General features: G+C 43.0%; 6 protein-coding genes across 11 annotated transcripts in view; 3 read left to right on the forward strand and 3 right to left on the reverse strand.

Moving 5' to 3' along the window:
* The first annotated feature begins 3,083 nt into the window (after window positions 1-3,083).
* LOC306705946 (myomegalin) lies at window positions 3,084-39,233 on the forward strand. 5 transcript variants are annotated; one of them, XM_079172839.1, is made up of 46 exons: window positions 3,084-3,595; window positions 8,659-8,735; window positions 10,446-10,569; window positions 10,660-10,817; window positions 10,911-11,067; window positions 11,660-11,713; window positions 18,999-19,136; window positions 19,228-19,347; window positions 19,435-19,527; window positions 19,637-19,861; window positions 19,949-20,107; window positions 20,188-20,289; window positions 20,807-20,944; window positions 21,119-21,298; window positions 21,568-21,762; window positions 21,856-22,038; window positions 22,124-22,240; window positions 22,328-22,396; window positions 22,508-22,614; window positions 22,710-22,849; window positions 25,335-25,462; window positions 25,613-25,764; window positions 25,894-26,176; window positions 26,656-26,860; window positions 26,976-27,092; window positions 27,199-27,449; window positions 27,558-27,772; window positions 27,925-28,042; window positions 28,187-28,304; window positions 28,455-28,509; window positions 29,596-29,843; window positions 29,927-30,031; window positions 30,136-30,297; window positions 30,553-30,810; window positions 30,908-31,039; window positions 31,127-31,243; window positions 31,326-31,515; window positions 31,655-31,776; window positions 32,078-32,314; window positions 32,426-32,527; window positions 32,745-32,962; window positions 33,051-33,194; window positions 33,774-33,912; window positions 34,402-34,448; window positions 34,658-34,712; window positions 36,211-39,233. In XM_079172839.1, the coding sequence occupies exons 1-46, from the start codon at window positions 3,353-3,355 to the stop codon at window positions 36,339-36,341; spliced, it is 6,828 nt and encodes a 2,275-aa protein (XP_079028965.1). In that variant the 5' UTR covers window positions 3,084-3,352; the 3' UTR covers window positions 36,342-39,233. The 5 variants fall into 5 exon arrangements, with proteins under 5 accessions (XP_079028965.1, XP_079028966.1, XP_079028964.1 ...); XM_079172840.1 differs by lacking the exon at window positions 32,426-32,527; XM_079172836.1 differs by lacking the exons at window positions 3,084-3,595; window positions 8,659-8,735; window positions 10,446-10,569; ... (1 more) ...; window positions 10,911-11,067; window positions 11,660-11,713 and adding an exon at window positions 15,528-17,596.
* Window positions 39,234-39,799: 566 nt separating this feature from the next.
* prkab2 (protein kinase, AMP-activated, beta 2 non-catalytic subunit) lies at window positions 39,800-45,106 on the reverse strand. 2 transcript variants are annotated; one of them, XM_079173786.1, is made up of 8 exons: window positions 45,021-45,106; window positions 43,877-44,059; window positions 43,588-43,739; window positions 43,307-43,400; window positions 42,934-43,045; window positions 42,687-42,820; window positions 42,491-42,559; window positions 39,800-41,430 (listed from the first exon to the last, which is right to left on the reverse strand). In XM_079173786.1, exons 2-8 carry the CDS (start codon window positions 44,036-44,038, stop codon window positions 41,353-41,355), a joined length of 801 nt encoding a protein of 266 aa, XP_079029912.1. In that variant the 5' UTR covers window positions 44,039-44,059; window positions 45,021-45,106; the 3' UTR covers window positions 39,800-41,352. The 2 variants fall into 2 exon arrangements, with proteins under 2 accessions (XP_079029912.1, XP_079029911.1); XM_079173785.1 differs by having other exon boundaries at window positions 43,877-44,062; window positions 45,021-45,097.
* Window positions 45,107-45,668: 562 nt separating this feature from the next.
* LOC306706670 (mitochondrial adenyl nucleotide antiporter SLC25A24-like) lies at window positions 45,669-51,405 on the reverse strand. Its single transcript, XM_079173823.1, has 10 exons — window positions 50,943-51,405; window positions 50,635-50,761; window positions 50,409-50,496; window positions 50,182-50,293; window positions 49,047-49,205; window positions 48,775-48,927; window positions 48,547-48,654; window positions 47,866-48,033; window positions 47,533-47,683; window positions 45,669-47,287 (listed from the first exon to the last, which is right to left on the reverse strand). The coding sequence occupies exons 1-10, from the start codon at window positions 51,120-51,122 to the stop codon at window positions 47,106-47,108; spliced, it is 1,428 nt and encodes a 475-aa protein (XP_079029949.1). The 5' UTR covers window positions 51,123-51,405; the 3' UTR covers window positions 45,669-47,105.
* A 1,988-nt stretch (window positions 51,406-53,393) lies between these two features.
* On the forward strand, window positions 53,394-60,649 carry LOC306706643 (EEIG family member 2-like). The gene is made up of 11 exons (XM_079173792.1): window positions 53,394-53,662; window positions 54,719-54,839; window positions 55,089-55,118; window positions 55,612-55,728; window positions 56,249-56,295; window positions 57,670-57,773; window positions 58,133-58,228; window positions 58,348-58,543; window positions 58,752-58,888; window positions 59,529-59,592; window positions 59,851-60,649. Exons 1-11 carry the CDS (start codon window positions 53,517-53,519, stop codon window positions 59,891-59,893), a joined length of 1,101 nt encoding a protein of 366 aa, XP_079029918.1. The 5' UTR covers window positions 53,394-53,516; the 3' UTR covers window positions 59,894-60,649.
* Window positions 60,650-61,130: 481 nt separating this feature from the next.
* prpf38b (pre-mRNA processing factor 38B) lies at window positions 61,131-66,255 on the forward strand. Its single transcript, XM_079172678.1, has 6 exons — window positions 61,131-61,542; window positions 62,124-62,192; window positions 62,403-62,554; window positions 62,994-63,054; window positions 64,308-64,555; window positions 64,781-66,255. The coding sequence occupies exons 1-6, from the start codon at window positions 61,333-61,335 to the stop codon at window positions 65,478-65,480; spliced, it is 1,440 nt and encodes a 479-aa protein (XP_079028804.1). The 5' UTR covers window positions 61,131-61,332; the 3' UTR covers window positions 65,481-66,255.
* Window positions 66,256-66,703: 448 nt separating this feature from the next.
* LOC306706081 (fibronectin type III domain-containing protein 7-like) overlaps window positions 66,704-69,346 on the reverse strand; it is a gene marked incomplete at its 5' end in the record, with an annotated part of 6,923 nt that continues 4,280 nt past the window's right edge. The window contains 5 exons of the mRNA XM_079172991.1: window positions 66,704-67,149; window positions 67,295-67,348; window positions 67,464-67,700; window positions 68,655-68,945; window positions 69,037-69,297. Of these exons, the coding sequence (XP_079029117.1) occupies window positions 66,854-67,149; window positions 67,295-67,348; window positions 67,464-67,700; window positions 68,655-68,945; window positions 69,037-69,297 (1,139 nt within the window). The 3' untranslated portion in view covers window positions 66,704-66,853. The remainder of the gene's footprint in view (window positions 67,150-67,294; window positions 67,349-67,463; window positions 67,701-68,654; window positions 68,946-69,036; window positions 69,298-69,346) is intronic.

Genomic DNA, 69,346 nt, shown 5'->3' on the forward strand with positions numbered 1-69,346 from the left:
ATAATATCTGATGGAAAACACCCTGAACTCTCCTGGTGGTGAAAGTCCGCCTCTGGGTACAGCATGGCCCACTTAAGGATTTCTCTAATATTAATTATTAATTATATTAACACTAATCCATATTAAATATCCCTTTTGGCAGCAAGGTGTGGTACTATGGTGTTGTACTAAGCATGCTTGATTTCAAACTCCTTTGTTTTTGGGGCTTTAAAACTCCAGAGTAGGGAAGAGGCGTAAACGTCGCAAAAGATATGCGTTTCAAATTGGAAACGTAGTGATGTGGATGTAGCCTAGGTATGAGTTAGAGCCAGGAGACGGTCAGCTAGTTTAAGACTGGAAACAGAGGGAAACAGTGAGCCTGTGAATAATACAGTTAGGCTCCAACACAGAGACACAAAACGTTGTTTTTACACTTCAGTTTACTAATGAAGGAAAAGACATACAAAGTGATAATTACTGGGCTTTAGCAATTTGGTTGGTGGATATATTTCCCAGCACTTTTTATGCTATGCAAAGCTAATCAGCTCCAGAATCTAGCTTCATTAAAAAAGCTCAGACATGATAGCGTTATTGAAAAGGGAATAAGTGTATTGTACGAAAAAAATATTCCTTTAAGTATGAAAGTATTGTCACATTAGTTTAGAGTAGGTTTTCTGCTCCCTCCATCCGTTAATCTGTTGTAACTTCTTGGAGAGAACAAAAGACTTTATCTAGAAACAACAGAAGCCTCTCAATCAATATTGTCATTTTGCAGTCTTTTCCGATACACCTTAATAGTAGGTTGTCCTCTGAAATACCCAGACAGTATTACATTGATTCCAAGTCAACACACCTTTACTTCAATACACACCAGACGCATACCAGATCAGAATAAAACGCAAGCCAGCACTAAAACTGTCACTGAAAACTCACCACCAGTGATAGTCCTTTAATGTTATTTTGGAGGTGCGGCTGAGCCTCATAAAACGGGAGGTGTCACCAACTAGTCACGAAAGCTGAAGTTACTTTCTAAAACTACTCAGAGCTGCAGACGGCTGCCAATTCTGGGATGTGTCACTTTCACAATGAAATAAACACATACTGCACACACATATTTTACACACATTCACTCCCACCTGTTTTTCTTTGATGGAGAGCTGACAAGTGAAGAGTGTGTATGAGTTGTGTCATGTGTGGAGTTTAAAAACACACACTGTGTACATGATGTCATCCCTAATGTTGGGTGGAGACTCCGCCTGGCGCCTGCCCTATCTTTGTTCAGAATTATTTATCAACAGCACGTAATGTGACCCTTAAATAGGTTCACTCGATGAATGACACAAGAACTAATAATGACGTAATTGCATGTGCTGGTAACATGTTTCAGTTACTTCATTATTGATGCTCTTTGCACTGGAAATTTGTCTTGAAGCTTGATTTTAGAGTGCTTTTATTATGAGATCAAAAAGACTAAGTGGAGCCTGTCTTCCTTTCTGTTATTTTACTTCTGTTCACTCATCTCTCTGTGGGACATTCAGGGATTCACCGCTCGGTGAGATGCAGGACACCTCCCTATTAATAGCACTATGGCTCACAGCTCCCAGGTCTCCTATTTCATCCAACTTCTTTCCGATAAGTCCCGCTCCCATCAGTCACACTACCTTCGCATGCAGGTTAACCTTTGTCAGGGCAGTTTCTGAATTTAACATAACTGCTCAACTATCAAAGTCAAATTATAGAAAGTTGCATGTTCTCTCAAAGGTCGGATGATATTGACTCATCCCCTTCAATAACATTCATACTCTCAGTGTGTCCCAAAGACTTTTCCGTTTGCTTCATCGGTTTTGGCCAATAGGGGGCACCAAAACACCAAACCATCCCGTCAGCCATGACATGATGCTACCACTATCATGAAGTTGTTTTGGCTAACAGCTCTAGTTTCACATCCAACGGACACAAAGAAACCTCAGCATTCACTCGTGTTTCTTGACACCAAAATGACTGTAACGTTAAGTCCAATATTTACTGTCCTTTTAGCTCTGTTTTGGTCTCCACCAACATCTTAGAAAAATATCTCGGCATTTATCTCACTAATCTTAACGGTTATCACAAGCTAGCTTTAGCTAGTTGCTAACTTTGTCGGTCTGGGATTCAAGACTCTAATGCATCTAAAAAAATATTTTACATTTTTCTGTACTACATTTATTTGACAGCTATAGTAAGGCTTCTAGTTACTTTTAAGATCAAGGTATACAAACCATATGATCAGTTTTTCAGAAAAGATGCATCATTTTATTGTACATTAAACTAAATTATATAGTTAAAATGACTTTAACCAACCACATAAAATGATGAATACAGTTGTATCTGTAATAATCTAATCATAAAATATTACACTGACAGGTTCTATACATTTTTGATACTTAAAGTACGTGTTGCTGTACTTTTACTAAAGTAAGATTTTGAATGTAAGGCTTTTACTTATAATAGATTATTTTTACATTAGGTTATTAAGTAAAATGTATTCAGAAAAACCCATTACTTTGGATGTGAGGTGTACTAAACCTGCTCTAGGATATATGTTTGACCCAGTTGGAGTTCAGAGGGTTGAAGCAGCAAGAACGTATACACCTACACACATCTATTAGTAAGAAAAAAAGAGATAAAGTAGTTTGCTCAAAGTGGTGTGTAATTGTATAGTGTCTTCCAAAGAAACACCTCGTTAATCAAGTGTTTTCTGAGCTACCCTGAATGTGTTAAAGTATTTACCTTGCAGAATAGCAAAATAAAACAAATATTGACAAACTGGAAAAACCAAATGTATTTTCAATACAACAGAAAAGGACAAAAAGGACACAAATCTGACCCCCTCTCTTCTCTTCGTGTCCCTGTTTGTTCGTTTTGGCGCTCCTGTTTTGCAGAGGGGTGAGATTTCCCTTCATATCACAACTGCTTGTGAGCCCTGAACATCTTACCTCCCCTCCCCCTTCTCCCCCTCCACCCCCTCCACCCATCTCCCCTGGCAGACTGGGATTCCAGGGATGTCTCATCCGGTAAAATAAGCTCCTGTCCCGTCCCATAGCAGACCAGAACGCACTATGGAGCTGACATGGCTACATGGCTGAGCGGCCAGACTGCAGAGTCGCCCTCTGCACTGCAAACACCCCTATAGACTCTAGCGTGTGTGTGTGAATGTGTTGGTCTTAGTGTGCGTTTCTAGATGGTATCCCAATGGCCTGTTAGAGGCTACGATACCACTTTGTAAATAATTTGATTATTTTGACATTATGCTCTTTTGGAGAAGGAGGTAGCATGTCTAACGGTTACCGGACTCTAACAGATGGACATGCCATGACAGTCGCTGTCCTTTACAATGGACTCCCTATTCTCCCATGATACGGATAGGTCGAAAGACGACTGTTCATTTCTGACCCATAACGGACATGTTAAGCCGTGTCGGTGCTCTTTGACGGCCATGTCTAACGGTTACCGTACTTTGTCACAGCACCTGAATGACTTGAAGAAGGAGAACTTCAGCCTCAAGCTCCGCATCTACTTCCTGGAGGAGAGGATACAGCAGAAGTACGAGGAGAGCAGTGAGGATGTCTATCGTACGGTGAGTAGGGCACCGCTCGTCGGAGCATGAGGAAACGACTAATGATGAATGGGACTCCAAGGGGTGTGAGGAGATGTTGTGAAGGGTCACTTCACAATCAACAACATGATCAAAAATCATTCACTTTGCTTTGTGGAGGGATTTGACACTGAGTAGATAATCAAAAGAGTTCATTTGTGCCTTATGTCATAGAAAGTGATTGTTATCGTGACCGTATACAGGTTTGTTGTCCTGAAGAGTTGCTTTACAGAGCCACTTGTTGTTGACCTAGCTGTCGCACTGATGTGGTTGAAGTGATGGGCCCTGTTTGTTTTACCAAGTGTATGTTTTTACATATGGCTGACCTGTGAGGGACTATACATTAACTAGCTCTGGAACTAATATTTGATGCAGTTTGTGTGTGTACCAAGCTCACCTATCTGTCCAGCAGGACCTCTGTGCATTGTGTTCATTATACTGGGATTTGATACTAAACTAGACAACACTACAACTCTGGATATATAGAGACCATCTGTGAACCTGTAATGGAATGTCAGGCTTTGATGATCATTTTCTTTTTTAAGTTTATCATGGCGGCATGTGTGTGAGCCGTTAGCAGAGCTGGATATTGATCCTCGTCCTTTTTTGGTCCAGACCAAAATGTGTCGTAACACCAAGTTGGGCCACTGACTCAAACTTTAGTACCACAGCAGTCTCTGGTTTCATTTTACTTTATTTGGATAATTTTGTAATTAATTGTACTAAGTGACATGTACAGGTGTGTATTTGGAACAAAGAGAGCACTAGTTGGATTTGGGATAAGGAGAGGAGAAGCTGGATCGGAGCATCCTTGCGTTTATCAAATACTTCCTGATTTAAATTTTTAAATGTCAATTTCCTTGCTACACTAGCTATGATGCACATTGTGGAAATGTTGGATTTGAATTAGAAAAGTGTCGAAAAGGACAGTGGGTGTCCTTCCTGTATGCTGTACAGATCCTAAAGCCTTCAGCGGTTTAGTTACTCTTTAATCAATCAGTAAGAAGAAAACAGTATCAACAATCCCTTCTTTCGCTAGTACCAGTTTGTTTTTATGTGAGTGTGAAAGTTCATTCTTTACCCTGGTAATAATAGTCTAACAAAAGTAATGATAGACAGCAACACCCCCTGAAAATCTGGTTGTTGCTTACCTCCATTAACTTCTCAACCTGATGCCGTGAACGTGTGGCTCTTTGTGCTGTGCACACTTCACAAACCATCTTTTAATTCAATCTGCAAACCACATATAAATCTGTGCATTTCAAGAGCTTATGGTCCAAATACAACGGTTAAACAATGTTGCCTTTAAGAAACAACAAACTGTTGGGAATTGTAATGTCTTACCTCGATATCCATGTTGAAAAATGATTTACCTGTGGAAATGTAATCAGGTACACACGTTTTTCTGTAGTTTACTCGGTGAAGGTCTGTGTATATCTGTTCACTTTGTGGAACTGTTGCATTCTATATACACACACACACGCACACACACACACACACACACACACATTAATATGTGCTCAAACATTTTCTGACCTGCAGATGCTATAAGTTTGTATTTATTTATAATTTGAATGTATGCTTCACAAAACTGCACCAAAACAGACATTCATTTTGAGTCTGTCAATACAAGTGTTTGCTACCATAGTCTCTTGCGTCTCTTACCATTTCGGTACTTTCAAATGTTAGCATTTGAAGCAAAACTTGGGTATTTTATGCACTTATACTCAAAATCCATTGCGACAGTGATTGTGTAAATCTCAGCTGTATTCACTGATTCACACTCATCAGAACAGACTGTGACACATTCTGCTTATTGTCTTATTAAAATATGAACATTGGCTACAGACTTGAACTTTTCATCAACTGCTGTAGCCAGGGGTTTGTTTCCTCACCTGCACACAGAATAGAAGCATTACAAAATTCATTTTTATTCTTGTGTTGTGTTTATACTTTTCAATAATTTCAAAAGGAGCTTCTGTGGTCAAATTGACTTTTAAGTATTGATTTACAGTAAGAAGAAACCTACAATCAAGAGGTCAAAAATGAATCATTTTTAGTCCCAAAAATTGTGAATTTTCTTTCATTCCTCTTCCTGTGTGTGCGTCATTTCTATGCACGTGTCAATATCTGTCGGCGCCTGCACTCTGTTTGTCTCGGGGTGTGCGTCGATCTGTGCCACTCTGTGCATGAAAAGTGTGCGTCTACAACAAGGTGACCCGGCTCAGCTGTTGTCTGTTTACACGAGCCAGGCGGCATTTAAAACTCGCCTCTCTGATCATCAACAACTCTTTGAGAAAAGCTAAATGGCGGTTTGATCCAGTCAAACAAGACCTGAGCGTCCTGCTACTTATCCTCCACAATTACTGCATACCAGCAGTGATTGAGTAAACTGATCCCACGTCATCTGAAGGGATTTTAATCCTTGTGCTTCACAATCTCTCACTCTGTGCAGCTGAAGGATAATCACTGTTTTATTGGAGACTAAATCTTTGTTCCATAGCTGTTAATTGACCTGAGCTGCCCATTGCTCTGCTGGTTGAGTGTCATGTCAGTGTCAGTGTTCCCATCCTCCAAAGCATTTCAGTGTAATATGAAATGAGGTGCCTTGGTCCTGGGCACATACTGATCTCTCTCTGAGCTCCAGAGACTCTATTTATAGAGCCGGCTTGACTGCAATGATTTATTTATCACATGCATCCATGAGTGTCCATATGACAAAGTTGCTTTGTATGTTTCTCTTCGTCATATGGTTTGTTACACTGGTGTCATTTTTTTTGCAGGATTTAAATTCAGTCGTGCCACGCAGTTCATTTTTTGATTGATCGAGAGAAAGTTAATCATCAGCTATTTTGATAATAACCAATCATTCATCCAAACATTCCCTACTTCCAGCTTCTCCGTTGAAAAGGATTTGCTGCTTTTTCTTTATCTTATGGGATTGTAAATTTAATATCTTTGAATTCAGATTTTTCAGTATTTCGTAGCGTGTTTCACTGTTTTCATTCATGTAAATAACGTGATGCTACCAGAGCATGAATGGTTTAGTATGGAAGATGCAAAATGAGCAGCATCATCAACAGACGAACTGAGAGTAAAATATTATATCTGTCAGTCGGTGATCAGTCACAATGTTGCAGGTGTTTGGTTTATGAGTGTTTTGAAGTGCAGCCGTCTCCCTCCTCTTGCACAGTTTGGTTATTAGGGGATCTGTTGCTGGGGACCGGCAGGCCAGGAGGGGCCATAATAGCAGCTGGTGCACTGTGATGAGTGTCTATAAATAGAGCTGTTTTCAAGAGAGAAAATGTCTCTCTTACTGTAAGCAACGTTGTTGACACACACACACACACACACACACGCACACACACACACACACACACACACACACACACACACACGTTCCTCTGGCCTTGTGAGTGACATTCATTTATTATCAGAGCATTTAGGTGAATCATTTACAGTCATTAGCTATGCAGAGCACATGGCCGGTCATGTGTTTCATCAATTAGTTGCTGCTGCATTACTTGACTGCACAGTTGAGTTCTTGAGAGATTAATTATGAAAACGAGCTTTGTGTCTTTGGTTCTTAAAGAGCCTTACATAAATCTGAAGAAAATATATATGCAGGCCTTTAAAACATGTTAAACATTGAATAGTTATTAGAGTTATTGTTAATTAATGAGTAATAAAATACATAGCTTTTCTAATTTTTGTTTAATCATGTCCCTTAGAATTAGTTAATTTAATAAATGTACTATAATATTAGTGTTTTCTAATATTATTTAAAGAAAATGTTTTCTTTTTGGATTTTGTTTTGCTAAAAAAACTAACTTTAAATAACCTAAACTCCATAAGTTATTTGATATTTGTCACTTTCTGATTTGACGTGACCAGTTTATGTGTGTTGTGAGTGTATGTGTAGTATGTGCGTGTTGATCACTCATGGTGCCTCTCAGGAGTAGGCTTCAGGCTGTGAGTGTTGGTGCACATGTAGCCCGGCTCTCTGTGAGTGTTAAGGACATGAAGCTCTCTGGCAGGGACAGGGGAACAGCAGGCTTGGACATGCTTTAACATATACTAAAAAGTTTCTAAGACAAAAAGAGAGAAAGAACAAGGGAGGACAGAAGAGAGCAGACACAGGGACCGAGACGCAGATAGATCAAGATGACGGACAAGAGATAGTGGACCATCTGTTGAGATGAACACGAGCCAAGCTGTAGTGATAAAACCAGCTATCAGATGAGTCCATCAGACAGACGGACGGATAAACTGTCCCCTTGCGGCTCTCTAAGGTCAGAACGTAAAGAATGAGCCCAACCAATCCTGCTGTTTAGATCCTCTGTCCCCCAGTGTAAGAGCCCTGATTGGCTCGAAAATGTCCCATGTGGACCCCTGCAGGTAAATAAACTGTGGAGTTTAGCCTTTGGCCCCGAAGGTGAATATCTGAGCTGCCCTGAATTCACCAGCTCTAAATATACCAGCCATGACAGCTCGGTCACATGTTCTGTACTGAGCCTGACTCACGCAGAGACAGAGAGGCTAGTTTGTGATGAAGAGATGTAAGAAACAAGAGGAAAAGTACTCTACATGTGAGGGAGGGAAGAACACTTTAGATACAGACAAACCCAGTGAATATAAAACCAATGAAAGACAGCGTGTCAAGCATATTAAAACCTTTTCTTTTAAATCCAGAATCTGTAACTGAACCTCAGATATACAGAACAGGCACACCCTACACAAAGCCTTTATTATCTTTATTATTGATGATGAATCAGGTGTGCGAGGTATCTCCAAAATATATTGTAACTTGGTTTTCTTTATGTAATTCTATGAAATTACAGAATGTATAGAATAAATCTGTTTTGCCAATATTGTAATCTTGATCACTTTAACAGGAATATTGTAGTAATTGGCCACTATCATTGATACTACAGTATAATTACAAATTGTCATTTATCTGGTGCACGATTTAACGCTGATGTTGGAGGAGATGTTTGATGACTCATGACCAGTGACTGACCTTCTACTACTTTCATCTGTTGCAGAACATCGAGCTGAAGGTGGAAGTAGAGAGCTTGAAGCAGGAGCTCCAGGAGAAACAGCAGCTTTTGGACAAAGCACTGTAAGTCTTCCATTTATTTTTTATCATGATTATTGGTGGGCAGATACACAAGTTGCTACAATGCCTACAAGCTTGTTTTACTTTTAGGCTTTGATAACAAAGATAAATCCTCTATAATACTGTGTGTACGATGTGTTGGAGTGTGTGTGTGTGTGTGTGTGTGTGTGTGTGTGGACCTCCATCTATGGGTATTGGCTCCATGGTCCTGTCCTAACTGTGGCAACACCTCATATCTCCAACAGCTCATATGTCATGCAGCTGCTGAAAGAGATAACACACACACACACACACACACACATTAAGGACACACAGAAGCCTCCATGGATAGACAAATTACCCACAATTTAAACCCCTAACATGTTACAAAAGTCTTGTTTAAGATTATTGTCGACAGGCTGTAACAACTGCTGTTGATCTACATGTGACACGATAATGAGGAAGACTGCCCTGTTGATTCCCTTAAAACTCACGTCCTCCTCTACCTGCTGGGCTTCTATTGCTCCAGGATGGAGCTTGAACCTGCTGCTGGAGTTTGGTTGATTCCATGTGCAATGGAATTGCACATGGTGCAATTCCATGGTGGTCCAGGGTGGTGGTCTTTCTGTGTTGGGTCATTTCAGTCATCATTCTCTATGTCTTACTTACCGTCGGCCTGCGTCACTGCTGAAATTGACAGAGATCGCGGTTGAAGATCGTGGTTGTTGACCTTTAAATAGTTATAGTTCATTATTGTTGGTGCTCTTGGAAAGGACTAAATGGTTTGTATTACTGGTCTCTATTTCTGTTGCCGTTGTCACTCCCTCTCTTCACATTCTGTAGTATTGTTACAGTCTGACCAACACTTCATGCCCGAGCGTCTCATTTTTAAGCACAGTCTTATCTGACAGTGTCTTGGGTCCCATGAACTTGAAGCCTCACATTGTTTCTCTGTAGTTTAAGTTGTTTGTATTGTTGACAGGCCAAGATTACTGACATGTCGCAGAAAGGCTGGCGCTTAGCATGAAGGTCTTGTGCACCACACATAAAGGACACTTGTCCACGAGACAGAGATTTGCATTACTCATGCTGGTTGAAAATATCCCAGCTATTTGAGCTGTTGCATGCGGTCGACAGAGTTAAAAACGTACGTAGAGAGGGCCCAGGGCAGGACTCATGGCGACATTGTGGCGTGTGCCATTCTGGGAGCAGAAATTCTGGGATGGCGTCGTTGACTGACTAAGTGATATAGACAGATGCTCGCACAGGAGGAGTGAGGAGATCACTTACGTCATGAACCGGGAATACAAAGACACGGGATGAGTGTGAGAAATTTCACATCTCAAAAAGTTTAGAATGTTCATATGTATGTATTATGTAGCTTTCACAGTGTGTATCTATTGAGTTGGACACCACAAAGTCCAGGTTACTTACAAAAGGAAAAAGGACTTAAATTGCATCATATGCTGTATGTTTTCAACCTTTCACCACGTTCAGATTGTGTGAACACCACTAACCATGACAACAAAAGCCTACACCATGTGGAAAAGGTGTTGGGTCTCCCATGAGCACCGTAGCAGACAGGAGAGTGATGACATCTTTGTGTCGTGGCTCTGCATCATGTTCTAATGCTTACACCACTGGCTACATTGCCTTTAAAGTGAGCTGATTTGGGCTGTAGTCATTGCGATACCTCGGATCAACTCTGATTTGCCTTTTAACCTTGTTGAACAGCATAACAGCAGAGAGCTTGACCCATCACAATGAGGCCGAGCTGCAGAGACGATGTCGGGAGAGACAGCAGGAAATCGACCACATGGAGCAAGTGCTTGAGACTAAGATTCAGCTCCTGCAGGAGGTTCGTCTGCTCACACCCTCTGCTGGTTGAACTGACACACAGCGGCATCAGGTTTACAAATCCTAACTGTGTATGCATGTGTATTTTCAGGAGGCCCAGCTAGCACGCAGCGAGGCTGAGCGGAGGGCCTCGCTGGCTGGATCGCACTCCCACGCCTCCCTCCTCTCTCTCGACACCCCCATGGAGGACACCACAGAGGACGAGAGGCCTCCCAGCATCCTGTCCCCATCCAACACCAACAAAGACAGGTGCAAAACACTAAGAAATCTCCACAACCACAACTGCCTATCAAACCAAATCCACCTCCCTGTCTCACTGGCATTTCCTCTGTCTGCGTTCAGGTTAATAGAGGAGCTGACTAAAGATCTTTGCTCCAAGGAGGCGCTCATCACAGAGCTGAGCGGAGAGAAGACGACTCTCACACTCAGGGTGGGAGAGCTGGAGGGACAAGTTCAGGAGCTGTCTTCATCTCTGCTGCAGAAGGACAAGGATGTTGATGTATGTCGACATTGTATTCCTATTATTAATGACGCCTAACATCAAAAAAACCTCTTTGGAGTCTTAGCAAATGGATACCCAGACAAGAAAGTGTTGGAACCCTTCAGTAAATCTGTTTCTATCAGCTAGTCATCCCTAGAGTATATCATTCAAACCCTGCATGGTGTTTACAAGACTTCTAATATTACTGCATTCCTCTGGCCCACCATGTCTCCTCTGGCCAAACTTCTATTCTAGAAAGCAGCATATGTGACATTCCCAAACCTTATTTTAACAGCTATTAATGTAGGTCACAAGAACTATTTGCACGCACAAACTGCTCCTCAGACAAAGGTCACACTGCAGGGGAACATGGAAGATAAGATAAACCTGTATTGATCCCCAGCGGGGGAAATTCTGAATTGTTGTGTTCAAGTATTCTCCCATGAAGTATGATGTAGAAAAAAACAATAATTTTTCCATGAAGGTTCATTCGTTCCCTTTCCTGTTTCCTCATGTGTTTCCTTAATCTTAAAATGTATTGTAATGGCAATTATTTGAATTCTCAGATTAGTACATGCAGTAAGTTAATAGTCTGTCTCCATTCTTACAGTTTTATCAGGAGGAACTTGGTCGAGAGAGGCTGCGCATCGAACAGGAGATGCAGGTGTGTGGAGCTCTGTATCTGTATGTTGGTTCATTCGTCTTCACATGTTATTATAGAGTTCTCCACTAGGTGTCAGAACAGCATCACAGTTCTCTCTTGATGTCAGCCGGACTGCCTCCTTATGGAGAAGTTAAACATTGCATTTTCACACAGGAGCTGACGACTGTAGATAAAATGGACACATATTTGAACAATTTGCACATTTTTACAAAAGTATTTAAGATAGAGGGAGGTCAGACAATTTGCAATACAACCAGTACGTTAGAGATTGTGGTACAAAACCAACAAACTGGACCAAAGTTTGAATATTTTTTCTCTCGTTTTGCCCATTAAGAAAAGAGAAGTATGAGTCTGTCTCTGCAGAATGTTGTCTGCAGAAGTAAACCTAATAAAATCAATACAACTACTCTTCGTAATGCAATGTCATAGCAAAAAGTAAGTAAACATCAAGTGAAACGTCCTGTGGTGAGCTGGAACTTTGCTCATCTTTGTGCAATCTAACCCTGAATGTTTCATCATCGGCAGTGGCTTATTCCGATCTGATTGATCAACAACACAGATATGATGGTGAACCTTCCTCTAAAATGAACAAACAGTTAGTCTTAGTCTTCTTGTACTGCAATGGAGCACCATGTGAGACTGCTCGTGAAAGATCTTACAGAGGCTTTATCTCATCACACGAAGTGCCAGAATCTCATTACATTTATAGGCTTTAGCTGCACTGACATCCCCAAGGACACATTTCTGTCCTGATGTCTAAATACGAATGGAAGGGGGACCATTATGTGAGCTCCCTTTACCTAGTATAGTCTTTGCCATCAAGATGCACTTCCAATAATCAATAATCATAACCACAGTCTGCTTTATTATTCACCGTTCTTGTGCTGTGCAGTGTTGCTTCGTGTTATTTGGCCTGAATGCGTCACAGTATTTGTTGCAAACATTGTTGTTTTTGTTGGGTGGGGCGTTTTAACTTGTAAATCAGTTGTGAATGACAGATGCAAATGTCCTCACCAGGCAGGTTCTCTGCTCAGATTGTGTGAGTGTTAGTGTGCAGGACAGAATTAAACAAAGCGGTGTAGTGTGCTCGGTAATGGACGACAACACTGTATGTGCAAAACATTTAGTCACTCAGGGAACAGTGGGGTAGTGTCTTAGAGTGTGACTAGTAATGTACATATGATGTGCAACATATTGTGTCTGAGTGTTTATATAGATAAGAAAGGACACAGTCTTAATATGAGCACAACACGGAGAGCTGAATTTGAATTACCATTGTGTTGTTGGTTTTGGGATCAATGCAGAGGACATTTGCAAAGGGAGGTGACAGTTATTGTTGGTTGTGCGCAATCATTCCCTATTATCCAATACACCATGAGACATATTTTTCATTTTAAGAAGTTAAGGAAAAACAGTTCCAGGTAAAATACAGCTAAAACAAAAATGATTTGCCATATCTTTATATTATTCTAAACGTGGCCCACAATTATACTTATTAGCAATTTGTGTTCTGCAGCAGTGACAGAAACAGCGATATTCACATCTACTCACAGAAATCATGTGAGGATCAGTAACTGGGGTCTTGTGTGTGTGTGTGTGTGTGTGTACATTCCCACGAGGCGCCTTCTTGCATATGTGCGTGTGTGCATGCAGGCATCTTGCTGGTTAGCAGTTTAGCGGGTCTGGTTTCAGCCGGGTTGTCGATAGGTCAGGTTGACCTTTGAGTGCTCAGCGCTCCCAACACTGATATCAAGTTGTGTAGTTTCCTACAGACACTCGCAATAAGAGCTCCTAATTAATTCCACAGACACGACAGCCATTTACATCAAATCTATGTCTGGTGAGAGAGAAAGAGCCAGGAAAGAAATATCATCTGAAACCTCTAAAGACAATTAAGACTATTTCCAGGGTTTCCTTTTTAAGAATAATTTGTAGCAATTGGTATACTGTAAACAACTATAATCCTTTATACATTTGCTTGTATTCAATTACATAGGACATCTGATCAAAAAGAAGGAATATCATATATCCAGTGTTATTATATTGCTGTATTCTTCTCTCATGTGTTGTCTGCAGCCTCCTTCATGCAAATTCTAACACATTTTTGGATTTTGCACTGCATATCTACGAGGAAAGCATGACCATCTGTTTGTGCCCCCTAGGAAAACAGAAATTGTGGTCACGGCTGTGAAGCACAGTCAAATGCATGAGAAAAAGATAGTTGTTTGACCATCACAGTCAAATCATTGTTGAAATATTTGCTCCATGACAACAAGAAGTAAAAATAATACTAATCTTGAGGCAATAGCATGTATTGACATAAGGTACGCTGGTCGGATGAGGGCTCTATTTAAAAGGCCAAAGTCACCAAACCAGTATGATTATGATTATAGGATTTAGTGAGCTCAGTGATATGCTAGCTAGTTAGCAAGTCAACTAAGTCAGCTTTGATTATTTTAATTCAGCTTTGCTTCTTTGTGATGCTTTTTTACAATGTCAAGTGTCAAGTTGTGTCTTAAACATGTCTAATTCCACTACTGTTGATTAATTAATAGAGGAAAGACAGCAGATGTAACAGCAGGCATGCAGCTGACACTAAAACTGATATTCATACATATAAAACATCTGTGAAGCACATATGTACATATGTGTCGCCATGGTAACTGGTTTCATTGCTCACTGAAAACAGGATCTTGTCTTGAGAGCCTCTTGCCTGATAAAATACTAATGCATGAGTAAAGGTCAGGCAGGTGACCCGGGATACATGAATTAAAAAACGATTAATTTCATTGGTCTGTTCTATAACTTATTTGTAGTGGTCTAATGAAGTTATACACAGCATTACCCCAATATAATCAGAAAGGATAGGATATTATGACAGAAATACAAACTGAGGCAATGAGTGTAATCTACACAAAAGTTGTAGCACAGCTTAAAGTAAAGTACTGGAAAATGTGTGTGTGTGTGTGTGTGTGTGTGTGTGTGTGTGTGTGTGTGTGTGTGTGTGTGTGTGTGTGTGTGTGTGTGTGTGTGTGTGTGTGAGAGAGAGAGAGATGACTCTACAGCATAATTAATGCTGTATATATGTGATTCTCTTTAACACCGAATAGAATAGGACATTAGAAAAAATAGAATATGATGCCTCATCTTATTACATACAATGTTTTGAACAGTACAGCTATTTGAGGAAATAATATGTACCCCTTGTAAATAATAATTATTTTGTAATATATAATATCGTATAATAATGATTTTACTTGCATTGTAAACATTGTAAAACATCCGGTGGCAAAACTGTATCGTCATACCAATAAAAAAAAAATGAATTGCTTAAAATAGAATAGAATAGAGTCTGACTCTATTCTATTCTATATACTCTTTAATTTCACAGAGCGTCACTAATGTTACCGTGCTACTGAGCATTTCACCTGTTCAGTCAGGCGAACAGGGTTTAGTAAACCGGGCCGGAGGAAGTAACAGACTCCCAGGGGAACATCGTTCTATCTCTTTAACAATAAACTCCAGAATAAAGCTTATATTCGCTGGGTTTACATTATTTTGTATGTTTCAAAATAAAAAAGACCGTTTTGAATTGGAAAATGGATTTAATGGATGTTAAACCGTGAGCATCTCTATACGACTGCACCGTGCCCCCCCCCCCCCCCCCCCCCCCCCCCCGCCCCTCCTGTGTTCTCTAAATGGTACGCTCCGCCGCTGCAGGTCTGATTCAGGCAGCCACATCGTTATCAGCCCGGAGGATCTCCGACCGTACGAAGCACCCAGCCAGACGAGCGCGTGATTGCCTCTCTAGCTGTCGGTAAAGGCTCTGAAATGAATAAAGACTCACGTCTTCGGACGCAGACAACGGAAAAAGACTCAGAAGACTGTCCCGGGACGCCAATTACTGCTCGGTGTCCGTGTCCCGGATTACTACCGATCACCGGTCATTATTAACCTCATGGCGCGCGGTGCGGCTGGTGTGTCCGTGACAGCCGACTGATGGCGCAAAGGCGCGTGCGGTGCTGTTGGGAAACGCGAAACAGCGGTTTGATGACAGCGCGAGGACGATATCCAGATAAATACTGCATCTGATTCATGAGACATTCGCATGGCTTCGCTGTGCGTCCCTGGGAGTGACTGTGCGCCATATTCCCGATGCACCTGCACCCCCAGCAAATGAATGGTGATCCTGGGCTGATGGATATTTTTTTAATTAACGGCACCATATCTGCTTACCTATTTTTACCTCATGGCTTTTCAGTCCTGCCAAGAACCTGCCATGTGCAACCATTCTCTTCAAGCATATTGCTTCTCATTGTCTACCTCATTTCATTTATTTTAAGCTATTGAATTTAATGCCATTGCAAGGACTGATGTCATAGGGAGCTTTACACTATTTCGAATGAAAAAAGGCTTTTATTGTCCTCCAAAAGCACATGCGGGTTGAAACATTATGCTCTTTTGTGCTCACAAGGGATCAAATTCATCATAATATGGGTTCAGGTGTCCTCGTGTTAGAGTGAATAAGGATAATTACAAACCTGTGGCATGCTCGATCTCAAGATGAAGGAAATGTGTCGCATCTGTGGACGGGAGCTCTGTGGTAACCAGCGGCGATGGATCTTCCATCCCACCCCCAAGCTCAACCTGCAGGTGCTGCTGTCTCATGCTGTCGGGCGAGAGCTGGCCCGGGATGGCAGGGGAGAGTTCGCCTGCTCAAAGTGCACCTTCATGCTGGACCGCATGTACCGCTTCGACACAGTGATCGCCCGCGTGGAGGCCCTGTCCATCGAGAGGTTGCAGCGTCTCCTGCAGGAGAAACACAGGCTGAGGCAGTGCATCAGTGGGCTCTACCGGAAAACAAATTCAGAAGAGGGTGCAGCGACATTACCCGGAGGTGATGATGGATCAGGAGATGGGATGGTTGACATATCCGATCTCACTCATGCAAAGTACTGTGCCCTGCTCCAAGATGATCTGGTCTACTCTTTGTATGAGTCCTGGGCCGATGACGGCCCGGACTGTCAACACCACCACCACGCTCACAGTTCTGCCGGTCCAGAGTCAGAGGTCACAGTTGCAGGCTCACATCGTTGCGTTTCCAGCACTCCCAGGAAGTGTCGGGGTTGTTCCTACTGGCGGGTGAAGGACTCTGACTATGAAGCTGTTTGTAAGGTGCCCAGGAAGCTGGCACGGAGTATTTCCTGTGGGCCGTCATCCAGATATTCAGCCAGTGTTGTTGGAGGGAGTGTGACTGGAGGAGGAGGAGGTGGTGGAGAAGGAGTAGGAGAAAGTAATAATGTGGAGGATTTAGAAGAACTGCCCTCCTCTTTAACTCTGGTCCCTGGTTCTCAGGAACCCTCCAGGTCATCCGATAGTGAACGCACCCTGGCTGGACGAGCCAGCTCCAGCCCCTCTATAGCATCCTTAGAGACGACTGAGGAATATATTCAGCCTGGAGCTGTAACAGATGGCCGGCTGAGCTCCCCCAGGGAACTGATAGATGACCGGATATCTGACTCCCTCTCTGAGGAGCACATGGGAGCCACACATGGCCAGGCGTCACCTGGACCCAGCCTCTCTCTGGCCCTCTGTTTGCTGCAGAGCTATGCCGTCTACCGGCCAGTCCTGAGCTCCAAAGGGAGTAAGCTGCCAGTGCTGCTCCGACACAGCTCCAGTAATGGAGGCTCGAGGCTGGCCTTCCCTGATCCTGTTCTGGGAATGTCTTATGATACTCCAGAGGGAGAAAGAGACAACCACGTGCCAACACCTGAGCTGGAGACCCCTCTGATCAGGCTGGTTGATCAGGATCTGAACCTGGCCTACATGGAGGATATGCTGGATGATTTGTACAAAGAGTATCCTCTCCCACGTCCTCACCAGGTATAAAACATCAACAAGGATGGTGTTGAATACACGGATTTCACTACTGCAGTATGATGACACACAGTGGGGTAGTGTATTTTGCCTGACTCCTGCAAATTTGCAGCATCTGCAGCAGAATGAGAGAACCAACCCAACAGGCTTTAATGTTTGACAGACAGACAGTGCAGTCTGCCCGCAAAACGAGTATTCTAGCCACTGTTCCTTTTCTTTTTTTTTTTTTAACTTAATTAGCCTCATAATCCCTCTGTCAGTCACTAAAATCCTGCCCACAGCTTCTCCCACAAGCTTTTACCAAGGAGGATGTGAGCGACAGTGCCGTGTATGTTTGTGTGTGTGTGTGTGTTGTGGGAATACATCACATGAGCAGTACGGTGAGGGTAAGCTGTTATACTTGACGTGGCCTAATTACCTAGCGTGTGAGTCTGTGCACTCAAAAAGGTCATTAGTCACGTCAATAAGTTAGAATCCACAGAGCGAATAGTGATAGCGCAGTCATTTCTAACAATTTAGTGAGTGTAAATGTCTATAAATTCAATATGTAATTGCTTATACATTTAAAATGGTTTTAAATGAAGGTTTTTGGTGATCTACAGTGACATCCATCACAGCTGCCAAATACTGAACACAACCTGCAGACTAATTACCCGTTTTTCCAGTTACAAACTATTGTGTTGTAGCACAGGATTTTCTGCTCGACGATGTGAAAATTCTTCCAGACAATAATAATCAACAATAGGTTTCTGAGGGTGTGTATGTGCCTCTGTGTGCTCTTCGAGCCGGGGCTGAAGTAGGTTAGATGTGGGGAGACATTAAGACAGAGTGACTCCACTACTGGCCTATTTTCACTAAGAGCCCTTGAGGCAAACTGATCCACGCAATGTCAGACCATCCTATCATCTCAACTCTGGTTGGCTGTTACAATAGCCCTATTGTAGTGATATTATGTGATATGAAAACATACATTTCAAAATGTGTTTCATTTAATCTCAGCTACATTAAACTACAAATTGATCTTGGTGAATGAAAGTATGAGTCTGTGTGTCTAAATGGCTTCCTTTAGTAAGTGAAAGTGGGAAACAAGGTTATAGTGCCACAGAACACTCGTGCTAACTCATGCATGCAGACACACTCGCACCGCTTCAGAGGCTCTTCTCCCCATCATGGCTTTTTAAAAAGCACACACATGAATGGGCAGAGTTTTTACACGTCGAACACAATCCACTGTGAAAGTCATGCCGCCCACAGCCTCTGTATTTTCCATGAATTTGAAACAAACAAACATATCTTCCCCACAAATAATTCAGCCGCTCGATTCGGTCAGAAGATTGTGCAAGTTAACATTCACGGCGAGTAGTTTTTTAAAACATGAAACACTGACACCTTATTTTCGTCATTACAGAGCCTCGTTGAGGAGCAGCAGAGTCAACTGAACCAGTATGAGTGTGCAGCCAGTCAATGTGTCAGCGAGCTGCAGAAGGCCCAGCTCCAGGTCCAATCCCTGCAGGCCAAGATCCACAAGAGCGAGGCCAACAATATGGTATGTCCCATTTAAAAGTTCGATATTTCTGATGAATCCATACCTGAATACGGATGACGGCCTAACAGTGTCACCTGTTTCCCCTCTTTAGAAACTGCAGGAGAAGCTGAATGAGATGGAGTGTGAGCTGCGTTCAATCCGCCAGGCTGCTCAGAGTCAGGAGAGAACCATTCAGGGTCTCACAGAGTCCATCAGCACCAAAGACAGTGAGGTGAGTGTTCATCCTTGTTGTCAACCTGTGCGAGATGATACCTGTATTTGAGAGATGCTCATACACAACAATTTATTCTGCTTTAAGGCCCAGGAGCTGTACCAGCTGATGGAAGGGCAGAACAGCACACTGTGTAAGCTGAGAGAAATGGTCCACCGCAACCAGCTTGCTCAATTTAAGGTGAGACTTGGCGCACATATAGTGGCAGCAAACCCTGATCCAGGATCGTTCTATATCGATAGTGAGAAACCTCATCTGACACACTGACTTTGATCTGGTCATCCTTTAGACGCCAGAGGGGGTCAGCGGGTCTGTGATGCTCGCCCAGCTGCAGGGCGAGCTGCTGGGGGTGCAAAGCTCCTTGTTCTCCCTTGGTCTGGAGCTGGAGGCCAGCCAGAGGAGTCTGAGACAGAGTCAGAGGCAAGGAGATGACCTGTCGAGGTTCAAGGACAGACTCAACTCTGATCTGCAGGAGGTGCAGCAGCACAGGGAGGTCACAGAAAAGCACAACCAGGTTAGTGGGTTTGTGAATGTGCGCGTCAAACGCGTCTTGGAAGTACGAAACATGCAGCATGCGTGACCTCCCGTCTCTGTGCCGCAGGACCTGCACTCTGCCCTGCAGAAAACTCGCTCTGAGCTTCAGGCTAAAGAAGCAGCTCTGAAGGAGGCCGAGGCGGAGAGACACACCGTGGTGCAGGAGAAAGAGAGGAGCATCACACAGCTCAAACACTCTGTGCAGGAGAAGGAGCAACAGCTACAGGTAATCACTCAGTTCACACAGTATGTAGTTACATAGATGCACACATTTCTGATCCTGTCTAACAATCTTTGTATCTGTAGGAGTACTCGGAGATGTTGGAGTCAACGGGAAGCTCCAAACCAAGAGATGCCCTGCTGGAGAAACTTAAAGAGCGTATTAAGGACAGAGACAGAGCTCTGGAGGTACGTTTAATTAATTGTAGCGTGGTAGAAATAGCATGAGGACCCCAACTACTGTTCCATGTGAATCACGGTGCTATGTATGGTGTGATTAATGCGACAGTCTTGGAAATGGAGAGAAAAGAACTCAGTATGCTTCTTGCAGCAGTCGAGAGAGCCGGTAGTAGACAGTTGTGCAAACTCCCCCTAAATCAGTAGGTCAGCATAAAATTTCACAACAAACACAGTAAAAAAAGTCCTGATGGGAATTATTGCGGAGAAGCAGGAGGGAAAACATCACTAGTCTCTTGTCAAGTCCTGTCGCAACCCTACAGCATTGGTAAAGAATTCTTCTTAAATATCAGATGCTGGTGGCAGAAACAGAAATGTTACTTTCCTACCCTGACTCATTTATGAAATACGTTCGTAAGGAACAGGAGCTTTGGATACTGCCCACCTGCTCAGACACATGATGAATATCACAGTTGAGGGTACCCAGAATAGCAGCAGTGTGATTTTTCTCCCCCTCCGCCATCTGCAGCGCTCCATAGATGACAAGTTCCGCTGTGTGGAGGAGCGCGAGGCCCAAGTGAGGAGGCTTCAGCTGGCCCTCAGGGAGAAGGAACGGGACCTGGAGAGACTCCGCTGCATTCTGTCCAACAACGAGGAGACCATCACGGTACGCTCATCACACACAGGGCCACCCGTATCAGACCTGTCAGACCTGCCATCTTATATCGAGAGAGGCTTTACTTTAGAAAGCAACCTTCTCGAATCAAAACAGGTCGTTCACGATATATATGAGGTATTATGTTACTTTTTGTGTGGTCACACCTGTGATTGTGACCATCAGAGTCTGGACGCCCTGGTGCGTGGCAAAGAGCTGGAGCTAGAACAGGCGGCCGAGGCCTACAGGAACCTCCAGTGGCTGAAGCAGCAGAGTGAGGAGAAGGAGAGAAACACTCTGAGAGAGAAAGACACCATCATCAGCCAGCTACAGGCAGCTCTACAGACACACAGCCTGGAGGCACAGGTAACTCTCTCTCACACACACACACACACACACACTCACACTCACGTATTGCCTTTACGGTTGTGGCTTCTAATTGTTTGCTATGTAATTTTCAAAACTTTGGAAAACCAGTCCACGTAGACAAACCTGTGCTACTAGCTTTCCATTTGACAAATACAACAGGTGTGCTGACACAGGCCTTTCTGGGTGAATGTTGTTTTGTGTGTGTGTGTGTGTGTGTGTGTGTGTGTGTGTGTGTGTGTGTGTGTGTGTGCGTTTTGTTTTTACAGGATCTGACCGACACCCTTATTGCCAGAGCTCAGGCTGGTCCCACTGAGGTTGTCGAGGAGTTGAAAGCTCGGCTGGCGCTGAAAGAAAAACTCTTCCAGGAACTTCTCTCGGACCGCAGCCGCCAGTCTAATGAACACCAAGCACAGGTCCAGGAAATGCTCAACACTCTCAGCTCCAAAGACCAGTATCTGCAGGTAAGTCGTGTTGCTGGTATGGTTATGGAAAATGCCATCGTGCACAACAAAAATCTTTCAACCTCTCCACTCTTATCTCTGTCTCTCTCGCAGGACTACTCCTACAGGCTCTCCCTTGTGATTAGTGAGCGGACTGGCCAGCTGCAGGAGCTACGCAGACAGCTGTCATCTAGAGAGCAAGAGCTGTGCGAGCTGAAGCAGGACATGGAGAGAGAGACGGGAGGAGAGGCGGAGCACCTGCGGAGTCTGCTCAAAGAGAAAGAAGCCTTTATCAAGGTACCTTTTCCATTTGTTTCCCTTGGCGTCCTCCCTTGCTTCATCTCCTGCAGACCTGATCTTCACAGTATACTTTATTCGCCAGGAGCTGATGCAGGGCCAGGAGGAGTCGATGCAGCCATCCTCTGAAGAGGGTGAGGCAGAGACGAAGGCTCTCCAGGAAGAGTTGCAGCTGGTACTGAAGAAGGAGAGGGAGGCTCAGGTATCTGCATGGACACTGTGATAAAAACATAAAAGCAAGACTTCACAATAATCTCACACGTCATATCTTTGTTCGCTCTCCCTGCAGAAGGAGCTCTCTGCTCTGCGTTTATCTTTGGCTCACCAGCAGGACAATGAGGACAGCGCTGATCACCAAGTAGGGTGTTGCTTCATTCTCAATCAATTAAGACAGTATTTGGCTATTTGTGCATGCTTAATAACATGCATTTATTATGTCTCATCGACCCCGCCTGCCACTGTGATCTAGTGTGTGCTGGAGCAGCTTGTGTCAGAGTACAACAAGCTGAACGATGCACTGAGGACGGAGAAGAGATTATACCAAAATCTCACACACGTTCACACCAAGAGTGACAGGTAGGGAAGCTGCACACAGGTCTTGTGACAGGCCAGTTTCCCCTGAATACAGGTTTGTTTTTTTTTGCTCTAAAACACATTTCCCTTTTCCTCAGCTCTGAGAAGATCCAGGCCCTCCACACCGAGCTAGACTCAGTTCAGGCACTCCGCAGACAGCTGGAGGAGGTCCTGGACAGGACCCGTAACATGGCCCTGATGCTGGAACGGGCAGCTAAAAAGCAGCCCGTCTTTGGAGGTGGGGATGGGTAGGGTCCAGCCTGCAGGGCTGCAGGGGGCACTGTCACTAACGCTCTGTCTGACCACAGCACTGCTGAGTGACACACTTTATGTGACATGGAGCTGTCTGTAGCCACTGATGGTCAGATTTATAAAGAAAAAGTGAAAGCAATCAAGACAGTTCTGCTTTTAAGTGTGCATTAAAAAAATGTAAAAAATCTGACCATCAGTTTTCAGGTAGCTTCATCCAGATAACACAACGCACTACTCACAGTAGCAGAAGCCTGTTCAAATTAACCTCAATGGTATGAAGTGGCAACGTGCAACCCAGAGTCTTATTTATTAATATGTTTTCTGAGTGTGGTGTGAATATGTTTTTGTATTGTTTCCGGAAACGGCCTGCATATCGCTTCGCAGTGCGATTGTTCTGTATTGCCATTTCTGTGTACTGTCTCTCACCGGTGTCACTCTTCCAGCCTTACTGTCACAGTGAAGTTACGTCTTGTGGAGAAACTCAAGCTCATGCCTTACAGTGGAACGTCTCACCATCCATCATTTGTTTTTATATCATCTGTTTGTGAACAGGATGTGCACACCTAAACAAGGCCCGAGATACGAATCCCAAAATATGGTCAAGTAGTTTTCCTCTAGTTCAGCTTAACCTTGGATTGCTCTTACAGTTTTACCTGCTCTGCACTAGTTATGGTTTAGTCAGCCGCATTGGATATACGGTGGTTGGTGCACGCTGATTACTTTAAAGTAACGTCATGGTAGTTTAGTATACGTGTTGTTTTTAGTTAGTCTGCTTGTTGAACTTAAGTTCAGCTTTGTATCAAGAAAGCAGAACAATATAATATCGAGTAACTTTACTGTCTGCTCTATGCTCTCAATAAATCACATGCAATGTGAATGCCAGAAATAATACTTGCCCATTCAATATTTATATTAGGAAGAATACATTTTCTTGGGATTTGTGCTGATCTCTCATCTAGCCTCAGAGATGGGAATCCTTGTCAACACTTCTTTTTGTATATTTAATGCAACAAAAATAAAAATGTGCTGGCTTTTTGTCAAAAGCACTTCTGTTTGTTGTGTTTAATTGGGAATTTGTCTTAGAAGCATCCCAAATCCGAACCCCCCCCCCCCCCCTCCCCACACACTTAATCCTTGATCTACCTTCCTTCTATCCCCAGAGCTCAACCCGCAGTGTGTTTATCTATCTGAACCATTCCTATGTCATCCTCAGCCTCCTAGTCTGTCCTGATATGCACTTTATCACATGAGAACACACATGTTATTAATGTGTTGTAAAGTTTAAATATGGTCAAAAGTATCTGAACTTAACAGATTTCATTTTCAGTCTTCATATATAAATATAAACACAAAACTATGTGTCTTACCAGACAGTTCAAATTCAAAGTTTCTTGATGTCCTCCCTCATGCATGATATTGTGGCATGGTTTTCATGTTTGCATGGCTGTTCTGCTGTAATGCCCAGTTAGACATTCACAACATTAAAATGACAAATTCACAAACTAAGGGAAGCTCATGTGAGCCCTTTTACTCAACATCCTTGATCCTTTTAAACGGGAAATCCACATTAGTTCAACTGACAAATACACACAGCATACATAACATACACAGTTTCAAGGAGTGCCCCTTTCTACATTATGATCCCGTATGAGAGTGGTGGCAATATGTGGTGCCGTAGTGTTAAACAGGGCCTCACATTCAATCACTTCAGTTTAGAGAGCACATTGTTCAATCTATAATAACCCAGCGGTTTGCTTCCATGAACTTCCTGCCCTCTCACTAGCAGCACAAACACATTTCATATATTTAACTTTGATACTTGTTTTAGGGTGGAGTCAAATTATAGTGCCTTTGAACTTTATCCGGATTATGAACTAATCCCATAATAAATTCCAAAAATGCACTGAGCAACGGTAGATACACACCCATGATACACATCTACACACTGTATGTTAAATGTGTGTGTGTGTGTCTGCTGTGTATCATCAGGGCCTATTATGTAAAACAAATTTCCTTAGAAATTCCTGCCGGGCTCTTTTTCACTGAGCCTCTGCGTCCTGTGTGTGTTTACAATATTTTAATAACACACAACAAAGCTGCACACATATTTAGTTTTGACACAAAATCACCACTAAACCTTTCATGTAAGATAATTTAAATAAATAAAGGAAAATCAATTACATTTGTCTCAGTTTCTCTTGAACACACATTTGCACACTCTGGTCCTGGGTTGCGCTGTCTTGAGTGTGCTTTTGGCTGGCAGGCAGAGTATGACATAACATTTCCCTTTAGTCTCATGACAAAGTGGTGATTCAGCGTAGAAACAGGAGGCCTGGAAAGAATGGGATAGAGTGGACGCTAGAGAGGGAGAGATGATACAAAAACCAAGAATAAGAAGAGTTAGAAGCATTGAGAAATAAACAAAAGGGATAAAAGTGAGTGGATGTTTTATACGGTTGTTTCGTTTCCAGAGCTCAGGACAGACGAGGAGGGGGAGGAGGAGGAAGGAGACGATGAAGATGGCAGCAGTGACGAGTTTACGGACAGCATAGAGGAGGATGATAATAAAGTGACGGCCAGAAGTTTGGCCTCCATTCAGGTAGACTACTTCTATTTACATTTCACTGTTGAATCCCTTTAAATTCAGGCAGTTTGTAACCATAGATTTAGGGACCTCTTAATAATTGAAACCATTCACGTAATGGCTTAAATGGTAGCACAATAACAATAAACGTCATCTTCTGTTAAGGCTCGTGGAGCTGAGGGTGTGATTGGACCGCTGGTGTCCCAGAGAGCTGATGTAAAGCAGCTTGAGGAAGCAAGGAAGACACTTGAAGGCCAGCTTGAAGAAATAAGGTTACAACTGGAGAGGGATGGATACACCACCGTGGCTCAGATGAGGTGCACATCTGTCCCAGAGATCCTCTTGAAACTTTGTGTTTTGATTGTCTAAGCTGCAGGGGAGGGGTTTAGATCCGACAACTTCGTCATGCATATGTCTATTTGTCCTCCTTCCTTGTGTTCTGCTAGGAGTGCACTGCAGAGGCTGCAGCAGGAGAACCAGGCTTTGAAAGAAACCAGAGGACGAGCTGGAGTTGCGGGACTGAGGACAAACCCAGAGAGGAATCACAGGAGTTTGAATCAGGAAGAGGGGGAGGATATCGAGGAAGAAGATGAAGAGGAGGAAACATCTCCGGTGCCAGTGGGAAAGCGAGGTCATCCGGGTGTTAGTCTGAGTGACGAGCGAGTGAAGAGGCACTGCAAGGGGCCACGCTCTCTGACGTCCCATCGTCACACACACCAGCCTGAGACGGTAACACATTCTTCACATTCTTCATTTAATAGAAATCAAACTTTTAGTGACTTACAACTGCAGCTTTTAACTGCCTGTCTCAGACATTTTATGAAGCTGCTGCAAATCTATTAAAGTCATTTTAACTCTTGAGGCGTTAAAGATTAGCCAAAAACAGACAGAAGTTATTTTATTTCTGCTTCAACACATTGCAGAGCAGATTTCAGTAAACTGTGCAGGAGCAGCGTTGTCTCCAGGCCCCATCTATGTACGGGTGTTTTGTTCTTTTAGTCCCGAGGTTGTTTATATAAGTAATGGAGTCGTCACTGCTGTGCCTGCAGTTACTGTAGTTTGACATCATCAGTGCGATAATAAGCGTGCCAATCAAAACAATTGTTCCCAACAAGTTCCCGAGGTTAAAATGATGAAAACGGACATACCTGTGATTTCCTTTCTTGTGTATTGCATGTCAGAGTTGCTTAAGCATGTTGCTGTTGCAGGAGGTGGAGCCTGCTGGAGACAGCAGCGAGGAGCGAGCGCTCTGGCAGGATATAGAGAAGGGTCTTCGTGAGCAGGCGGCCCGCCTGAGCTCCGATCTGGCTCTGAGCCACCAGGAGAACCGAGAGCTGCAGGAAAGGCTGATGGTGTCTGAAGCCACGGTCCACGCTCAGGCTGAACAACTAAAGGATTACAGAGACCTGCTCAGTGAGTCACTCTCAGGAACATCTAGGAAGGAACGCACGCGCAATGTACTCAAAACCTTAATCAAACACTGAGAAGTATACCAGATTTAAGTCATTTCTTACTTATGTCTCTGCAGCAGAGACGTCGGTCCAGCAGGCCAGTAAGCAGGTGCAGGTGGATCTCCAGGATCTGGGTTATGAGACTTGTGGTCGCAGTGAGAACGAAGCTGAGAGAGAAGACGCCAGCAGCCCAGGTACCAAACAGAACAAATTCCTCTCAAACTGACACACAGATGTTCTCCTCTCACTGAGCCGCATTAATCATGACTCAATGTGTCTCTTCATCTCTCCCTCCTTCAGAGTTTGATGACCTGGAGATGTGCACGTCGCTGTCCAATCAGCAAGACTACGAAGGTGCGGGCAGCTGGTACGCTGGCAGCAGTAACGCGGGTGAAATGGAGGACGAGTCAGCCTCTCTGCAGCATCTGGTCCAGGATCTCCGCTCACAGCTGACCCGCTGCCACAAGGTGATCCGTGGGCTGCAGCTGCGTGTCCGTTCCCTGTCTACCACCAGCGACTACGCCTCCAGCCTGGAGCGAACCCCACGCAAGGTACTGTAACATTAACCAGCTACTCTACATCACTGACTGGTCTTTTAGATTCATCAGGTTTTTATCCATAATGATGTTTATTTGTGCCATTTTATCCTCACCATCTAGGTAAACTGGGCCTTTGAGACGTCACCAGCCCCCAGCGGTGTGGAAGAGGATGAAGGCTGGATGTCTGACACCCAAGCCATCCTCTCAGGGTCCAAACCCAGCAGGGAACTGCAAGAACTGATGACACGAGTTGCGTCACTGGAGGCGCAACTGAAGAGCTCCAAACAAAAGGACAAAAGCCAAGCAGAGGAAGGGAAATGTGCCACCTGGCCTGGGTGAGTGGACAGAGACAGATAAGACAGATAAGCCACGGTTAAAGATAGAGGTAGCTGTTACACCTTCCCTGTGTCTAAGATCAGTTAACTGAAGCACATGAGAATGATTAGTCACCAAACTTACAGCCCTCTATTAATACTCCCTCCCACAGGAATTACAACTCTCTGATCCAGGCACAAGCTCGTGAGCTGTCCCACCTGAGGCAGAGGGTGAGAGAGGGGCAAGCAGTCTGCCACATCCTCACCCAGCACCTGGGTGATACCACCAAGGTACTGCAAAACCCTTCTGCACTAACTAACTACATCACTGTACCATATGTTATCACATTCCTGCATATTACCAACATGTGGAAATAATATATAATATTTTGAGTCTGTATTCTCATACCTACTCATATTCTCTACAACTTGCAGACCTTTGAGGAGCTGCTGCGGGCCAATGATATTGATTACTACATGGGTCAGAGCTTCAGAGAGCAGTTGGCACAGAACTCTGCCCTGGCACAAAGAGTGGTCGCCAAGATCAGTGGACGTAAGGAACATCTCCCCATATATCTTCCATCGCACAGACAGAGGGTTCATGTTTTATAGTTTCCCGTTCTTGTGGTCCTTTTATGCCCAAATTCCATTTTTATGGACATTTCCTCTCTCCTATGCTGTCTTTCCTGTTTTACTTCCACAGGCGACCGTGCAGAGAGCCATGATGACAAGACAGGCCATGAGTTGCTTGCCCTACGGTGAGTCGGCTTGCTAACGTGCTTTCAAAAAGAACAACAAAACACTGATCTATAGAATCCCCTGCAGCATTGAGATGTGTGGGCCTCCCTTGAAGTTATTAGTCGAGCACTTACTCGACTGTCCTAGTGATTAGTTTACTTTGTCATGTGACCCGCTGCGGCACACCACATGGCTCCTTAAGGTAGAAGGAGACAGAAGGTTGCTGTTAATCCACACACAGGCCCCAGCATGGATCCTTTAACCTTAAGTTGCTTTCGTTGACTAGTCTTACAGTGCAGGTGTCCCACCAGCTGGGCCTAAGAGGCTCAGTGTGACTGTGTGACAATCCTTTACTGACGTTGCCTCATTCAGTAGTACCGCGCTCAATGGAAGACTGTTTCTGTTGGATCTATTCTCAGTCACTTATTCGTGGATTTCTGCTATTTAAAGCATTTAAAGCTACGACTGCGATTTCTTTTTAGTTTTTTATTATTAAGAATGTAGTCTAAGAAGTCCTGACTAGATTTAGAAGACAGCAACGAGTCTGTGGTGCATCAAGGACTTGGTCTTTCCGGGCTGAACTGATGGCTCCCCTGTGGAAATCTATGATTTCTAAGAACAGTCCCATATACAGGAACTCACTGTGGTCTTTTTCAACGGCTCGAGGACAAGCAAGAGAGACAGCTTTTCTTAGGATGCTGCTGGAGAGAGACAGGGAGTTCATGCTCCAGCAACTGAAACAGTAAGGGACGTTACTTCACAGAGGCAGATATACTTTAAGACGATACTGAATCCCAAACTGTTCAGTATGACAAAGAAAAGCATCACATTCCCACATTTACGGAGCTGGAACCAGCATTTGTTTTTAATAATTTATAATCAAAATAGTTGCAGTAGATGTTGATTGACTTATTGCTGCGTCTCTACACGCTTCCTTTAGTTGTATGTTTTACTCGAGGATAATCATATGCAAATGATGTAGAGCGACATAAAAACGTACTGTCCATCATTTTCAGTGATTATGTTATAGATTTAAGGGTGCCTGGCAACAGTGTTAGTTGTTTATTTTTCACTGTAATGGTTGATTGTCTTGTGTGCACATGTAGGCTGAGTAAGGAGCTTCAGCAGAAAGATAAACTCATCGAGTCCCTCCACACTAAGCTACAGCAGCGTCCAGAGACCCCGTCCAGCTGCCATGCCCTCTCTGAGACCACCGACCAATCAGACAGAACGTCGTTGGTGTCTGATGAGTACAGAACCAATGAAGACTTGGATCTGTGCTCCGATTTAGACGCCAGGGAATATCAGGAGGAGCACGGGCTGCAGCAGCCAGGACAAGGGTCAGAACAAGAAGGTAACGTCTTTTTTGTATGTTCCAGCTCTCCATATCTGGAAAGTGCCTCTTCCTTCCTCTCACTTTTCATTCCCCTCCTTTAGTCCATCCGTCTATCCTTCCTCCTCATGGCTTCCCTAAGTTCTCCAGCAGCTGTCCCAACATGCATTGCTCAGCCCCTGTGGGTTTGACCAGTCAGTCCTCTAGAGGTATGGTACTCACAGATGGCTTTGACATGCAAAGTACCCCAAAATCACCTTTCCTTTTTCCTCCTCCTCCTCCTTCACATTCTGTACGTGTCATTCTCCTCCAGCCCTTTTCAGTGAGCCTGTCTCCCACTCCTACTCTGGCCCCTCTGGCCCTGACGTCTGGGGTAAAGAATTCATTTCTGACCCCCGGCCCAGGGCCCTGTCTGTGATCGCTGTTCGCCCAGAGCTGGACACGCTGTACAAACGGATGAATGAGCAGAACAGGGGTGAGGGCCTTGGCGGGGGAGGGCGGGTGGGGGAGTGATGTGTGAAAAGTGTAAATAAAGACACAACTTCCATAATATCGCCTGTTGGCAACCATCTCATTTGCAGATTAATTACATTCCTCTGTTGTACACACACTTCACTCTTTTGTGTGTGTGTGTGTGTGTGTGTGTCTGTGTCTGTGTGTGTGTGTGTGTGTGTGTGTGTGTGTGTGTGTGTGTGTGTGTGTGTGTGTGTGTGTGTGTGTGTGGTTCCAGGCTTTGCAGTTCCCCATGACAATCCTCTGTTCACTCTCGCACCGGGTGCCCACATCCAGCACGACCTCTCCAGGTACAGCCAGCAAACCCATCATGCCTTTCAACAGTATCCGCTGGGTGGCATCCCCGAAGGCCACTCGATAAAGTCTGACTCAGGCCTAGTGACGGGACGGACTTTGTGGGACGTGGAAAACATGGTTCCGCAAGTTGGAGGCTACTCTGGATCATCGGGACACCAGCAAGGAAGCAGCCATGCTGGTGGGACTCTCTACTGTTTTGTCTGTTAGTAATCAATATACAAAGTCTTCAAAAGAGTCAAATGATTATTACCATAGTATTGTTATGTTGTCTCTAGGGGCCAATTTGATAGAGGAGCACCTGCGGGAGGTGAGGTGTCTCCGTCAGCGTCTGGAGGAGTCCATTAGGACCAATGAGAGGCTCCGACAGCAGCTGGAAGAGAGACTGGCCTCAAACGGGCGTGATGGAGGTATTGCAGCCCTCGCTGCAACATTGTCACTTCTTCCTCTATATGTAAGAAATTACAAAAAATAACTTCTCTTTTTTTTCCGTCTAGGGGCACAAACAAACATCTACATTCAGGGACTGGACACGGTCACTCAACTGTCCAATGAGATCCGAATCCTGAAGGAAGAAAACTTGGGTCTAAAGTCTCGCCTGCAGGCCAGCACAGGTATTTCATCTGAAAGTTCACATTATTTTCCTCTGGAATAGATGCATGTTTACCCATTTTTGAACTCTCCTCTTTCCCTCAGACACATGTGAGGAGGTGGTGCAGTTGCGGGAGGCGGTGTTTACAGCACGCGCCCGCCTGAAACAAGCAGAGCTGGAGGCAGAGCAGTGGAAAGAGGAGCTGAGACGACTTCAGGCTCACACTCAGGAGCAAGGACAGCAGATACACATATTAAGGCAGGAACGGCAGGCCAGTCAGGAGAAAACCAACAGGTTGGTGTGTGTGTGTGTGTGTGTGTGTGTGTATGCAGATTGAATCAAACAGCGACTGATCCGTTGATAGAAATTGTGATTGCCTGTGCGTGTATACACATCTAATCTCTGACTGTGATGTACTGTGATGTATCCTTAGGCTCCAGCATGAGGTGTCTCTACTGCAGCAGCAGCTATGTGAGAGCAGAGAGCTCATCCACTCCCTGCAGAGTGAACTACAAGTGTACGATCGAGTGTGTTCCAGCACAAAGGCCAACAAAGGTAAGTCCATTTAAACTAGCTATACTTAATATACTCCCCTTTCTACATAAAATGTTGGCGCCATCTGGTGATAGTAATAAGAACTGAGATGGATAGGCTAAAAGCAGATTGCTCACATTTTTCCAATGCCGATTGTTTCAAACAAAATGAACAAAAACATTTATTTAAACGTCTACCCAAGTACTGAAAAACAAGTTTTACGGTATTGTTGTGCTGGAATTAAACCCTCCAAACCCCAAGGGGCACTAAAGCAGGAGCATGTCCAGTCAGACTCTCCGGTGATTGTGTGTTTTGTGTTCAGGCTACCTGTGTGAGCTCCCAGGTCTACCGGTGGAGCTTGGGGAGCTGCTCGGGGAGGTGAGGAGCCTGCGAGCCCAGCTGCAGAACAGCGTCCAGGAGAACAGCGCCCTCAAACAACTGGAGCTCCACAAGCAGCTGGAGCAGAAGCTGGGAGTCGGTTCTCCTCGGACCCCCTCCCTCTCCGCCCTCACTGCCAGCCCTCAGAGAGAGAACTTCTACAGGCGACAGCTGCTGCACGGTGAGACGGCACAACATTAACAACACAACAACATGTTTGTGAGGCTCAGTGTGCTGTGGTGTGGTTTGCTCTGTGTCCAAGCGTGGTTTGTTGTTTCTGTGTGCTCCACAGACCCAGCTCCGTCTCCACCAGTCAGGGACATTGGTCTGTTTAATTGTGGATCCCCCGGTCCTCCCTACTCAGACCTGGACGACAGCCATAGCACTGCCAATGGTGTGATGTTAACTGCACTGCATGTTTGCAACTTAATCTGTCTTAAATGTGTGGACTGATTGCTCTGTAACAATAATAACTTCTTGTTTTTATTGTAATGTGCCTGAACGATTATTATTTTAATCACTTCTGAACTCGCAATTAAAAAAAAAAAAAATACAATAATGTCATGCAAAGTCAAATTCCAAATTACATTCAGCTCTTTTATCCCCAACAGACCCTCTTGACCCTCACTCTGAGCTGGAGGGGGAGGCCCCTGATGGATCATTTGCAAACCGCAACGGCCGCCACGCCATCGGTCATGTGGATGACTTCAGCGCTCTTCAGCAGCAAGTCCTGGAGGGCGGGAGCCTTGTCCAGCGCATGGAGACAACCCTGCAGGCCTGCCTCGGCCCACCACTGCTGGAGGGCCACCAGAAGCAGAGCAGTGAGCTGGTGAGAGCCAAAAAGGCCAAAGACAGATTGTCAATGACAACAAGTCCTGACTATGGAGCACAAATGTCTAACTGAGGTCTGCATGCAGGTCCTGGACTATGGATGTGTGAAGAGTCTGCTGTCCAACACCAAGATTCTGAGACAGATCCTGGAGGAGGCGATGTCCCTGCTGAAAATGTTCTGGAGAGCAGCTCTGCCCAGCACTGATCCCTCCATCCAAAACCTTAAGAAGGTTTGGGACACATTTTGATAGTTTATGACTGGTCTGATATAGTCTCTCAGTGGGGTCGTACCCAGCATGTCTGTGGCACTCAGCCCCGAGCCCATTTGTTCCTACTGAAGATATGTAAACAGGACGTAGGGTTAAATGATTTCCTAAAACAGCTAGATATTCTTTTTCTAAAATGACTCAAAAGATGTAAATATTGTATTTTTCTGCTGCGAATTTGGTGTGCTAGTGTGCAGCAGGACACTGTATTATGTTCATATGAATGAAGGAACATGATACCGGGAGCAGCGGTGTGGCTCCACATTTATTTTTAACAAACAATGGAGCTCTTCGTCACAGAGGAATAAGCTGTATTAGGCCACACAGGCAGTACTTGTCAATTCATTGTTAAAAAATATATAACATCACCAGTACTATCCTTTAAAGAGCTGTATCACAAACATGTTTGGTGAGAGAGCCGAGCTTTGATAAAAAATGCCTCTTTGTGTGTGTGTGTGTGTGTGTGTGTGTGTGTGTGTGTGTGTGTGTGTGTGTGTGTGTGTGTGTGTGTGTGTGTGTGTGTGTGTGTGTGTGTGTGTGTAGGAGCAGTGTATGCAGGAGGAGATCTTGTCCCTGAAACTGCGTATGTCAGAGCAGGAAGAGGTTCTTAAAGGGACGACTCACAGACTGAGGAGCACCAGCCGCACCAAGGAGAACATGGAGCACTTCATAGTCAACCAGTGTAAGTGTTTCTGTGCATTTGTGTGTGTGTGAAAAAGAGAGATAATCAGAGAAACGAAACTGCAAAGCAGTAGGTCTTGGAAGCACAGACGGGCAAGGAGAATTTCAAGGTTAGGAAAATACCAAACGATCAGAGTGCTGCTTGCGCTGCTCGGTGCACAGCCACGAAACGTGAAAGGAAAGAATGTAGGAAGGTTGAGTGTAAAACAAAACCAAATAAGGTAAAGAGTAAAGAAAAAGAGAAAGAAAGCTTCTCAGCAGACAACATTGCTTTGTCCCTTTTTTGGAAGTTCTAGAGAAATTCCAGGTTGAGGATTTGGACAGAAACAACAAATGTATGTCGTATCCATGATCCAAACCTGAAATGACATCTGTTACTTTGATTTGCTTGTTAACGCATGGAGCGTATGAAGTGTTGACATGGTTGTATCATCTGTGGGCTCAAGTAGTAGAAACAATATAGAAACATCTTATTTCTTGTTTTTTGCAGTGTCAAGGACTCGTGATGTGCTGAAGAAAGCGAGGACAAATTTAGAGGTAAGCAAACATCACCATTATCTCCAGGATATCATACATAATATGTATCTGTGTTCATACTCCATAGGTCACACTGTTATGTGTATAAGTACTGTATTTTGTGATGTCGCTGGTGTCCTCATGATGTAATTTCATCACTTTTGGCTTTCCTGCCTCACCTGTTCCTTCGTCCTGCATTTGTTTCTCCTCTGCTCCTTTAAACTCCCCAGAAGAATGAGCTGAGACTTTCCTCTCTAAGCTCCTCCTCTTCCTCTCCTTATGCTGGTAATTGTTTGACATCTCGTGATCTTGCAAACAGGTAGATGTTGTCCCAGATGCTGTTTTCGAATATAACCCGATGATAGTAGTTTAGACCTACTGGTCAAACTGTAGGTGTAAAAGTAAATACGGGTGACTCTGTGGTCTGGGGCAGCTTTTACCTCCGTGTGGTTTTGCTTTTTCTAACCATGCCGACATCACTGCTTCACCATCCCGTTACAGCGAACTGCATCCTGGTTAAACTAACTTTTTATGACATTTCTGCTTTAAAAGAGTGTTTATCAGGAAGAAATGAAACATGGGAGGTTGTCCTATCTAGAAAACAAGCTGGCCACACACAAATAGCTCCACGCAGACTTTATTGTACTGCTCCTGGGCTTTCTCAATGTAGATAAAGTAAAGTAGATATAATCAATTGTGTGTGGCCACCTTGTTTTCCACATGGGACACAGCCATGACCATCACCCAGCTATGTATTTGGTGTGTTTTCACCTCACACGGTGATCTTAAAATCCTCCAACAACTGCTCAGCTATTGTAAACAACAGTTTTAAAGTTAAATGACTGTAATGTAATGTAATGTGAAGGCCATGAGTTGTTCCTGAACCCACAACTCCGAAACCAAATTGCACACACACCCAGCTAGTAAGCTGCCACTGCACTAAAGTGTTGTTTAACTTTACATGTCCCCTGTATTAAAGTTGAGTCCATTCATAGCTTTGGACATAGTTGGCAACAAAATAACTGCACGGTGCGTAGTTTCCATGCGTTGTGCATGCTGTCACAATATCACTAAATGATACGCACACAAAAACATGTGTGTGACAGCTATAAATACAAGGTTTGACTGCTGCCCTTCAATGTTTGGATTGAGTGGAGTCATAAACACCTAGATTAATTCCTTCCACAAGGCACGCATTACACTGTGTCTGTGTGTGTGTGTGTGTGTGAGAGAGAGAGACACACACAGAGGATTTGAGTAACAGCATTGCTTATTCTCTCATCACTCATTATCAGCTTCTCAACAGCAAGCGGTTGTATTTTGGGAATGGTATTACAACTAATCTCTCATGGTTGTACACTAAATATGAAGCTACTGTCAGGAGACATGTTAGCTTAGCTTAGCTTAGCATAACAACTAGAAACTGAGGGCATCCACTAGCCTGTCTCTGTCTGAAGATAACAACATTTACCTACCTACACCTATAAAGCTCACTAATTAACACTAATTAATTAGCAAAGATTTCAGAATGACTGCAGCCGGTGAAAAAAATGATCCAGCTCATAACTAGTAGGTGGATTTTCTACTGGCTAGCTGTTTCTTTGAGATAACAGTCTATCGACCGTCTCATCAAACTCTCTGCAAGAAAGCCGATATGCCAAAATGTAGAACTATTCCTTCAACATTTCACCTCGCCAGAAGTTTGTCCGTTTTATCCGCCTGTATGAGGATTGGTGAATAATAAAGTACATCTAGTTTTCTCTCCTTTTGTCCCTAAACTCAGCTGAGGACCCTGGAGGTGCTGCCAGAGAGCGGCCTGCTGATCGCAGTGTCCTGAAGACCAGCAGTGCTTCCGGAGCTGCAGCCAATCAACGTCCGGCAGCGAGGAAGCGCAGCAGCCAATGCCTGGTTTAGACTTTTAAAGAACCAGCCTCAATGCTACCACCTCTGACCTCTAACCTCTATGCTGAAACAGCCGCCCTCCTTCCAGCCCCCCCCCCCCCCCCCCCACCAGCCTTTCTTGTCCCACCCAACCACCATTCAGCCATGAGAGTGCTTCCACCTGTCCCTCCTCCAGGCAATACGTGTGCAGTATAATCTGCCCCTTGAGCCTTACCAAACTCCCTTCACCCGCTCGCCAATTTCATGCCACTCTCTACCCCCTCCCACCACATGCATTATTGTCTTTGAGTGATACAGTCGGCAGTGTGCCTCATCGTGTGTGTGTGTGACAGAAGAAGGTTTTTAAAATGTGCCTCTGGTGGTTTCAGTGAAGTGCGTCCTACTGACGGAGCTGGTGGAGGATGCTCCCAGACACTGATCTCAGACCAGGTGTGTGTTCTCAATCTGGTTTCAGTCAAGGCCTTTGGGCTTTTTTGGGGGTTGTATTACAGAAACTTTCAGGATAATTAAACCAGATAAGGAGATTTTGAAAAATATTTTTACAAGGGAGGATTTTGAGATTTTGAAAAATGAACCGTAGATTTGAGAGAACTTTACTTGCGAGTTAAAAATCGAAAAGTTTCTATAGTACACCCCCTGATCTGTATCTACGAGCATCCTCTTTTGAGAGCCAGACAGCCTGCGGACAGAATAGATGTTCATGCATGTTTAATCGTGGCTTGAGAGAGGTCACACACTTGAACGAAAACAGCACACTCAAAGACAAGACGTCCTACCTTTGACTGCCACAGAATTGCAAGTTTACATCTTGTGGCACTTTTATCAACAAGGACATTTATTTTTTTTGCAAATGCAATGCAAAGAACAGTAACACCCACGATGTATCACTACACACAGTGGAGGAATGTAGAGGACGTAGGCGATCACTGCTAAGTAGTCGTGTACTAGCTGTATCTGTATTTGTGGAAGAAACTTATGAATGCTTTTGTCAAACATCAGCCAAGGGATATGAAAAGCAGAAAAAAAAAAGCCAGAGAAAGTTTCCATTTTAGTCACAAGCCTCCTCTTTTTGGGTCCTAACGGTGCTTTTCTAGGCACCTATACCTACTGAATTTGAAGTACTGAATAAGTCAAAAACAAGGGAGTATGGTCAATGTAATGCTCAAGGCTTCGAAAAATCTGGTTGGTTGTGATTTCTGAGCAGGATGTACACAAGAATATCTAAAAGCAAATTTAAAAAAGAGGTTAAAGTGCTGAAATGGATCCAGGCTAAACACGCGTATTCAAGCTCCTCAGTAGGAGTTCTCATACGAGCATGTGCAATAATGATGTGTCTTGAATGATAATGCTGCACCGGGTTTGTTTGTTTTTTCTTTGCTTGACACTGGATTATTTGTCACACTCATAATAACGTTAGGACACGATCAAAGTAACGATTGTACCTTTTACCGGACTGTTGATGCATGACAGAGATTGTAAAATCTAAGCTATGGAACAGCGGATTGCCAATACTTGCCAAAGTTTGAAGTCTTTGAACTCTTCACTTCGCTTTGACTTGCCTTATCCATGCGAATGACAAACCCCGGTCGGATCAGACCGCAGGGATACCGAGATGTCTTTATTCCGAAGACCTCCAGAACCACAGAGACGGTAACCGTTAGACAGCTGGTTCAGTATATTTTGAATTGTGCGACCGAAATAAGCTCATTTTTTTTGGACCAAAACTCAACAGAGTGGATTTTTCCCACTTGGCCATATGCTATTGTCTTTATGTTATTTCTCTTGGTTCAGGCCGTCTTAGGATTCCCCTGGCAATGGCAACATAGGTTATCAAGTTCTTATAGATGATGCAAACTTTGGCAGGCTACTGGTGGGATCATTGATCTTTAATTCACTCACTTATAACAGTTCAAATTAATTTAGTTTGATGAGTTCTTGCTGTACATTTGCCATTTTTACGCTGTAAATAACCTGCTATTTCTGTATGAACTTTTGAGTGAGTTTGTGTGTGCGCGCATGTGTGTGTGTGTGTGTTTGTGTGTTTGAACAAACATCCAACATTTGCTTTTTGCAAAGTTGATTTTCTGGGTAGCTGTGCAATAGCTTATATGTTTTATTTTGATGTTAAACATCATTGTAATACGAGTATGATTGCTGCGTTCACTTCCTGCAATGTGTGATTTATATGTTAGAGGAGTTTGTCACTTTGAATCACATAGGCTGATAAGAAATCCCAAACTATGCCTTCATGATATCTAAGTCACTGATCCCAATATCATCCACCTATAACAAAGCTCTGATTAATATTGCTTCGCTTGCCTTTACATTTATTAGCTTGAGAGGCTCTTCAGTCTGCTCTCAGTGGTAGAATTGGTCTTGAACTAGCGCTCTTCTACCTGAGATCTGCCAAATTAGGTTTTGTTTGCGCTCGGAGTCTTCAGAAGAAAAAAAAGACAAAAGTTGGCATGTATTTTAATAGAGATAAAAAGTTTGATATTTCCTTTTGAAATGTAAGAAGTTAAAAGACAAAGGTTTTGAAGAATTGTCTACGGTCAAAGACAAAGCCAATGACTGGAAAGATTATGAAACGTTGGATCCACAAAGCACCTTGTTAGAGCGTAAACAAAGCCTTTTTGCTATTTGTTATAAAGAAGGGAATCAAACGGCAGTTTGAAACAATGTATTGCTGGTCCTGATTTTCGTATGTATATACTGCTATTTGATTGGTGCAGCTTTTATGTGATAGGAAAGCAGTTTTTTTCTGAGTTTGTGCATAATGAACTAGAAAGCCGATACAGGACGCATATGGATCCTGTCTCTGATGACAGTTAACAGTGTGCTGTGTTGGCAAAAGTATTATCAGTGAACGACTTGAGAAAGGATGAATAAAACACTTTAAAAGCTTGTGTGGTTTACTGTTGTAGAATTTTTACTCAAATGTATTGTTTGTTATATATTTATATCCCAGTTAGCTTTGTGCCTTTGTTCATTCAAAAGTATCTTAACATCAAGTTATGTTTCACATCTGGCCACACCCAGAGGGATGATGTCACAGTGTACTGACGCACCCTCTGAAGCACTGCAGCATGGTTGAGACCTATTTTTCCTACAAAACACTGTTTGTGGTCAAAACTAAGAGCCAATCAGCTCTTTGATACGGCCACAGCCAGGCATTTTCCCATCATGCCCTGCGTCTTACAATCGGTGGAGAGCAAATGCGCCCGCCTCGGCCTCGTGAGGTCACCGTTGACGTGACATCAGAGCGGGTCAGGATCAAGTCAGACACAAATCTAACCGCCGTGCATTGTGTGGTGATCGACCTTGATCGGTTTTATCTAAAGTGTATAGATTTAATAGACAAATGTAAAATGAACAAATAACACAACTTTTGTTTAAAGAACACAACTTTCATACAGAATACTGGCTTCTCATACCAGACAAAGAAAAAGACAAACAGACAGGAATTAGGACCAGCGTGTCCGCTCTTTATTTGCAAAGAAGTAAACCCGTGTACAGAGAATCACCACACTGGTTCTTCAAAGCATTTTAAAACATTCAAAACAGTTGTAAAATTCAAGTTTTGGGTTTTAGCCTTGAAACACCACACCGCCATGGCGCTTGTCCTCCATAACTTTTTATATCAGCCTTAAAAACTCTTTGGACAAAACTTCAACATTCAAAAAATACTTTCAGAGCGTCTAGTTGAACGCCAACAGGAGCTATGAAAGCTCCTTTTTACAAGTCGGTGTCAACCATCGATACATACTGTATATGCAGACTATTAAACAGCACGACTTGACAAAAATAACTTGCAAAATACATACCTCAAAATACAGATCATCAAGTGAGCAACGATGTACAACTATTTAAATCATGGCAGCTATCTCTCCTCACAGCCCTGTACATTCTGAATGTGGTCGATCTGCTTTGTGCACCAAACTCAGTAAATGTGTCGTATCCTCACAAGTTGCGGACATTCAACGCATGCAAAGCAGCAAGTTCAACCTGTTAAGTGTCCACGCCTCTGTGTGTGACTACACGTGTAACGGATACATACAGTACATTGACTGCAAGGTCATCATATCTAAAGAGGGAAAAGCACAAAGCTACAGTACAGTACGAGTTGCCTGCTGCTAGTTAAAAGCTTCTATCAACACTCTCAGGATGGTCAGGTGCTCGCAAAATGTCAAAATAAAGGCAACAGCAGAACTAAACATGTTCCAAGTACTCCATCTACAGTGACCAACGATGGTAGTTTAGTTCATGTTATAGATTCCACTGCATGATAGCCGAACTGTGAGAAATACAATAATATATGTAATACGTACTGACAAATAAGATGTCGTTCGCTGCTGCCCGCTCCTCCTGTTCTTGTTTGCGAGTTTACGTTGAGTTAAGTTCTCGTTATTGCACTTCATGTTCAACCAATGCCAAGTCTGCTGCTCTCTTCAAGCATCTAGAGACCATTCTGTTATTCTACATGCACTGGCCATAAATACCGTCAGGTCAATTATTTCAAAAACGTTTCAAATCAGTTCAACGCGAATATGACGACACAACACTTTAAAATCAAACTGTTGATCCACACCAAGAACACTCAAAACCCCTCATTTTAGGAGAGCATCCTTCAAATCACCATTACAGAAACGGATCCTTCACAGATCAGCGTCTTCCTCGTTCCACACACGGACATGCATATATTCACAAGGTGCAGTAAACACTCAAATACACACAGTGATTGAATCAGTCTCTTATCCGTCAGTAGATGTTACAGGCAAAAGCCGCAGTACGGTTTTCCTCTCTCTTCAACACCCGTCACACACTTTGCTACTTTTGTTCAGAGCCCTATGTAGACAGAAGTGCAGCCTGTACAAAAAAACCAAGCCGAAGTCGCAGCTACTGGCCTTTGGCTTGCCTGTAAACTGGTTTCAGTGCAAGATTTGGCTGAATGTGATGATACCAACAAAAAAGAAAAACCAGCATGCTGCTCTCTAAAAGCACCGTGGAGCTCCCAGGTTGTGGTTCAGATAGGCTTATAAAGCAGGGAGGTGACGTACTTCTTCTTGTATCTGTGAGTCGCACTCAGCACCATTACTCCATCCTGCACAACACAACACAACACACAGGCGATCTGCCATTAGAGAGACCCACAGCAGATAAACATGAGATGCTCGTATTTGTGAAACTGCCAAACGGTCCACATAGAGAATAATGTAAATATCAGATTTTTAATAATCATGAAAACCTTTATGTATTTAGCGCTAAAACGTGTCTTACTGCAATACTAGCATATTTAGTACAACCATTCTGACCACAAATGTGGTTGCTTTAAATGTTCTCTATAGGATATTCAGAGCATTAATAGGAAGCAGCAAACAACTATTAGCTTTGTAACGATATAGTGAGGTAATGTCTATTTTTAAAAAGGGAATGAAGTCGCTCTCCCTCTGTATGTGCTGTAATCCGAGCTTCTCCTTGCTTTGTTGACACAGCCGGGTCGGCCCCAAGTGGCTTTTAGTGCACATTAGTGCATGTAAACGCGCCCCACTAGTTAGCGTGCGGCCGCCGCTCAGCACTGCGCTCATGAAGCAGTTACAGCTGATAAAACCCACCCTCTAGTCGCCCCTCAGATTAACGCTGAACGCTGTCAGCACTGTTGCCGTTGTTAGCACTGTTAGCACTGTTAGCTATGAGCCGCCGGCTCAGCTGTCACCATGTTGAGAGCCATGTGGAGGCAACAGATATGCTCTGAATTTCTTAAGTGAGCACCTTCAGTAACATGAGAAGTTATGCGGGGTTATGTCCTTTTGAATGTTTGTCACAGCAACAGACTTTGACATTTAAAAGTTTGTTGTACAATTTTGCTGTGTAAACATTTTCAGAGACACTTGGCTTCAGAGGCAAATGTTGAGAAAGTAAAACGTATATGAAAGGAGTCTAGATTTCAGAGTTTGGGACTATTATATTAAGTTAGCCGGTTTTTGCACGACCGTCTGAGTCACTGGCTGAAAGGTGAGGGAGATTCAAACCCCTCCACAGAATTGGGTTGCTCGGGGATATGTAGTTAATAGAGCTGGGGGGAGAAACGTGTGTATTTCATGGGGTGCGAGTAACATCTGGAAACGTGTGAGGAGTATTTCAGCTGTTTCCAGGGAACCTACCTTAATTGAGAGGGCGTAAAGGTGGTTTAGCATTACATGGTTGGGCTCAGGCAGCAGGGCAGGGTCACACTGTCGAGAAAGAGTACGAGGAAAACTTACAAACCACAAAGAAACTGGTAAACAACAACAAAGGCAAATCAAGGTCTGAGGAAATGATAGTGTTAAATCTGAATGGTAGATAGATGGAGGCACTGACAGATATATTGGTGTCCTTGTTGAGTATGACTTGGAGGAGGTGAGGAGGGAGTATAGGTGGGGCTTTGAAATGCTCCTCAGGCCTGAAGCTGTACTGCTCCTGCCCATAAGGACCTGGAGGGGAGCTGGACAGGTCTGCAACCGTAAAAGAGGCACATCAACACCGCTGACAGGGTTTCAAGGCTTGATTAAACTTTCCATTGCAAAATACCTCCGTTTAATTTTCATCAGTGTTTACTGGAACTGACCTGTGTCGGAGCACTCCAGAGAGTCAACATGCAGGGCGTCAAACACCTCAAAGTCTGACTTCTTCACCTGGATCAGGTTGTTGATGGTGCCGAGTTGACTGGTTACAACTGTCTGCAAAAGAGAAATGTTCCAAGAAATGTATATAAATATTATATACAACACTGCACACATTTCCCTAGAATTTAAAAAGGCTTTGACAGAGACAACAGTAATGGATGTATAGTTCTTCTGTGGTTTCCTGACCAACTTCCACGACAATACCATGACAATGATGTCTTTCCATGTATATAACATGGCAAAAAGCAGAACTGAACTATTTGGTATTAAGGAAAAACTTTCAATGACAATCAAATAAAAATGACACTGATGTACCTCTGAGGAATCATGGACCCACTGTCCATCTACAAAAAACTTGTACTGGTGCTCTCCTTCTGGCAGGTCCAGGATCGCTACAAAGTCATTATGGCTTTGAAGAAAAGAATATAAAGAGTATTAGTGCAATACCGGTCGTTACTCTCAGTTAAAACTCTACAACTGACACATATGGTTGGAGCTACGATGGAAAAGCGAAGACAATTTCCATTGGATCCCTAGAAGACCGCAAGAGTGAGAATGTACTAACATGTAGAGAATGCAAAGAACAACATGTCTACCTCTTATTTAGTGGTATCTTTGTGCTCCAGTTATTAAAGGAGCCTGCTATGAAGACCTCCTTCCCCCCTCCAGCCCAGCGGATGACTGTGGGTCGAGCCTGACGACCAGTTTTCACCTGGTCAGCCACATCTGATTCCTTCTCTCCTAACGCCTAAAAGCAATTCATTGATATCTCAAATAAAATCACATTGAACAAATGGCGTAAAAATCTTAAAAGGTATTCCTGCGCAACAAACAAGATACTGTACAACAATCTATATTTTCTGGTTCTGTATTTTCCAGCGGTACCTTCGACTCCGGCCCGTGGGTGTTGAAGATGTTGGGGTCGTCTGTGCTGTCCACCATCTTGCTGCTGCTGGGTTCCTGGTCTTTGTGGCTGCCGCCGCTGTCTGAGCGGTGGGCCTTGGCTCCATGCCGCTCTCCAGACACTCTGTCACTTGTGTTGCCCATGATGCCTGCCTGGTTATGGTGCTACTGGAAAGAAAAGACAACTTCTACTATGTTTGGGAAACAAACCATAGACTAAATGACTTAATTGCAATCCAGCCATTCAGAAACTAAAATGAATCAGTTGCATCCTTTATCCAAGATTCTAGAGACCTTATTGGACCGTGCACAGATTCCTCCAGCCTGCAACCACTTGAAGACAGATTTGCAGCTAGATAGGCTGATCCTAGTAAAGGGTTTGGAGCCCAATTCATTAGAAGTTTGTAACTGCTTCTTTAGCTAGATCAGTTTCCTTCAGACTGTCTTCCTAGCATATTATTCGTATGTCTTTTAAATGATTGTGTTTATATAAAAAAAGTTAAAAAGGCATAATAATAATACATTATGACAATGTAATGGTAAAAAAAGTCCCTAGCCACATCTTATTGTTACAGCAGAAACTACCAACGATAAGTGTGATATGTGGCTGATTTAAAATGGTAAACACCTTCTTAAGACATGCACACGAGCCGTGCACACATGATGCTAAACGGCTTTCTAGAGAGGCTTATCGGGAGGCTAGACAGCTTAAGATACGACCAAGTAACGTTATCTGTGGCAGTAACTAAACCTGGACCTGCCACCGCTTAACGGTAATAACGTCTCCACACAGCTTCGTCCCGTTAACGCCCACTAGCTACTTAACGAGCAACAAGTTCCCAAATTAAACTTTAACGTTAAAGACAATGTTGCCATTAATCGAGAGATGTAAGCACACGTAGCTTGCTGGTTGTCACCTACCACAGTGTCCCCTCTGTGCAGCTGTGTCGACCTCAAATCACTAAAGCAGGAGAATATTTTTAGCTTACAGTCGGCTAGCTGCTAGCTGTCACTTTCTAACAACTAGCTTAGCTGTTTGTGTTATTTACGACGTCAGCGTTGATTATTACAACGTGACGCAAACTTCACCATGTAACGTTTGTGATGACAAAACAAATACACTCACCGAAACCAGCTGAAGTTTATGTAGTTTTGTTTTTTTCCAGCGGAGGGCTAACCTCCTTCAACAATAGTGGTGTCCCAACTACGGTGTGCGACTAGGACAAACTTAGTGGGACTATGTATTTCATCACAGTGTCAGAAATGGGATTCCACAACTACCAGATTGCCTGAGAGGGAACTATGACATTGTTTACCGATGCAGTAGAGATACAGCAACTTCATATTATGTAGTTTACTCTGCAGCATCATAATCTGACAAGTTATTGTTTCAAGTACCTGCATTCAAGCAGCAGAACACTTTGGGGGCCTCATGTGATGTCCGGGTAGAGTAATATGTTCATGGTCTCTTGGATGTCTGAAATATTTTATATGAATAATAATTTATAACAAAAGTAATACACTGTACACGGTATAAAAGTAATTACAGTTAGCTTCCTTTGCTACAGGGAGGGTTCTAAAATAAACCATTATTCATTTATTTTATTTAGAAAAACATTGTTGGGGGGTTATTTTATATAAAACTACTGCATCTTAAATGATTCTCCAGATCCCGTTTGTGTAATGAATAAAAGCAAATTCAAACAATTGTTCGAACTTGATATTGACAAGATGACAAAATGCTCTATATAAAAAACCAGAGCCAGAGACAAAGATGATGCAATCATTTTATTGTTCTTAGTTATCCAACTTAGTCTGTATTTTGTCTGTTTTGTTCCACTAATATCTCTGACCACTTCTACTGCCCATTTTATTAGGCCAGCTAGTAATAAAAATCCCTGGGATGATTAAAGAAAAAATACTAAAGTCTAACTCCTAACTCGTTTACTTGTATTGTACTGGGCCAAGTTTTCAGTTGAGCATGGAAATGTGTCAATGTGTTTTGTCGTCATTAGCCACTAGGTGGAGCTGTTAACACACCTCAGTGATCCCCACCCTGAACAGCTGAACTTTACACCACTAAGCCATTTGCTCGCAAGTAAGCCTTCCAGCAACGACCATGTTAAAGTTTCCACATGTTCTGGCTAAAAAACTATTAAATCAAGACCAGTTGTCCTTTCTTAAAATCCACATTAAAGTAACATATAATAAAGACAATAGGCTGTATGGAAGAACAAGTCACACAATGTTAAAGGTAACAGTATCCGCTTGTGGGAGTGTTCAGTGTGTTTGGTTGGTTGGTTTGCTGTGAAGAAATGAGAAGTGAAACAAGAGAATAAACATGCTCCTTGCAAGTCCACTGACCAGTTATTACTGTTAATATGTTACATAGTAGTAACCATCATCAAAACCCGTAAATAATCAGAACTGAAAACGTACATAAATGCAGTATATATATATATATATATATATATAAGCAGTAAAAAACACACCTGTGATGTCAGACAGTTCACATTTAGTGGCTGTAAGGCACATTTAAATGATTATCAGATAACACACAATTTGTGATTTTCACATTGCACAAGACACATTTGTCTTCATGCACACAGTACTCCAGTGTTAACAAGTTACTGATTTTTAGTTGCCAGCAGCTGACTGGAGCTGATGTCACTCCAGGTGTTTACAACTTAGGAAAGTGTTAAATTACCTCTAAAGTGTGTTGACTTCAACATTTGAACTGGGGTAGTGTCATTTTACCTCAAAATAAGACCAAAATATCTCCATTGGAAAAGCTCAAGATTTCACGAAACAAAATATTTCTATAGTAACCAAAAGAAACAAAAAACAATATGATCCATTAAGCTACCACTTTGGTTGATCACAGTTTTAACAGAATAACAGTAGGATGATTTCCACAACCCATCATGTATTATGTTTGTATTTAGTGCAGTACTATCTTTATGTCAAATCTTGTTTTGGACAGTGAACATATTTTGGGAGCGTGTCATGTGTAACAATCAGATAGAAATGAAAGCATGCTCAGCAGGAACGATAAATGCTTTAGCTACTGACAGACAACCCTCAGTAGGACACATACAGTTTTCCATCCAAGTCGTGCTCTGTATGTTTGATGTCTGTCTGTTTTCTTGGGACTCATTTCAGGCATTTTCAAGTCTGACAAATAAATGTTCTTTTTCATTTGCTTGCAGCGTCATTTGGAAATTCCTAAGCCAGTCTTCATGTATTCGTAAACCACATAGCTAATGCTGACAGCAGGAATGACTTTCATGAAGTTTGGCAGGAGGCCCCGGTAGAGTCCGAAAAAGCCATCTTTGGCTACTATCTTCTTCATCAGACTGCTCATGGAGGGCTGGTCTGATGCATCCAGAGACGCTGGAGAGGAAAAAGGAAGTTAGGGAGGCTGTTCTGCATCTGAAAGCATGCTTTTTACTCTTGTACTGTCTGTTAAAGGAAGCCCTCCTCCATTGCAGCCCACTTATTATATTATGTACAGAAAATAGTGGGTGTTGTTCCAGTTTTGTCACCACATAACCATCTTGCAGTGTATTACGCAATATGTGATTGCGTGCCATGTAAGTTTTGTCATCCTTGTTACCAAATGTCAAGACTGCGTTTACCTCGTGCCTGCATCCGTGTGCGCACAAGCGCGAGTGGATAGCTGGCCAGCTGGCCACAGGTACTAGAGATGGTCCCGCAGGCCACCAGCACCAGAACTCCAGGGTTGGCCGAGTCTTTGGCGTAGTGCGACAACCACGTGTTCTTCAGAGTCTGAGACACAGGAGAGACGTGCATTATACTAATGAACATAAGCATAAAACAAAAAAAATTGATTTCTCTGTTTTAATGTAGCACTACAGTCCTAGGTGAACTGATTTGTCGTGCATACAAATGAGAAAATGTAACTAAGTGTGCTCTGTTGTGAAATATGAGGAAAGGAGCAGAATACATACCTCATAAACAGCGAGGTCTATCCCAGCATAGGGAATGATTCCCACTAAGTTTGGAATGTAGCCCTTGTAGAAAGCCTTGACACCTTCCTTTCTCAGAATCGTCTTGGCACAATCAAACATTCCTGAATACTGTCCGGTTTTCCTCAGGGTCAGTCTAGTTTTTAATACCTTAGAGAGAAAGCACAAAAGAAGAAAAACTGAGGAACAGAATATTTTTGATTTGTGTGGTATTTTCTAGTTTGGGGGGAAAACATATTAAAAAAGCTGCCTTCATTTTATTTCGCTACCCAATACCCGTATCACCAGACGTTTTAGTATGCCAGAAACATATTTAGTATGTCCCGATACATAGTGAGTCAAAAGCAGCATGCCAAATTTCCATGATGTCCTAAAGCATCCGGTCACATCTGGCAGTGCGCAACCCAGCATGCTTTTCTGGTTATTCTGACCCACAACCCTCTGCACGGCGGAAGATACGTCACATTGACTGAGCCGAAAGAGCACAGACAGACGGCAGCTCAAGTGGCCGAAGGTGTAATGACAGATGACAGCGCATTCAAGAGGGTCAAAGTTCAAGGCGCAACGTAATGAAGAAGTGGAATGTCTCAATTGCATGCGACAGTACATGCTTTGTAAGGCCAGTAAGTACAAAAAACGTAAAAAAGCAACCAGTTGACGTACCTCCATTGGGTAGATGGCTGTCTGTGCTGTGGCCCCGGCCATAGAGCCAGCCATGAACCTCTTGTGTGTCTCAATCTTCTTGCCCTCTGAGGACAACAACTTCTTAAACTACAGAACACACACACAAGTGGAGCGAAAATAAATGATGCACTTATTCCAAATATTTGTAATGTTACAAAACGGTGATAAATACATTCACATGTATAAAATGTGCATTTAAGAGCTTACTTGTTCATATGCCATGAATTTGATTGCTGTCTCAGGTGCAATCTTCAAAACGTTGATCCCATTTCCCCTCCACAGTGACGTCAGACCTCCCTCTGTGAGCATCCGCTTGAAGCCCCCTACCAGGCTTATCGGGTTGGTCTTCGAAGAATGAACCTGCAGCACAAATACAGAAGGTTTGCAGGTGAGTTTCACTCATAGCACACGTAAGTTGCACAAGTTATCATCCTGAGGTAAGAATACAGTTGTCCATTTGTTTCTTTCACTTATTTCACCTGCATGAAGACTTTCATTCTGTCCAGAGGGGCAGTACCAGTGCGAGAGACGGCCCCCGCTACTGCACCTGCAGCAAGCTGCTTACACCAGACACCTGAGCTCTTCTCCTCCTCTGTGAATTCATCTGGGATGGCAAGACTGTCACCTATGTCCAGCACCTGGTGAAATATATATATATATACATTTGAACACATCACTTGTATTTATGGGCACTGGTCAAATCAAACACATGTCCGTTTAGCATTATTGCTCCTGAGCTGTAAACACATTCTCAGTGCTATGTCAGTTTATGGCCATAATAACAGTACAGCAGAATTATTTGTGGTTTTGAGATTGTATCTCTCTCAGGAAGGCACATGTCAAAATGTGACAACAAAAAAAAAACACTTCACAAGCCGACAAGAACTTCTCCTTTTGAGGTCTATTTTCACAGTGATGCCGCAACTGTTTTTTCAATTTTGCCAAATTACCAGTTGTGCACTGAGAGAGAGCAGCATTTACAAAACCTTGAACATAAGGTTGCAGCCAGGAAGTAAAAACATTAAAAGCACATGTTTCCTTGTCTTGTATAGTTGATACAACTTGTGCATAGAAAAAAGGTCACACTGTTGAAGAAAGGCAAAGAAATCGCACAATTGTAACTATTTTAACAACAAACAATGAATTGACCTGACCTCCTTATCCTTTAGCTTGAACTACCGATAAACAAATCCAATGTTTTTCCAAAAGCATAAATGTGTCTGTGACAAACAGTGGCAACTTAATGCAATTCTGCAGGGAAACACAGAGGCTTGTGCAGCAAGTTATTTGTCCTGCAGCTACTCTTACATCACATCTATGGCATGAGAATGCAGTTTTGCCTGGTTTTGGAGCAAATATCTTGACATTGACATCTTTAATTGCACTGAGGGGTGGAGAAGGGGGGGGGGGGGCAAACGTGTGCTGTTGTGACCTAATTATGTTGGACAGTCTAATCTTTCAAAGCTGCTGGCAAAATGTGGACTGCAGGGAAAATCCATAACATCGCACACAAGAGCACTAGACGTCATGGGATTAATTACACTGCAGTGGCCTGCCTCTGTATTTGAGTGTGTGTGTGTGTGTGTGTGTGTGTGTGTGTGTGTGTGTGTGTACCGAGGAGTGTTTCCAGTAGCGTATGATCTCTTCCAGGTTGTGAGCAGGGCAGAAAAGGAAGTGTTCTCTCCACTCATTCCAGTCCACCATCATGGTCCCATCGATGTCCATACTAAGGAAACACACAGACACCTGTTAACCCATGATCCATGGTTATAATAAGCACACCATGTAAGGCTTTCAGACTACCACTAACACTCTAAACATATTAGAAGTGGAGGTCAAACCTCTGTAATATTTTCTGGGCATTCTCTCTGCTGATGTCCATGCCCAGCTCTTCAAGGGACTGCTGGATCTCCGAGGCATCAATGCGCCCTGAACACAACATTTAAAAAAAGCTCCACTCAAACACGCTGCAGTATAAACAGAGGCTATGTAGCCTCGTAAACATCCACTGGCATAATTACTCCTGCCAAGTATGTTGATAGTGAGCTTCCTCTCATCATCCCCTACCGTCGTTGTTTCTGTCCAGACTCTTGAACGTCAGCCGCAGCTTCTTCTCGTGCTCCTTCAGATATTTGCTGAACTCGTTGAAGTCGAGAGTCCCATCTTTGTTCTGATCGCCAGACGACACGATTTTCTGCAGAGAGGATTCACAAGTGGTTCAATTTGCCTTCAGGTGGTATCAGGGCGAGTCACACACACACACACACACACACACACAGACACACAGACACACACACACAGACACATGGTCAGGAATTATCTGCGAATCGAGCCAAGCCCTGAAACTCCTTTGGCCCCCCCGGTTTTTTTTTTACCTGTGCGGCACCCTGGCGAAATATGCCCATTGCCTTGAGGCCCGCTCGTAATTCAGCGACGTCCACCTCCCCATCTTTATTGGTATCAAGCCTCTCAAACAAGTCCTGGTACGACCTATTGCTGTCGGCGTCCCAGCACTGGGCATTTGATAGTAAAAACGTCCGTAACGACGGATACATTGTGAGGGCTGAGGGGGAAGCAGCTGTCGAGAGACGAGTCGCCCTGCGGTCAGGATCGGATCATTAATCCATATCCAGATTGAAAATCGTGCATAAACACTGCGAAAATCCAGATACGAAAGATTCAAAAAAGGGCTACTTTATTATTTTGCAGACTGCCCCGTGCAGAGGTGTCCTCCGTGACGTTTCAGGCGAACTGCAGCTATCGAGGGCGGAGCAACGAAGGCTGCGTAGCCACTCGACGTTTCTTTTCTGCGGAAGAGAGGGGAAGATGGTCAAATAGAAAAGTGGTGGAATAAATATCCCCCGGATTAACCGCGTGGATAATCCGGTTTATGCGTCTGGTGAATTTCCCCATCTGTCTTTTTCGCCCTTGCTCCATGTGATATGTCATGGTGTATTATATAGTAGGAAACGTAATCTCCTCATCTGGCACGACGTGTCAGTGCAGGAAATAACTGTTTTCCCTGCAGCGCGGTATCGCTGGTCGCCACTAGAGGGCGGAGTTCCTCCGCACAAAAAGGTGTCGCACACATGGAAATGATGTCAGCGACATCTCTGTCACAGTTTTTTTTTATTTAAGTTGACTTCTAATGGCATGTCCTTTCTTCTCTTTGCATTGATTTGAGGTATGCCTCGGTTCATCTCAGATTTCCTACTTCCTCCTGTCTTACACATCTTACAATTAAACTACTAAGCAACAGGTTCTTCAACATGATTTAATTTGGCACCAGGGACCGTCCTTTGTCTCCACACAGTCTGTTGGTGGTTGGCATTTACTCTGTGGGATTACTAAAATAATAAGCCAAAACTGCCTACTTACCTGTTGCCAGACCGTGTGACCTGTGGTGCTGCAGCAACTTGTGTCATGGAAAATAAATCACCACTCTGACAAAGTGCATCGGTTAAATAGGGTGCACAGTAAAACCAAACACAGCATCCACACCTAATGATTGTGTGTCGTTACCTACATTTATTTGGTGAAATCATATTTGTGATTGTGCGGTTGCACCTGTAGGGGGATCTGGCTAAGAAGAAGATCTACCCAACTCTATGGTGAGCGAACCTCTGACCCCCGTGAAAAGGATGCGACATCAACAGCAAAGCCGAGTCTGAGGAATGAGACTCTTCTAATCTGGACGGCAGCTTCTGAAGTTTGATCCATATGTTGATCTGTTCTCTCCCAGGTTGTTCAGAGACGGCCTCCTCCCCGAGCAGACCTATTTCGTGGGCTTTGCTCGCTCTGACCTGACAGTTGATGCCATTCGGACATCTTGCATGCCATACCTGAAGGTAAAACTGCACTTCTGAGATAGATCTCAAGGAGGATAGAGGAATTTAGAGCAGACGGTAGCAAAAATAATAGACAACTATGTAAATAAAAACCTTTCAAAGCAAGAAAATAATGTCCTTAGGTCCATCTGCCATTCCTCCCTCCATTGGCCTAATCCTTAAAGCAACGATGAACCTACAGAGATTTATCACCTTAATCTGCAGCTCCAGCATTACAAAGAAAAATGATTTTCGTGAGGTGTACCTTTTTTTATAACCTGGCAATATGTAGTAGTAGTTTTCCTTCGTTTGTTTTCATATAAGTCGGTCTGATGGAGGAAACAAGTGAGCCTCCTGCTCTTTTACTACTAAGTTTAAATATTTGTTTTATCTATTTATTTGACTTTGACTGCTGAATCTGACCGTTTCTAAAAACCTGTTTTTGAGTCTTCTACCCATCAGTCTAAACTTGTAGTTTGCTTTTGTCCTCTTTTGTTTTTGTAGTCTGTCTTTGTCTAACTTTGACTCTAATCATTTTGGCTGTGGAAATTCCTTCCACCTATAACAAGTTTAATTTAGCTGCGATTTGAACCATAGTATTAAGAGAGTTTTCATATGCTTCCTGTCTCATGCCTTCTGAATGAAAGATATTGTCTTTCTTTCTTCTCCCACTTCTCTTTCACAATGTTGTGGTCACGGTTGAGAGTGACGTCACTTCAGGGCACTAACTTTGAATGAGTTTCCTCCGTGACGTGGGCGAGCATTTCAATCGTGACCTCGGTATTCCTCCTTTCTTTTTTTTTGTTTTTTGTTTTCATGCAGCCGCAGTGTCCAATCAAAAGGTGGAATGTCTGTTACGTCACGAATAATACCTTTCAGTGGGTGGGAAGGAGGAGATTTGAAGTTTGTATCGTGTCTGCACGACTACCGCAACAACGCTGCAACGACGCTGCAACGACGCTACCACGACGCTACCGCAACACGGCAACGACCAACGACAGCTGAGCGAGCCGCGGTGACAGCAGCGCGGAGCGGGGGGAAAGTGGACAGTTGTCTGTCAGCCTTAACCACTTCTGTCGGGACTTGTTGCGCCTCGGATCACCCCGGAGTTGAGGATATATCATGTCGTTCATGCTTATGAAGAAAAAGAGATTTAAATTTAAGGTAGACTTCGATCTGGAGGAATTGTCATCGGTTCCCTTCGTAAACGGAGTTTTATTTTGTAAAGTTAGACTCATGGATGGAGGCTTTGCAGAAGAGTCGCCTAGGTAAGATTTGTTGTTGCTATTTATAGCAACAGTTTACTGGTTGTTCGAGCAAGCTAACATTGAATTTAAGTGAAACGTGTGTTTTTAAGTCCCTGTTCAGTTTTCGTTCGACACCTGTTAATCATTTGTAGTCTCGGTTTTGCTTTGTTGCATTCCACGAGTTTTAACGTGTATAGTTAACGCTGTGAGTAACATTAGTTATTAAGCGACACCACAGACACGTAGTTAGCTAGGTAACTAGGGTTGTACTTATATAGGCTAGTTACGTGTTAAATAAGTATGTGTATTAACTCAACATATCGTGAACTAGCATGGTTGAAGACTAGCTCATGTGTTTAAGGAGATACACTCTGGTTAAAGAGCTAGTAGCGCTATAGTACACTATAAGTCCAATAACATTATTTCGTTAACGTAATACAGTTGATAAAATCAGTTGCTAATCAACGACTCTGAGTTAACCTAGCTTCTTCTTGAAACACACTTTCTTTCCATTGCAAAGCAGCACACACGCTTATAGGGGCAGTGATTACACGTGCTTGTATCGTAGATGAGTCACTCTGGAAAAATCCGACGTTTAGCCCTCATTACTTTGCCATGGTAACTGTCTGTGTACAAACACTGTGCTCCTAGTTTTATCCTGCTCCAACCACAACTTTAGTCTCTTTCTCAAATACCATAATCATATTGACAATCGTGTATTGTGTAGGAATCTATGGGGTGTATGAAGATTCCTATTGTTTCTATTGCTACCACTATATTGTCTTATCTCTTATCGCTGCTGTCCAGTGTCTACTCGACATTCTCTGCCTGTGAAGTCTAATTTACTAATATAGGCCAAAATCAATTTGCCTCAAAGCGTCTTCTTCCAAAAGATTCACATGTTAATAAGTTCAGCGAGTATTGAACTGAAGTGTTGCACACATTTAGGACCCAACTGGGACACTGTGGGTAAACCATGCATACATCTGGCAATCTTAAAATGAATATCTGCTCTTTCAGTGTTCGGTATACCTGCATGTTTTCATTTCTATGTTTTTAAATGTGCTTCTCTCACAGGAATCCAGTCCAAGCCAACTGTGTACACTGGAGGAAGAGATTCTCGTTCATGATTAAGATGAGTGCCAATGCTGGGACGGGTGTACTAGACCCCTGTTTTTGCCGGGTGTCCGTGCGCAAGGTACAGGACGTTTTCTTCTCTGCCATCAAGCACGATTTAGTTGACACTGCAGTCCAGATAGTTAACTGAGACTTGAATGTGCTAAAAATGTTTCTGTAGTTAAGGGTCAGAGAGCACTGTTGATTTGTAATCATGTCACAGATGCTTTGTGCAGACACGAGTAAAGTTTTAATGAAAATGGTGTGTGAGATAGTGATGAAACGGGTAATTGTGACCTCACTGATTTTTTTGTGTTTTTGTCATTTTAAGGAATTGAAGGGTGGAAAAACTTTTGCAAAGGTAATACTTCTGTTCTCCCGTCTGTAGACTGGCATTTGTTGTAAACATAGATACTTAAGTGCCAGATATCCATTAGAACAGTCTTATCATACATTATGTGATAACAGTCGGCCTCCAAGTGTCCTTAGATAACTTTTCAGTAAGTTGAGTCTGTTTACCAAGAATGTTTTTATTTCTAGTTTCCGTCTTTAGTTACTGATTGAAAATTTTGTAAATCACAACCTACGCTATGTTAATCATGAACTTTAACGATGAGTTAAAGTGTTAGGTTATCTGATTTCTCAAGAATTGAATACCTCCTCTAAGACACATGGTGGTGTGTTTCCAAAAACCTTAGCTGTGTTGGATTTCTTCAAATGTAGATAGTTCTTTAGCACCACATTATCATAGGATGATGCTTTATGTACACATACATGTTAATGCCGGCACTTTGACGGAGATAAAGCTACTGTCAGATGGTTCTGACGGCTTGATCTCTAATATCCCTGTGCAGCTGGGCTTTGCTGACTTGAACTTGTCTGAGTTTGCCGGGTCCGGCAGCATTACACGACGGTGTCTCCTCGAGGGATACGACACCAAAAACACCAGGCAGGACAACTCAATTCTGAAGGTGTGGTATTGTTTCAACGCATAGCTCCACAATACTTTAAGTTGTACATGCCGTTAGGAGTCTCTGCCACACTAGCAATGTTTTGGTACGGCCCAATCATTTATTCTTACACGTCTCTACAAGTAACACACATTTTAGCAAAGCAAAGATAAGCCTACAACCTATTGTTGCAAAGCTATGCTGCTCTAAATGATGTAACCAGTTCTTCAGCAGAAGTAGACACTCCTGAAAATGTTGGATTTATGTCACCGATGGAAAAGTTGAATTGACAATTGACAATTGCTGCCACACATGTCTGAGCCTGTGATCTATAAACTACCCGGGCCATGGGAATGCATTTCAAATATGCTGATTCTTCCTGGGGCTACAATGGGCTCACATTGCACAAAATATAATTTTAAACCTTAGTTGATAGCAACCCCATTAAACCACGCTACACAGGAACATTGCAGCTTTTTTTCTGCCTCTTGTCAGCCTAAAACCTACATTACTTTACCTCTTTTTTTTTAATCTGTTACAGGTTGTCATCACCACACAACTTATGTCTGGAGACCCCTGTTTTAAAACGTAAGAGCTCATTTTTTTTCCCTTATTCATTTGTTCAGTTGTATAACTTGGTCTGAAAGTCTGAATATCAATTCAATTTTAAAGTTGTAACTACGGAAATACTGACTCGTCTGTTGTGTTTAAGTTTAGTCAACTACAAAATGCTATAGCTGTGGTTGCAGCGGAAGAATGTCTCGCACTTGCAAAGATCTGCATGTAACCACAGTGGAAAGTGTTCTCATCACACCCTGTCTGTCACTCAACTGAAGACTCTCTTGTCTGATATTACAAAGTCCTCCTAGAGTTTGACGTTATGACGTATGGTAGCTGAGATTGCATCAGAGTTTTATCTAATAACGCCTCACCCAGACATTAATCTGCGCAACCTCGGTAGTGAGCAACAGCTGAAGTGTGATCAGCTCAGCCCAGCGGTTGTGTTTTCTCTTTTGTCAGAGCTTTATGTAGAGCAGTTTGTCACAGAGGATGTGATGAATCACCACACTCCTGCCAAAGCCTGCACTGTTTGCAACTTTTTTCAGCCACCGCAAGTCTTTCCCAGTACACTGTCATGCTCCAACTCCCTTTCAGTGTAATGATACACACCCTGCTGCCTAGGCGATGTCTAAAGTGTAAACTCAATGATAGCCTAGTCATTCATCCCTCAGTGTTACTCATTGTGTGTGTGTTTTTTTTAAACTCTTGTCTGTCCCCATTTGTCTGCCTCTCCGCCCTCTTTCCTTTCTTTAACATTGCATCACAGTAGCAGAAAAGTCACATTTCCTGTGTTAACGTCCGGGAGTTGCTTAAAGTGATTGCCCTTCTATTTTCATTAGACTTATTATTTATCCATTTTTAACTCATGTATAACTTGCTCAAGGAGACTGTTGGCTTTGACGTTTGCTTGCTGATGAGCTATTACACAGTATTTCTACATGTAAAGTGTATGTTTGACGACTGCAAACCAAAAACATCCCAGTGTTACTGCAGTTCTAGGCTCATCCCCTTTTTGACTGTGGATCAGAACTAAATGCAGAGTTTTGTATTTTAATAAACTGCATTCTGTGCCATCTATTCACCAGTAGAGGTGCAATATGTCACAAGAAAACTGAGGCTGTATCATGAACACTGACAAACAAACCACACGCATCATATTCCTAGAGAACGGCAAGCGTAAACAATATCTGAATATTGTTGCGACAACCATTAAATTCAAGTATTTATGTTGGACATGAACAGTCACGTAACAGTTCTAATAGTCAAAATAATTGTGTCAGAGTCCCTGTGTGTAGAGGTTTTCATGTAATTATAGAGCAGGGCAGTTGAAGGAGCTCTTTTCCAGCAACACTGATACTTAAAAAAACTCAGTAACATCCCTTTTTCCCGTGTTCCCTTTAGTCCCCCATCTACAGCCATGACTCTGGGAATCCCACAGGCTGAAGCAGAGTGTCTCCTTGAGGACAGAAAGGGAGGAGACATGTACATATCCCATTCACTCACCGGTACGTACAGACAGACTCCGAGGCTCAAAAGAGTTTGCTGTTCCTTACGATGGCAAGATTTTATTTTACGTTTCTTAATTCTTGCCAAAAGCAGCAGCTTTTGTTGTACACAGTAGTTTTGACAAGGCTCTACAAAGAACCGTTCTTCATGAGGCGCCATGATTATTCAGGAGTCAACAGTAACATACTGAAAATCATCATCAGTGTTTTCATTTAGGAAGCCTCAGAATGAATAGCATCATAACGAAACTAAAACTAATTAAATCCTCGAGGGTTTTACCTTAAAGAATGGATTATTTAGCTGTGTTTGCATATTTACAAAATCTTCATAACAAAACTTGTTTGTTTTTTTCATTTAGAGACTCCAGTAAAGTCAGTATCAGTCCCAGAGGAGCTGGTAGTGTGTGGTCACTCCAGAACACCCAGCCACGCCAGTCAACAGTCAAAAATCTCAGGTACCTAACACATAGACACACATGTATTCCCTTTAAACAAGCACCATTACTACCACGCCAGCAACAGAAAACGTAAGCATAACCTGAATGTTTTTTTTTCTCCCTTTCCTGTTCTGTAGGTTACAGCTCGAATCACTCCAGTTTAACAGATCTATGCCATCGGAGGAGCGCGTCGGGAGGTTCTGCCTCCACAGGCATCGGCAGCATCCTGGAAACCAGTGATCAGCGAGAGCAGGACAGCAGGACCACTCTGCCAGGCTCCGCTACCTGTTCCAACGCACCTGACCACCCCTCTACCCCCGCTAAAGTGTCAAGGTAATGTTTTTATTTTCTTCCTTTCTTCTCACCTTTTACTTTCAACATATATTCTATGCTGGGTTGACCTTTGTGTGCAGTGACCCTGTTATATACACAAACCTCGGGATCAGACTGCTTCTATTTTCCACTAAATGTCTCATGTCTTTTCCTTCCCATGTAACACACACCTGTATAATGTTTCACCCTGTTTGTGTTTCTCCATTAGACATCCAGTAAAGCAGAACTCAGTGGAGAATCAGCTCAAAAGAGTCGATGCCACCAGGGTGGATGCTGATGACATAATAGAGAAAATCCTGCAGAGCCAGGACTTCAGCCATGGCGTCTTGGACTCCAGTGCAGAGGGTGTGTACACCTAATCCGTGACTTAGTGCGCTGAAGGCTGACTTGGAAAGTTACCTACACCTCCTGCTGATTGGATCAAATTACTTTGAGGTGTTGCAATGCAACAATGTAACGGCATCCTTCAAACGCTGAATGACAATTAGATGTTTATAAGTCAAATTAAAAAAGCAAATTTGAACCATACTTACTCACATATTACCAGCCTGAATATGAACATGTATTTGAATAAGGATTACAGGGGTTAGATTTCATTATCTGAATACCTCAAGGGCAGTTAAACCTCACTGGTAGCTGAGCACACATAGTGGCTGCCATGTTACAAACCCCTGTCCTTGAGTGACTTAATGAAGAGGGGAGTCATTTATTGTTTTAGAAAAAAGGTGACTCTCTCCACTCAGAGAATGATGTTGAACACATTTTTTTGTGGAAATGTGCATATTTTGATAAGTGTTCCTCAACTATCAACTACTTCTCCTGATGTTCTTCAAAAGATCTCATCAGCTTTGCAACATCGTTCCCCTCTCTATTCGTCTATTGCCATTTACTATTATCATTTCTAGAGACGTAAGTGTGAGCCATTTTCAAACCATGATTCTTATTTCTAATGTGTGTGTGTGTGTGTGTGTTTGTGTTGCTACAGAGGAGGGGCTCAGCTTGTTTGTTGGTCCTGGTGGGAGTACAGCTTTAGGAAGCCAGCATATGAGGTGGGTGTGATTATGTAACTCTGGATTGTGGTTGCCACGCAGCAGGCATTTATTACAAATCTAAATTCATTGGACATATGTTAAATGAAAATGTTTTTATTTAGGAATCTATTACATAGATGTCACGGTACTTTCAATTTCACAACACAGTGTTCGTTCTGCTTATAAAAGAATGCACCACAGCAGCAGCAGCAGCAGCCAGATCACATAACCACCCTCATTTCCTGTCATGTAACACGTTGTGGCATTCTCTTTCAGGGTCGCAGCTGGAGCCTTTGAGCAGGTGGTGATCAAGCGCTAGGCTTTGGGAAGCATGTGCCTGTCATAAGGGTGCCGTATTACACTCATACGGGGTATACAAGACTGAGTTGTGGAATTGCCATCAGAACTTGCTCCCGCCTCACTCCAGGAGATTTAATTTATTTTACGCAATTCCTCTGCGTCTGACCTACAGTGTCTTGTGACCAGAAGAGCCCTCTAGTGTTCAAGAAGAGGAGGTGAAGGCCACAGTTGGAACATTTTGGGGACTGAGATTACTGGTGTACTGACATTTCTGTTATTCTTCTTTGAAAAGTAAGACTGGGGATTAGTACTGTAATTCTACATATATTGTTGACCCATCTCTGTTATTTAAAAAATATCCTAAAGTACCCAACATGCTTTTATTTAGCTATGGTTGATTTTGTTTCACCATTTTACTTGTACCTTAAGTGGCTGGAGGGGACTGCGTCCCTTCCTTGAAGTTCCATCAAATTGAAGTAATAGATAACTGACATTGTGAAATTGACAGTGGTTACAGTACCATTATATGGCACCTGGTTCCTCACCTGGTTGTGAGGGAGGATGACTGCATTTAAAATACCATGAAGTTTTCATGTTTTGTACCTTCGGTATGATGTCTATTTTCTGTGTGCATGTGCATATGTCTGTAAAGTCATAATTAACGGATGGAACGGATTTATTTTTACCACAGATTTTGTATTTGTGACAAGTCATATCTAAATTATTTAATCTATGTATGTATGTATATGTATATAGGCCAAATAAAAAGAAAATGTGCATTCTGGATTGTACTGTCTTTTTGCAGAAGGGGTGTGGAGGAAAATGTGACCCAGAATTAAAATGGAAGGAAAATGCAAATGAGCAAATGTATGGTTACATTTGATTTAACTACCCAGATCAAATTAAATGTTAAAAGGACAATGGAAGCTTTAAGATGAAATTGGTTGTTGAAATTGTCAAGCGTCAAATTTAAATCGGAAAGTAAAATGTACCATTTCCTGTTGAGGCAAGACAAACACATTTCAAAATAAACGTGTACTGAGTTCATCGATATGAAAAGCAAAATCGTTTTAAATACTCCATGAAATAATATTTAAAACACCCCATCTTTACAGGAGCCTTAGAAATATGTGGTTGCACAATTGTTTGTTTTAACAATTAAAACAATTTGGTGTATAAATAAATGCTTTTATTTTGTAAACATTCGCCTTGTTGACGTATCGACGGTTAGCTGTCGGTTCCTTTCACACTGCACCACCAACGGTCCTGTTCCACCTCGCAACAGCACCGAGCTACAACGACGGCGGGAAGTTGTTAACATCAATTTAACCTCGAATCAGCGACAATTAAACGGACGAAATTGTTAACGATCATCATTTCACGATATAATATTGATGGGTCTGTAATCGGAAATACGCTAACTGTACAGTAAGCTTAGCGGCGTGGGATTCAGCTAACATGGCTAATGTCGGAAACCAGCTACCAACACAGGCCGTTAGCAAGCCTCCACCAGGAAAACATGGAAATGTATTGCCCCTGTGGGGCAACGAGAAGACCATGAACCTCAACCCAATGATCCTCACGAATGTACTGTCCTCACCGTATTTCAAAGTTCAGCTTTATGAACTTAAGACGTACCATGAAGTTGTGGACGAAATCTACTTCAAGGTAACGTTAGCAAATGCTAAGCCGCATGCTAGCTAGATAACCACTGTCACAAGCTAGCGCTACACTGCAGTCGTCAAATAACTGTGGTAACTGGGATCAGATAGCATTCATTTGAACTAACTTAACTTCAGGGCACGGAAAGACGTCCACCTAATAAACATAATTGCCCACAGATGTATAACATTAGTCATCTTATTAGTAAGCTAACTTTAGCAACTAAGCTAACGTTAAATCAAATAGGGTGCCGTTAATTTGCTGCCACTATCAACCTTACATAAACGTTACACCTGGTTTGTTGGAGTAACGTTTCCGTTCATTTGGGATTGGTAGTTTAAAGGATAACGATAGGTGTACATTTTTAGAACGATTAGGGCAGTTCAACATCGTTATGTATACGAGTTAATCTGTGTTAACTGCGAGGGGAACGTCCACGATAGTCCCAGGATATCTCATGGAACCTCTAATGCAAGTCGTCAGGGGGGTGGACGGTATCTTTCTAATGTGTGCTGTGATCTGTGCAGATCAAATACGGTCTCTCAAATGTGTGTAAACTAGTGTAAACTCGTCCTGTGATCCTACAGGTGACCCATGCTGAACCATGGGAAAAAGGCAGCAGAAAGACCGCGGGTCAGACTGGAATGTGCGGAGGGGTAAGTGAGAAGTACGTGCTTTTTATATTCCCCATGTCTAACCCCCCTCTACCCATACCAGCCTGGAGGATGATGCTTTACAAATTTAGTACTTTAATTAGTGTACGGTACTTCTTGAACTATGTAGTCTAAAGGCCAGTCGTTATGAATAGGTTTGCTGTGAAACATTTACACCGATATGCTTTACAAATGTGTCTTCATCCTTTTTAGGTGCGTGGAGTTGGGACTGGTGGTATTGTGTCCACTGCTTTCTGTCTTCTATACAAACTGTTTACTCTCAAGTTGACTCGCAAACAGCTGATGGGTCTGATCACTCATACAGACTCTCCATACATCCGAACGCTTGGATTCATGTACATAAGGTATGGTTGCCATAATTATTATTATTTTAGACTTTCATAGATTCCGTGTATTACTAGATAATTTGCACATTTTGGTTAAGACGTCATTTTGATTGCTCAACTGCCCACCTGTTTCAGAATAGCAATGTGTTCTTACGGCAATATTTTTGAATCAAAATGTCATTTTAAGGCAAGACCTCATCAGTTAAGTGAGTTAATAGAAAATAATAAATATTGTAATTAGAAATTTGGTACTAAAATATGTCTAACATGTATAAGGGACATTTTAATGCTCGGATCAAAAATAGTTTTATTTAAATCATCTCACCTGTCTGAAAATCAGTGTATGAGGTATTATTGGAACAGGGCCGTAAAAACAATGAATATAAACTTTGCGACTGTGCAACATGGTGCTCTGATGTATTGCTCATGTTGTGCTCTCTGTTTGGTTCTGCCTCAGATACACTCAGCCCCCGGCAGATTTGATAGAATGGTACGACGGTTTCCTGGATGATGAGGAGGTATGTCACCTCGGGTAATAATTTAATGTTTCTTTCTCTGCATTAAATACACAGTTACACGACACAAGTTAAAAACTGTCCGTTTCCCTCCCTTGTGATGCTCATAGCTGATTTTTCACCTTTGCCTTCATTTGGCTTAATTGTCCCCAACTTTTGTCCTCTAAACCTAAGTAGCTAGGTTACTTGTTCACTTCTCTGCTGGTGATTTTTATCATGGTAAGTACCATATACAATAATGAGTCAATCTTTTCGTCGATGTAATATTAAGGCATGCCCTTTTTGTTTTTGACAAGCTTTTACCAGGACTTGTTGCACAAAACTAAATTTGGGATTAATAGCAACTGGAGCATTCATATGGATACACACAGACAAGATAAACACAAACCATACAACACATGTCAACTGTTGCATTAGTCTATTGTTCCCACCCTATTTGATTAGCACACAATTTGATACCAGGCTGTGCAGCCAGGCCTCCTTTGATGTTCTGTTGCATTATATTTGATCATATGCAATCCTACCCAACTGGTTAATTCCCCTGTTTTTTTCTTTAGATGCCCATTGTGCAGCAGGTGAATTGGATATTGTTTCTCAGCACTGTTGGGTTGCGTGTGTGAGTGCAAAGCGGCTGTTCTCTACCATATAAAGTCGATAACTCTTCAACTGGTGTGCATTTGGCCTACCTGCTCCATTCTGTGCTTATACTGTGGGCAGTTGTTATGCTCCTACGGCCCCGTTGTGCTTTTGGGAGACTGAAGGAAGCCATGGCTTCTCTCTCTTTGTCCTTTTGGCTCAATGAGGAAGTTTCACAATGTTATTAGATGCTGCTCTCTTGTTTCCTTCATTTCTGGTCTGTAAGCAGTCGATGCAAACCACTTTTTAGAACATGTGGTTTTAAACAGATGTGAAGGAAAGGAGGGTGGATCTTAGAAATGTAATGGCATTTGCTTGATCAAAGCTCACATTGTAAATACAGACTCTCCAGAAACTGCCAGACAGATTAGATGAGGCAAGCTTTTTATTTTATTTATAGTTGTTTCCTCTTTAAAATTATCAAAGTAAAGTAGGCAAATTTGATTGATATGAGAGATTAAGCTAGATGAACAGAGGTGAAGGTTCAGTACTTGGTCATCACAAATTGCTTTTTGATTTGAGGCAAGATTGAGAAAGCGATCAGATTTTTCCTGTGTCCTGCCCGTGTCTCCTAATCGATTTTTCTTCTTCTATTGTTCTTTCCCACCGTTTGATTCTAGGAGCTCGATGTGAAGGCCGGAGGCGGCTGTGTCATGACCGTTGGGGAGATGTTGCGCTCCTTCTTGACCAAACTGGAGTGGTTCTCCACTCTGTTCCCCCGCATCCCAGTGCCTGTGCAGAAGTTCATTGACCAGCAGATGAAGGCGAGGCCTCGTAAGGTTGTCCAGGAGGAGCCGCAGGAGGAGGAGGAGGAACCCGCAGAGCCGGAAGCAGAGGCAGGGAGGCCAGGGGAGCGACGCCACTCCAGGTAACGCAGTCAATGGTTTAAGCTTTTTAGCTTTGTTTTCTCTAGACAATCTCACCCGGCGCCATCATCTTGCAGCTAATTAGGATGGAAAGGGTCATACATATGATTTATAAAACGTCTGTTGCCAAATCTTGCCATGACTTACTGGACTCTACAGTTATTCTGATTTATGTAGCTAATCTATAGTTTTGTCAGAACAGAAAGTTGAATTGCCTTTCTTGCCAGGACACCCAGGCGGACACCGAGCCCCAAGCGGTCACCCAAACGGTCACCCAAGCGGTCACCCAAACGGTCACCCAAGCGGTCAAGGAGCAGGAGCCACCACCACGAGAAAGAACGCCACGGCCCCAGCTTTGACCGAGAGCTGGAGAGGGAGCGTGACCGCCAGAAGAAGGAGAGGGGGGGGGATAGGGGGGACCGGGATAGGGACAGAGGGGAAAGGGGGGACAGGGAGAAACGGCGGTCCCGCAGTGCAGACAGGAACCAAGACCGTAGGGAACGTAGGCGCAGTGGCAGCCGGGACCGGAAAAACGAACGCAGAGACAAAGAAAGAGACGGCGGGGAAGACAAGAGCAGGAAGAAGGACAGGGAACGACAAAAAGACAGAGGCGCCGAGAAGGAGAGGTCCAAGGACAAAAAGAGCAGGGGAGAGAACGACGACAAGAAGCATAAAAACGACAGGGAGAGACACAGGGAAGAGAGGAAGGCCAAAAGGTCGAGTCGGAGTCGAAGCAGGGAGAGGAAGCACAAAAGTGGGGGAGAAGAGAAGAGCAAGAAAGGAGAGCTCAGCCACAGCAGAGATAGAGACAGGGAGAGAGACGGAGAGCAGCGGTCTCACAAACGTAGTGGTAGCAAAGAGAAGAGCCATCGTCAGCGAGAGTCCATTAATGACCATAGTAAACATAGGAGTCACAGCACTGAGTAAATGTCGCCCCCCTCCCCAGCAATATTACTTCTTCTACTCCTGTGGTTTCCTTCCTTTTTTCTACCCAGCTGTCTGTCACTTGTGCTAAAGAGAAGGAATGTCAGCACATTGGACATCTGCAGTTGTCGTCTTTGGCCGATGTAATGTTGCTTTACTTTTATGTTGTTTTTTTTGCCTTTTTCACCCCCCCCCCCCCCCGAACAGTTAGTCTTCACAGTTTGAAAAGTGGCAAAAATTGCATTTTAATTTTCTATGGTGCGCTCGTTTGCCCTGTGAAGATGTGGGTGTGTACATACTGTTTTGGAGGCTGTCTACACACGATAAAAGTGCTGAGTTGCCTTTCTTGCTGGGTCGAGTGCAGTCGGTGCTGGAAGCTCAGCTCAACACTGTCATATGATTTATGTAATGTATAAAGAATTATTTTCAGGCGAAACAGAAGCCAAAACGTATTTTTAAATTTGACTGATATTACAGTGCATATATTTGGAATTTCTTCATATTCAAGCGTCTCATTCAGTTGTGTCCTGAACATGCTGAAGGGTCACAAGTGAGCGGTTGAAGTACAAATTTGAGCGGAGCAGCAATGCAGAACAACAATGGCTCAGCAAAAAGCAATTCTGTCCATGGTGGTGTGTAGACAGCACGAGAATGTTTTAATCCTCGAATGAGCAGTCTGCAAAGGGTAATTTTGTACGACTCACACACTGAGCCCTGCCTGTGCTGTGTTTGGGTTATTGCTCTGTTGCATTTTGTTTTCTAATAAAAACACTTTTACAAACAACACATTGTTCTCGTCTTGAAAGAAAATGACGTGGCAAATGTCCTACAAGCATAGATTACTATATACAGGACAACAATCACTGAGTTAAGACGCAAACGCTGAATGCAAAGAATAGTTTTTTATAGTTTTATTAGAACAGTCAGAAAATATTTTCCATATTAAATATACATTTAGAAATAGTAAAAAAAGCAAATACCCTGAACATGTTAAGCAATTCCTGATATATTAACTTTAAGGTGACTATGTCATTACAAAAGTGATTATAATTTAAAAAACCAAGAGGAACAAGGCCCAAGATAAAAAAATATATCACCTCAACCAACAGCAGACAAAAAGATTTGATAGAGGAACTTAAAAATCATTTGGGCTCATTTAGAAGACCTCTTCCCTTGTGTAACACCTCAAACTAAAAGTGTAGTTTATGGTTTGCAGCAGAAATGTAAACGTCAGAGCGTGCTAATTAATTACCATGTTGTACCAGACCTTTAAAGTGGTTGTGTATTATAGGTAACTGGGAAACGATTTGTCAAATACGCTGACAGTGAGCCCATCACATTTTAATCGGGAGACGAGTGCAGACCTCTAGCTCTGTCTACATGAGTGTTTTGCTATTAAGCCCCTGTCCTGTTTGCACACACACGGGCTCCGACTCTGGCCCACTAGTGGTGGAGTCCTCGGCCCACACGGAGAAACAGTAAGCGGAGTGCAGGTTCAGATCAGTGACGATGATCATCTCGCCTTGCACCGTGTTCGTCTCGGGCTCACTGGAGCTGCTTTGCTCCCTGATAACCAGTCTGTACTGGGAAGCACCTTCTATTGGAGACCACTCAATTAAAACAACTGTTGCCGTTGCTTGTGTGACATTCAGCACGGGAGCTGAGAGGCCTCCTGTTGGGGGAAAAGCAAGTCAGAGTTCAGATTCCAATAAAAGAGGAATAATAATGATATTGCAATAATGCTAATATATTCAGGTAAGGTTAAATATGATACCTATCATTTTTTGTAACATCTGTCCTTATAAATACAAACCCACCGTGCTCTGGGTTTTGCCAACTGAGATCTCTCCTCCTGCGTCCTTGTGTTAACGCTACAGGGAAAAGGTTTAGATCAATTCAGTTTGTTTTAAACATACCCTGAAATGTGTCCTTTCAAATACAGCATCCATGCTTATTTATACAAGCAAAACACACAGACGGTCCTACCATTAGTGACGTTTGTCGTTTCACTTTCTCCAGCTGTGTTGCTGGCTGTGATCACCAGGTTAGTGGAGGCCATGTTGGACAGGGAGCAGGACAGCCCTGCGGTGCTGCACAGCTGGGCTTTTGGCGTCACACTGTTGTCGTACACCGTGTATGTGGTGGCAAACACCGATGCGTTCCACGCAACTGTGGCATAGGAGCTGTTACCACTGTACACCACCCCTGATGGTGGACAGGGAGCTGGGAGGAGAGACGTCGGAGTTAGTTAAAACATCTGGAAACTTGGTTTCAAATGTGGGGCTTTTCTCTAAAATCATATACATTCATGACTAAATGAGCTAAAACAACGGGCCCTTTTTCACAGCAGACATTTTGACTTGTCATAGTAGGAAAAGCACAGGTGTTGATAATAACATGAACGACGGCTGTTCTCTTTAAGTGTCACAGTAAGTCATGACAGTGAGACAGCATGCACAATACCCTGGGCATGAAGCAGCTAAATGGAATCCAGCCATCATTATTTTTGTATTAGTCGCACAAAACAATTACACAAATCTCTACTATGAAAATATGTTTTTAAGGCCTTTAAAGTTTGGATAGGAGCATGCTTCTCCCTGATCGATAGAGTCCAGTTTGACCTCCTATTATTGATATAATGTTTATATCAATAATAGTAGTAACAGGACAGATGTAAATAATGAAATGAATGACGCCTCCGTTCCATTGAAGTGTCCCAGTAAACTATGGTAGTGAACAATGCACGGAACAGTGCTGGAATGTACTGAAATACAAGTATATATTTGAGGTTTCCTTGAATATTTCCATTTTCTGTTACTTCGTACATCTACTTCACTACATTTCTTTGACAGCAAAACACCTGCCACAAAAGGGTCAAATTTGAAAGTCTCTTTTTTTTTTACTATTTGATTTCAAAATCTCATATTTACTATCATAAATTGTATCATCTGGTTAACAATGTTATGTTACTTTTGAAATGTCATAGCAAAAAGAGCAGAGGTACAATTAATTATGTTGATATGATATGTGGTTACAAGTCTAGTCAGCCATAGGAAAGTCTACTGCATATTACTATAAATAAAGTAAATACTATGCTACGATAAAGACTCCATTGTCAAAAGGGCAAAATGTAAGAATTATGTTTGAAGAGTAGCTCGAGCGTTCAGCGTAGTTCACCTGTTGTGTCATTGAGAGGCACAGACGGGTCGCTGGTACCGGCAGCGTCCCTGCTCTCCACTGTAGCAGAGTAGGATGAACCACAGGGGAGAGGAATCTCAAAGTACATCACGGTTGTCCAATAGGAAGAGAGCTCGAGCCGGGCCTGGCTGTCTCCCAGCAGACTTCCTGTTAACTTCAGCATGTAGTCCGTGTCACTACAGCCGATCTGTGTCCAGTTGAAGCGCATCACTTGGATCTCCATCTCCATTGGTAGCAGCTGCACCTCAACAGTGTCTGGCGGACAGGGAGCTGGATAGAGAGAGAGAGAATAATTCATGTATTAGTCCACATTAAGTGCATATGTTACAAAGTTATTGAGTCTTACATGCAGCTCTTATACCTGCTCCACTCTGCACTGGGCTACTGAAGGAGCTGTTGCATGTCCCATCTGAGGCCTGGACAGAGAAATTGTAAACTGTTCCACAATCAAGAGCCGGGATGGTGCAGGTGGGATCTGTGCTGTAACAGTACAGCATGTCTCCATTTCCAGCCTGGGCACAGCCATAATAGGCTACAGCGTTATCTCTGGCCGTCCACGACAGCAATGCAGACCGATTGTTACAGTGGAAAGTAACCGAGAGGCCATCAGGCTGACAGGGACCTGGACAGAAAAAGATCAAACTGCTGAAACTAATATTATTTAGTTGTGT

Source organism: Pholis gunnellus (genome assembly GCF_910591455.1).
Source record: "Pholis gunnellus genome assembly, chromosome: 14".
NCBI lineage: Eukaryota > Metazoa > Chordata > Actinopteri > Perciformes > Pholidae > Pholis > Pholis gunnellus.

Bases quoted from the DNA above. Each gene is read 5' to 3' on its own strand.
- LOC306705946 (XM_079172836.1), top strand. From the start codon at position 16,262: ATGCTCGATCTCAAGATGAAGGAAATGTGTCGCATCTGTGGACGGGAG. The intron at 17,597-18,998 runs GTATAAAACATC...TCGTCATTACAG, and splicing joins CTCTCCCACGTCCTCACCAG to AGCCTCGTTGAGGAGCAGCA. The intron at 19,348-19,434 runs GTGAGTGTTCAT...TTCTGCTTTAAG, and splicing joins TCAGCACCAAAGACAGTGAG to GCCCAGGAGCTGTACCAGCT.
- prkab2 (XM_079173786.1), bottom strand. From the start codon at position 44,038: ATGGGCAACACAAGTGACAGAGTGTCTGGAGAGCGGCATGGAGCCAAG. The intron at 43,401-43,587 runs GTAGACATGTTG...TTTTCTTCAAAG, and splicing joins AAGATACCACTAAATAAGAG to CCATAATGACTTTGTAGCGA. The intron at 43,046-43,306 runs GTACATCAGTGT...TCTCTTTTGCAG, and splicing joins GGGTCCATGATTCCTCAGAG to ACAGTTGTAACCAGTCAACT.
- LOC306706670 (XM_079173823.1), bottom strand. From the start codon at position 51,122: ATGTATCCGTCGTTACGGACGTTTTTACTATCAAATGCCCAGTGCTGG. The intron at 50,294-50,408 runs GTTTGACCTCCA...GTGTTTCCTTAG, and splicing joins GCCCAGAAAATATTACAGAG to TATGGACATCGATGGGACCA. The intron at 49,206-50,181 runs GTACACACACAC...ATATTTCACCAG, and splicing joins GCTACTGGAAACACTCCTCG to GTGCTGGACATAGGTGACAG.
- LOC306706643 (XM_079173792.1), top strand. From the start codon at position 53,517: ATGTCGTTCATGCTTATGAAGAAAAAGAGATTTAAATTTAAGGTAGAC. The intron at 53,663-54,718 runs GTAAGATTTGTT...CTTCTCTCACAG, and splicing joins TTTGCAGAAGAGTCGCCTAG to GAATCCAGTCCAAGCCAACT. The intron at 58,889-59,528 runs GTGTGTACACCT...GTGTTGCTACAG, and splicing joins CTTGGACTCCAGTGCAGAGG to AGGAGGGGCTCAGCTTGTTT.
- prpf38b (XM_079172678.1), top strand. From the start codon at position 61,333: ATGGCTAATGTCGGAAACCAGCTACCAACACAGGCCGTTAGCAAGCCT. The intron at 62,193-62,402 runs GTAAGTGAGAAG...CATCCTTTTTAG, and splicing joins AGACTGGAATGTGCGGAGGG to GTGCGTGGAGTTGGGACTGG. The intron at 62,555-62,993 runs GTATGGTTGCCA...GTTCTGCCTCAG, and splicing joins CTTGGATTCATGTACATAAG to ATACACTCAGCCCCCGGCAG.